Source organism: Rutidosis leptorrhynchoides, chromosome 6 (assembly GCF_046630445.1).
Source record: "Rutidosis leptorrhynchoides isolate AG116_Rl617_1_P2 chromosome 6, CSIRO_AGI_Rlap_v1, whole genome shotgun sequence".
Lineage (NCBI taxonomy): Eukaryota > Viridiplantae > Streptophyta > Magnoliopsida > Asterales > Asteraceae > Rutidosis > Rutidosis leptorrhynchoides.
The window spans coordinates 428518004-428590092 of NC_092338.1; the positions used below are offsets into that span (position 1 = coordinate 428518004).

The 72089-nt window shown below is 33.9% G+C and overlaps 2 protein-coding genes across 2 annotated transcripts; one reads left to right on the plus strand and one right to left on the minus strand.

Annotated features, from left to right (window-relative positions):
* The first annotated feature begins 29053 nt into the window (after positions 1 to 29053).
* Positions 29054 to 34230, plus strand: LOC139852591 (tryptophan--tRNA ligase, cytoplasmic-like). The gene is made up of 12 exons (XM_071841898.1): positions 29054 to 29436; positions 30224 to 30343; positions 30539 to 30724; positions 30910 to 30961; positions 31093 to 31158; positions 31286 to 31372; positions 32047 to 32139; positions 32541 to 32621; positions 32787 to 32858; positions 33093 to 33161; positions 33250 to 33360; positions 34074 to 34230. Exons 1-12 carry the CDS (start codon positions 29222 to 29224, stop codon positions 34122 to 34124), a joined length of 1203 nt encoding a protein of 400 aa, XP_071697999.1. The 5' UTR covers positions 29054 to 29221; the 3' UTR covers positions 34125 to 34230.
* A 34-nt stretch (positions 34231 to 34264) lies between these two features.
* LOC139852590 (uncharacterized) lies at positions 34265 to 39202 on the minus strand. The gene is made up of 5 exons (XM_071841897.1): positions 38651 to 39202; positions 37427 to 37701; positions 36804 to 36993; positions 36345 to 36730; positions 34265 to 36266 (listed from the first exon to the last, which is right to left on the minus strand). The coding sequence occupies exons 1-5, from the start codon at positions 38781 to 38783 to the stop codon at positions 34455 to 34457; spliced, it is 2796 nt and encodes a 931-aa protein (XP_071697998.1). The 5' UTR covers positions 38784 to 39202; the 3' UTR covers positions 34265 to 34454.
* Between the last annotated feature and the right edge of the window lie 32887 nt (positions 39203 to 72089).

Here is a 72089-nt window from a genome sequence, read left to right on the forward strand (position 1 = left end):
GAAGTATGTTTTCTAAAATGGTCATCTAGACGTCGTTCTTTCGACTGAAATGACTACCTTTACAAAAACGACTTGTAACTTATTTTTCCGACTATAAACCTATACTTTTCTGTTTAGATTCATAAAATAGAGTTCAATATGAAACCATAGCAATTTGATTCACTCAAAACGGATTTAAAATGAAGAAGTTATGGGTAAAACAAGATTGGATAATTTTTCTCATTTTAGCTACGTGAAAATTGGTAACAAATCTATTCCAACCATAACTTAATCAACTTGTATTGTATATTATGTAATCTTGAGATACCATAGACACGTATACAATGTTTCGACCTATCATGTCGACACATCTATATATATTTCGGAACAACCATAGACACTCTATATGTGAATGTTGGAGTTAGCTATACAGGGTTGAGGTTGATTCCAAAATATATATAGTTTGAGTTGTGATCAATACTGAGATACGTATACACTGGGTCGTGGATTGATTCAAGATAATATTTATCGATTTATTTCTGTACATCTAACTGTGGACAACTAGTTGTAGGTTACTAACGAGGACAGCTGACTTAATAAACTTAAAACATCAAAATATATTAAAAGTGTTGTAAATATATTTTGAACATACTTTGATATATATGTATATATTGTTATAGGTTCGTGAATCAACCAGTGGCCAAGTCTTACTTCCCGACGAAGTAAAAATCTGTGAAAGTGAGTTATAGTCCCACTTTTAAAATCTAATATTTTTGGGATGAGAATACATGCAGGTTTTATAAATGATTTGCAAAATAGACACAAGTACGTGAAACTACATTCTATGGTTGAATTATCGAAATCGAATATGCCCCTTTTTATTAAGTCTGGTAATCTAAGAATTAGGGAACAGACACCCTAATTGACGCGAATCCTAAAGATAGATCTATTGGGTCTAACAAACCCCATCCAAAGTACCGGATGCTTTAGTACTTCGAAATTTATATCATATCCGAAGGGTGTCCCGGAATGATGGGGATATTCTTATATATGCATCTTGTTAATGTCGGTTACCAGGTGTTCACCATATGAATGATTTTTATCTCTATGTATGGGATGTGTATTGAAATATGAAATCTTGTGGTCTATTATTATGATTTGATATATATAGGTTAAACCTATAACTCACCAACATTTTTGTTGACGTTTTAAGCATGTTTATTCTCAGGTGATTATTAAGAGCTTCCGCTGTCGCATACTTAAATAAGGACGAGATTTGGAGTCTATGCTTGTATGATATTGTGTAAAAACTGCATTCAAGAAACTTTTTGTTGTAACATATTTGTATTGTAAACCATTATGTAATGGTCGTGTGTAAACAGGATATTTTAGATTATCATTATTTGATAATCTACGTAAAGCTTTTTAAACCTTTATTGATGAAATAAAGGTTATGGTTTGTTTTAAAATGAATGCAGTCTTTGAAAAACGTCTCATATAGAGGTCAAAACCTCGCAACGAAATCAATTAATATGGAACGTTTTTAATCAATAAGAACGGGACATTTCAGTTGGTATCCGAGCGTTGGTCTTAGAGAACCAGAAAATTTGCATTAGTGTGTCTTATCGAGTTTGTTAGGATGCGTCTGGACTTCGACCGTGTTTTCTTTAAAAATGATTGCTTAACATTTTTGTTGGAAACTATATATTTTTAACATATGAATATTATGTGATATATTAATCTCTTAACGTGTTTGATATTATGTGATAGATGTCTACCTCTAGAACAAGTTCCATTGACTCACCTAATAATAATGAAGAGTCAAATGTAAATTGGAATGATTTGTGGACTGATTCACAAGTTCCCGAAGAAGAACCGGAAGAAGAGTCGGAACCGGAAGAAGAATCGGAACCGGAAGAAGAATCGGAACCGGATGAAGAAATAGAACCGGTGGGGGAAATAATAAAACGGTTAAGTAAAAGAAAATCCTCAACCAACGGACCAAAGTTAATTATGGTCAATGGTGTTTCCGCCAAGGAAGCAAAATATTGGGAGGATTACCAATTCTCCGATGAATCGGATTCCGACGAGAATTCCGATGATGTTATAGAAATTACCCCAACTGAATTTAAAAAGGCAAAAGAAAATAATAAGGGAAAGGGCATAAAAATAGAGAAATCTAATTCCAACCCCGATGAACTTTATATGTATCGTCAACCCCCGAAGTCCTTAAGTTGTAACAATGACCCGGGAACCTCTAAACCACCAGGTTTTTCTAAACCAATGTGGACAACGACGGCTCGTATTAGGGGAACATCATATATCCCTAGAAACTTGGCAAAACGAACCAAAACCGAAGAAGAAGAAACGAGCGAGTCGGAATAAGATAGTTGTATTCGTGTGGTGTAATATATGTAATATAGTGTTCTTATGCTTTATGACATATGTAAAAATTGCTTGTATTAATAAGTATTTTTTTTTATGAATCTAACTCTTGTCTATTTTACAGTTTAAAAACACAAAATGGATAGACAACCCAATATTTTAAGAGACCTACCCGGAGACATGATTGATGAAATCTTGTCTAGAGTCGGCCAGAATTCTTCGGCACAACTATTTAAGGCGAGATCAGTTTGTAAGACATTCGAAGAACGTTCCAAGAATGTCTTGGTTTATAAGAGACTTTCGTTTGAAAGATGGGGGATATCACATTGGGAAACCCATAAGTTACGATGTGTTTACTTTGACGCATATATTGCGGGGAACCCAAATGCTATTTTACGCAACGGGTTAAGAAATTATTTTGACTCAATATATCCGAATATTGGACTTCGTGATTTAGAAAAAGCGGCTAACATGCAACATAAAGAAGCATGTTATGCTTACGGATTAGTAATGTTCGCTTCTCACCAAAGTGAGAACAAGAACATCGGGCTACAACTATTAAACAAAACGTTTCCACAAGTGACGGAGTCGGTAATTGGGGTAAGAAATGAGGTTTTTAGATTATTACGGGACTGTTGGACATTACGTAACCCTCGTCCCTTTGATGATGTTACAACACGCTGTCTTATCAACGGCCATAACGGTTATGTTGCACAAGACCAAGGATGGGAAGTAGTCCTAGTAAAACCAGAATGCATGACTTGTTTCTGGACGTATGAATTACGTGTCTTTATTGCCTTTGCTGAACGACTTGTGTACTAGCTAGAATTGTCTTCACAACTATCTTGTATCAAAGTTATTGTGTGCAATATTTCATGCTTTATGTAAAATAAGCGGTATTGTAAGTTTGTAAAATATTGTATAAAAGTTTGAACGCGAAATATTATTATAATCAGTTTTTCATATAGAATTGTAGTAGTTGAATTGTATATTAGCTACTAAGTATGAACTTAACGGGTAGGTACTACCCGAATTTAAACTTATAAAACGCTAATATGAAGAAAAAGCTTTTATAAATGAGTTCATATTATGCTACGAAATACTATTAACTACTCTTAATATTCTGTATGATTAACTTGTTCCATTTAACTATTTTGAAGGAAATGGCACCGACTACTCGACACACCGTGAATATGAATGAAGAGGAATTCCGTACTTTTCTAGCTTCAAACATAGCTGCAGTACAGGCTGCGCTACATACCAACAATAACCTTAGATCTAGCAGTACAGGAAATCGTGTAGGATGCACCTACAAAGAATTCACTGCCTGCAAACCTTTGGAATTTGATGGAACCGAAGGACCGATCGGATTGAAACGGTGGACCGAGAAGGTTGAATCGGTGTTTGCCATAAGTAAGTGTACTGAAGGGGACAAAGTGAAGTACGCTACGCATACCTTCACAGGTTCTGCGTTAACATGGTGGAATACCTATCTAGAGCAAGTGGGACAAGATGATGCGTACGCACTACCGTGGTCAGCATTCAAGCACTTGATGAACGAGAAGTACCGTGCCAGAACCGAGGTCAATAAGCTCAAGACAGAACTTAGAGGGTTACGAACCCAAGGATTTGATATTACCACGTACGAAAGACGATTCACAGAATTGTGCCTATTGTGTCCGGGAGCATTCGAAGATGAGGAAGAGAAGATCGACGCGTTTGTGAAAGGATTACCGGAAAGAATCCAAGAAGATATAAGTTCACACGAGCCTGCCTCCATACAACAGGCATGTAGAATGGCTCACAAACTAGTGAACCAGATTGAAGAAAGAATTAAAGAACAGACTGCTGAAGAGGCCAATGTGAAGCAAGTCAAAAGAAAGTGGGAGGAAAACGGTGATAAGAATCACCAATACAACAACAACAGCAATTACAACAATAATCGCAACAATTATCCCAACAATCGCAACATCAATCGCAACTACAACAAATGGCCCAACAACAACAACAACAACAACAGCAACTACAACAATCATCCCAACAACAATAATAACCGCAACAACAACAACAATCAGAAGCAGCTATGCCAAAGGTGTGAAAAGAAACACTCGGGGTTCTGCACCAAATTTTGCAACAAGTGTAAAAGAAATGGTCATAGCACGGCGAAGTGTGAGGTCTACGGACCAGGGGTTAATAGAACGAAAGGAACAAATGGTGTCGGAATGAGTAATGGCGGAGCAAGTAGTGTCGGAGCAAGTTATGCCAATGTAGTTTGTTATAAATGTGGAAAACCAGGCCACATTATTAGAAATTGCCCGAACCAGGAGAACACGAATGGACAAGGCCGTGGAAGAGTTTTCAATATTAATGCGGCAGAGGCACAGGAAGACCCGGAGCTTGTTACGGGTACGTTTCTTATTGACAATAAATCTGCTTACGTTTTATTTGATTCGGGTGCAGGTAGAAGCTATATGAGTAGAGATTTTTGTGCTAAATTAAGTTGTCCATTGACGCCTTTGGATAGTAAATTTTTACTCGAATTAGCAAATGGTAAATTAATTTCAGCAGATAATATATGTCGGAATCGAGAAATTAAACTGGTTAGCGAAACATTTAAGATTGACTTGATACCAGTAGAGTTAGGGAGTTTTGATGTGATAATCGGTATGGACTGGTTGAAAGAAGTGAAAGCGGAGATTGTTTGTTACAAAAATGCAATTCGCATTATACGAGAAAAAGGAAAACCCTTAATGGTGTACGGAGAAAAGGGCAACACGAAGCTACATCTTATTAGTAATTTAAAGGCACAAAAACTAATAAGAAAAGGTTGCTATGCTGTTCTAGCACACGTCGAGAAAGTACAAACTGAAGAAAAGAGCATCAATGATGTTCCCATTGCAAAAGAATTTCCCGATGTATTTCCGAAAGAATTACCGGGATTACCCCCACATCGATCCGTTGAATTTCAAATAGATCTTGTACCAGGAGCTGCACCAATAGCTCGTGCTCCTTACAGACTCGCACCCAGCGAGATGAAAGAACTGCAAGGCCAATTACAAGAACTTTTAGAGCGTGGTTTCATTCGACCAAGCACATCACCGTGGGGAGCTCCTGTTTTGTTTGTCAAGAAGAAAGATGGTACATTCAGGTTGTGTATCGACTACCGAGAGTTGAACAAACTTACCATCAAGAACCGCTACCCACTACCGAGAATCGATGACTTATTTGATCAACTACAAGGCTCGTCTGTTTATTCAAAGATTGACTTACGTTCCGGGTATCATCAAATGCGGGTGAAAGAAGATGATATTCCAAAGACTGCTTTCAGAACACGTTACGGTCATTACGAGTTTATGGTCATGCCGTTTGGTTTAACTAATGCACCAGCTGTGTTCATGGACCTTATGAACCGAGTGTGTGGACCATACCTTGACAAGTTTGTCATTGTTTTCATTGATGACATACTTATTTACTCAAAGAATGACCAAGAACACGGTGAACATTTGAGAAAGGTGTTAGAAGTATTGAGGAAGGAAGAATTGTACGCTAAGTTTTCAAAGTGTGCATTTTGGTTGGAAGAAGTTCAATTCCTCGGTCACATAGTGAACAAAGAAGGTATTAAGGTGGATCCGGCAAAGATAGAAACTGTTGAAAAGTGGGAAACCCCGAAAACTCCGAAACACATACGCCAGTTTTTAGGACTAGCTGGTTACTACAGAAGGTTCATCCAAGACTTTTCCAGAATAGCAAAACCCTTGACTGCATTAACGCATAAAGGGAAGAAATTTGAATGGAATGATGAACAAGAGAAAGCGTTTCAGTTATTGAAGAAAAAGCTAACTACGGCACCTATATTGTCATTGCCTGAAGGGAATGATGATTTTGTGATTTATTGTGATGCATCAAAGCAAGGTCTCGGTTGTGTATTAATGCAACGAACGAAGGTGATTGCTTATGCGTCTAGACAATTGAAGATTCACGAACAAAATTATACGACGCATGATTTGGAATTAGGCGCGGTTGTTTTTGCATTAAAGACTTGGAGGCACTACTTATATGGGGTCAAAAGTATTATATATACCGACCACAAAAGTCTTCAACACATATTTAATCAGAAACAACTAAATATGAGGCAGCGTAGGTGGATTGAATTATTGAATGATTACGACTTTGAGATTCGTTACCACCCGGGGAAGGCAAATGTGGTAGCCGATGCCTTGAGCAGGAAGGACAGAGAACCATTCGAGTAAAATCTATGAATATAATGATTCATAATAACATTACTACTCAAATAAAGGAGGCGCAACAAGGAGTTTTAAAAGAGGGAAATTTAAAGGATGAAATACCCAAAGGATCGGAGAAGCATCTTAATATTCGGGAAGACGGAACCCGGTATAGGGCTGAAAGGATTTGGGTACCAAAATTTAGAGATATGAGAGAAATGGTACTTAGAGAAGCTCATAAAACCAGATACTCAATACATCCTGGAACGAGGAAGATGTACAAGGATCTCAAGAAACATTTTTGGTGGCCGGGTATGAAAGCCGATGTTGCTAAATACGTAGGAGAATGTTTGACGTGTTCTAAGGTCAAAGCTGAGCATCAGAAACCATCAGGTCTACTTCAACAACCCGAAATCCCGGAATGGAAATGGGAAAACATTACCATGGATTTCATCACTAAATTGCCAAGGACTGCAAGTGGTTTTGATACTATTTGGGTAATAGTTGATCGTCTCACCAAATCAGCACACTTCCTGCCAATAAGAGAAGATGACAAGATGGAGAAGTTAGCACGACTGTATTTGAAGGAAGTCGTCTCCAGACATGGAATACCAATCTCTATTATCTCTGATAGGGATGGCAGATTTATTTCAAGATTCTGGCAGACATTACAGCAAGCATTAGGAACTCGTCTAGACATGAGTACTGCCTATCATCCACAAACTGATGGGCAGAGCGAAAGGACGATACAAACGCTTGAAGACATGCTACGAGCATGTGTTATTGATTTCGGAAACAGTTGGGATCGACATCTACCGTTAGCAAAATTTTCCTACAACAACAGCTACCATTCAAGCATTGAGATGGCGCCGTTTGAAGCACTTTATGGTAGAAAGTGCAGGTCTCCGATTTGTTGGAGTGAAGTGGGGGATAGACAGATTACGGGTCCGGAGATTATACAAGAAACTACCGAGAAGATCATCCAAATTCAACAACGGTTGAAAACCGCCCAAAGTCGACAAAAGAGCTACGCTGACATTAAAAGAAAAGATATAGAATTTGAAATTGGAGAGATGGTCATGCTTAAAGTTGCACCTTGGAAAGGCGTTGTTCGATTTGGTAAACGAGGGAAATTAAATCCAAGGTATATTGGACCATTCAAGATTATTGATCGTGTCGGACCAGTAGCTTACCGACTAGAGTTACCTCAACAACTCACGACTGTACATAACACTTTTCACGTCTCGAATTTGAAGAAATGTTTTGCTAAAGAAGATCTCACTATTCCATTAGATGAAATCCAAATCAACGAAAAACTTCAATTCATCGAAGAACCCGTCGAAATAATGGATCGTGAGGTTAAAAGACTTAAGCAAAACAAGATACCAATTGTTAAGGTTCGATGGAATGCTCGTAGAGGACCCGAGTTCACCTGGGAGCGTGAAGATCAGATGAAGAAGAAATACCCGCATCTATTTCCAGAAGATTCGTCAACACCTTCAACAACTTAAAATTTCGGGACGAAATTTATTTAACGGGTAGGTACTGTAGTGACCCGAACTTTTCCATGGTTATATATATTAATTGAGATTGATATTTACATGATTAAATATTTCCAACATGTTAAGCAATCAAACTTGTTAAGACTTGATTAATTGAAATAGATTTCATATAGACAATTGACCACCCAAGTTGACCGGTGATTCACGAACGTTAAAACTTGTAAAAACTATATGATGACATATATATGGATATATATATAGTTAACATGATACTATGATAAGTAAACATATCATTAAGTATATTAACAATGAACTACATATGTAAAAACAAGACTACTAACTTAATGATTTTTAAACGAGACATATATGTAACGATTATCGTTGTAAAGACATTTAATGTATATATATCATATTAAGAGATATTCATACATGATAATATCATGATAATATAATAATTTAAAATCTCATTTGATATTATGAACATTGGGTTAACAACATTTAACAAGATCGTTAACCTAAAGGTTTCAAAACAACACTTACATGTAACGACTAACGATGACTTAACGACTCAGTTAAAATGTATATACATGTAGTGTTTTAATATGTATTTATACACTTTTGAAAGACTTCAATACACTTATCAAAATACTTCTACTTAACAAAAATGCTTACAATTACATCCTCGTCCAGTTTCATCAACAATTCTACTCGTATGCACCCGTATTCGTACTCGTACAATACACAGCTTTTAGATGTATGTACTATTGGTATATACACTCCAATGATCAGCTCTTAGCAGCCCATGTGAGTCACCTAACACATGTGGGAACCATCATTTGGCAACTAGCATGAAATATCTCATAAAATTACAAAAATATGAGTAATCATTCATGACTTATTTACATGAAAACAAAATTACATATCCTTTATATCTAATCCATACACCAACGACCAAAAACACCTACAAACACTTTCATTCTTCAATTTTCTTCATCTAATTGATCTCTCTCAAGTTCTATCTTCAAGTTCTAAGTGTTCTTCATAAATTCCAAAAGTTCTAGTTTCATAAAATCAAGAATACTTTCAAGTTTGCTAGCTCACTTCCAATCTTGTAAGGTGATCATCCAACCTCAAGAAATCTTTGTTTCTTACAGTAGGTTATCATTCTAATACAAGGTAATAATCATATTCAAACTTTGGTTCAATTTCTATAACTATAACAATCTTATTTCAAGTGATGATCTTACTTGAACTTGTTTTCGTGTCATGATGTTGCTTCAAGAACTTCGAGCCATCCAAGGATCCATTGAAGCTAGATCCATTTTTCTCTTTTCCAGTAGGTTTATCCAAGGAACTTAAGGTAGTAATGATGTTCATAACATCATTCGATTCATACATATAAAGCTATCTTATTCGAAGGTTTAAACTTGTAATCACTAGAACATAGTTTAGTTAATTCTAAACTTGTTCGCAAACAAAAGTTAATCCTTCTAACTTGACTTTTAAAATCAACTAAACACATGTTCTATATCTATATGATATGCTAACTTAATGATTTAAAACCTGGAAACACGAAAAACACCGTAAAACCGGATTTACGCCGTCGTAGTAACACCGCGGGCTGTTTTGGGTTAGTTAATTAAAAACTATGATAAACTTTGATTTAAAAGTTGTTATTCTGAGAAAATGATTTTTATTATGAACATGAAACTATATCCAAAAATTATGGTTAAACTCAAAGTGGAAGTATGTTTTCTAAAATGGTCATCTAGACGTCGTTCTTTCGACTGAAATGACTACCTTTACAAAAACGACTTGTAACTTATTTTTCCGACTATAAACCTATACTTTTCTGTTTAGATTCATAAAATAGAGTTCAATATGAAACCATAGCAATTTGATTCACTCAAAACGGATTTAAAATGAAGAAGTTATGGGTAAAACAAGATTGGATAATTTTTCTCATTTTAGCTACGTGAAAATTGGTAACAAATCTATTCCAACCATAACTTAATCAACTTGTATTGTATATTATGTAATCTTGAGATACCATAGACACGTATACAATGTTTCGACCTATCATGTCGACACATCTATATATATTTCGGAACAACCATAGACACTCTATATGTGAATGTTGGAGTTAGCTATACAGGGTTGAGGTTGATTCCAAAATATATATAGTTTGAGTTGTGATCAATACTGAGATACGTATACACTGGGTCGTGGATTGATTCAAGATAATATTTATCGATTTATTTCTGTACATCTAACTGTGGACAACTAGTTGTAGGTTACTAACGAGGACAGCTGACTTAATAAACTTAAAACATCAAAATATATTAAAAGTGTTGTAAATATATTTTGAACATACTTTGATATATATGTATATATTGTTATAGGTTCGTGAATCAACCAGTGGCCAAGTCTTACTTCCCGACGAAGTAAAAATCTGTGAAAGTGAGTTATAGTCCCACTTTTAAAATCTAATATTTTTGGGATGAGAATACATGCAGGTTTTATAAATGATTTACAAAATAGACACAAGTACGTGAAACTACATTCTATGGTTGAATTATCGAAATCGAATATGCCCCTTTTTATTAAGTCTGGTAATCTAAGAATTAGGGAACAGACACCCTAATTGACGCGAATCCTAAAGATAGATCTATTGGGTCTAACAAACCCCATCCAAAGTACTGGATGCTTTAGTACTTCGAAATTTATATCATATCCGAAGGGTGTCCCGGAATGATGGGGATATTCTTATATATGCATCTTGTTAATGTCGGTTACCAGGTGTTCACCATATGAATGATTTTTATCTCTATGTATGGGATGTGTATTGAAATATGAAATCTTGTGGTCTATTATTATGATTTGATATATATAGGTTAAACCTATAACTCACCAACATTTTTGTTGACGTTTTAAGCATGTTTATTCTCAGGTGATTATTAAGAGCTTCCGCTGTCGCATACTTAAATAAGGACGAGATTTGGAGTCTATGCTTGTATGATATTGTGTAAAAACTGCATTCAAGAAACTTTTTGTTGTAACATATTTGTATTGTAAACCATTATGTAATGGTCGTGTGTAAACAGGATATTTTAGATTATCATTATTTGATAATCTACGTAAAGCTTTTTAAACCTTTATTGATGAAATAAAGGTTATGGTTTGTTTTAAAACGAATGCAGTCTTTGAAAAACGTCTCATATAGAGGTCAAAACCTCGCAACGAAATCAATTAATATGGAACGTTTTTAATCAATAAGAACGGGACATTTCAACAGACACCCTAATTGACGCGAATCCTAAAGATAGATCTATTGGGCCTAACAAACCCCATCCAAAGTACCGAATGCTTTAGTACTTCGAAATTTATATCATATTCGAAGGGTGTCCCGGAATGATGGGGATATTCTTATATATGCATCTTGTTAATGTCGGTTACCAGGTGTTCACCATATGAATGATTTTTATCTCTATGTATGGGATGTGTATTGAAATATGAAATCTTGTGGTCTATTGTTACGATTTGATATATATAGGTTAAACCTATAACTCACCAACATTTTTGTTGACGTTTAAAGCATGTTTATTCTCAGGTGAATATTAAGAGCTTCCGCTGTCGCATACTTAAATAAGGACGAGATTTGGAGTCCATGCTTGTATGATATTGTGTAAAAACTGCATTCAAGAAACTTATTTTGTTGTAACATATTTGTATTGTAAACCATTATGTAATGGTCGTGTGTAAACAGGATATTTTAGATTATCATTATTTGATAATCTACGTAAAGCTTTTTAAACCTTTATTGATAAAATAAAGGTTATGGTTTGTTTTAAAATGAATGCAGTCTTTGAAAAATGTCTCATATAGAGGTCAAAACCTCGCAACGAAATCAATTAATATGGAACGTTTTTAATCAATAAGAACGGGACATTTCAAACACGATCACCTACCTCAAAGTTTACTGGACGTCTACGTGGATCAGCATACATCTTTTGTCTATCCCTGGCAGCTTTTAACTTTTCTCGCGCGATAGCAACTTTTTCGGCTGTCATTTGAACAATCTCGGGACCAGCAAACTGTTTCTCTCCAGCTTCTAACCAACAAGTCGGAGTTCTGCAACGACGGCCGTACAACATTTCGTAAGGTGGCATCCATATGCTCGAATGATAAGAATTATTATACGCGAATTCAACCAACGGCAAATGTGTATCCCACGAACCACCATATTCTAATACACATGCTCTCAACATATCCTCTAGCGTCTGTATCATTCGTTCACTCTGACCATCTGTCTGAGGATGATAAGCAGTACTTAGATTCACACGTGTACCAAGATTCTGTTGTAGACTACTCCAGAAGTTCGACATAAATCTAGAATCTCTGTCTGACACAATCGATAATGGCACACCATGCCGACTAATTATCTCTTTCACATATAAATCAGCAAGTTCGCTTAATGATGCTGTCTCACGAGTAGCAAGAAAATGAGCACTCTTGGTCAAACGATCAACTACTACCCAAATTATATCGTGTTTTCTCTGAGTTCTAGGTAATTTTGTCACAAAATCCATCGTGATATGCTCCCATTTCCACTCTGGAATATGTAACTGACGCAATGAACCATACGGTTTCTGGTGTTCTGCCTTCACTTACGCGCAAATATGACACTTTTCAACAAAACGAGCGATATCTGATTTCATGGTCGGCCACCAATACATAGATTTAAGGTCATGATACATCTTATTACTGCCTGGATGTACTGTCAATCTTGATTTATGAGCTTCAGTTATGATCAAATTCCTCAAGTCTCCAAGCATAGGCACCCAAATACGGTTATTTAAAGTCTTAAGTCCACGAGAATCATCAATTAGGTCAAATTTTTGTTTAGTCATAAGTTCAGATTTAATATGTTCATCCTCCAAAGCACAGGCTTGAACTGTTCGTAGTTGATCAATCAAATCTGAAGTTATACTCAAACGCAAAAATTTCACATTCTCATCAGACTTTTTACGACTTAACGCATCTGCTACGACATTTGCTTTACCCGGATGGTACTTTATTTCACAATCATAGTCTTTGAAAAGTTCTATCCATCGTCTCTGTCGCATATTCAGTTCTTTCTGCGTGAAAATATGCTGTAGGCTCTTATGATCTGTACATATTACACACTTTGTACCATATAAGTAATGTCTCCAAAGCTTCAACGCAAATACCACTGCAGCCATTTCTAAATCATGAACCGGATAGTTACATTCATGTGTCTTTAACTGACGAGAAGCGTACGCGATAACTTTATCTCTCTGCATCAGTACACATCCCAACCCGGCAAATGACGCATCACAATAAACCACAAAGTCATCTGAACCCTCTGGCAATGCTAACACTGGAGCCTGACACAACAACTGTTTCAGAGTCTGAAAAGCCTGTTCCTGTTGATATCCCCATCGGAAACGTACATCCTTTCTAGTCAATTTGGTCATCGGACCCGCTATTTTAGAAAAATCTTTTATAAATCGGCGATAATAACCCGCAAGACCCAAGAAACTCTTAACTTCTGTCAGCGTCTTCGGCGAATTCCAACCCATTACCGCTTCTATTTTTGACGGATCCACTTTAATACCTGCCTCACAGATAACATGACCCAGAAATTGCACCTCTCGAAGCCAAAACTCACACTTCGAGAACTTAGCGTATAACTGCTCTTTCTTTAACAACTCTAACACTAATCGAAGATGTGTCGCATGATCAGCTTCTGTCTTTGAATATACCAATATATCGTCGATAAACACAATAACAAACTGATCTAAATATGGTTTACAAACCCTGTTCATCAGATCCATGAAGACTGCTGGAGCATTCGTCAACCCGAATGGCATAACCAAGAACTCGTAATGCCCATATCTAGTTCTGAACGCTGTCTTCGGTATATCTGATTCTGCAACCCGAACCTGATGATAACCGGATCTAAGATCTATTTTCGAGAAATACGATGCACCCTGCAGCTGCTCGAACAGATCATCGATTCTAGGTAGAGGATACTTGTTCTTAACTGTTCTCTTGTTCAATTCTCGATAATCTATACACATTCTCAGCTAACCATCTTTCTTCTTTACAAACAACACTGGTGCACCCCACGTCGAAGAACTTGGTCTTATAAACCCTATGTCTAACAGTTCTTGTATCTGAGACATCATCTCTCTGATTTCAGAAGGTGCTAACCTATAAGGAGCCTTAGCTACTGGAGTTGTTCCCGGAACTAACTCAATCTTATATTCTACTTCTCTTACCGGCGGCAACCCCGGTAATTCGTCAGGAAACACCTCAAGAAATTCCGAAACCACAGGAATATCAATAACAGATTTCTTCTCTATCTTAGCATCAATAACATAAGCCATAAAAGACTCACATCCCTTAGAAAGTGACTTCCTCACCTTCATCATAGAAATCAATGGAAAACTAAACCCACTTCGTTCCCCTCGGGCCACAATACGGGTTCCATCTGTCAAACGGAAAGTCACAATCTTCTTATCACACTTAATGTGGGCCTTATGTAGGCTCATCCAGTTCATCCCCAATACTACATCAAAACTAGGGATAGGCAACACTAAACAGGACATAGCAAGCGGTCTACCATCAATTTCTATACTAGCTCCAGACACATACGTTGTGACTCGAACCGTCTTACCATCAGCTACCTCTACTCTAACAGGCTCAGGCAGCACAGTAGCAGGTAACCCTAATTTAGTACAGAAATCTATAGACATAAATGTCCTATTTGCACCTGAATCAAACAATATTCTAGCAGGTATTGAGTTGATCAAGAACATACCGGTTATGATGTCATCATTATTAGTAGCAGCCTCAACTGTCATCTGAAAGGCCCTGGCTTCTGCAGTCAGTAGGTTCTTTCTCTTATGTCCACTTGAGGCTGTGGAACCCCCGACAGATGCCGAACGCGCCCCTGACCCTGCCCTGGAACTTGCGCCCTTTGACGCCTGACAACTTGCTGAACGATGACCCGGCTGATGACAACTCCAACAAACATTTTCTCTGAAGGAACACCCCTGAGATTCATGACCTACCATACCACATCTTAAACATCTTCTCGTTGCCTTAGAACACTGACCACTATGTGAAGACTTACAACCTTTACACTAATCTTTCTTTCCAGAACCTGAACCTGATCCACCTTGGTTACCCTTACCCTTTTGTCTAAACCCAAACGATTTCTTAGACTTCGAACCTGATTGACTGGTAGCCTGACTACCCTGTGGTACCACATTTCCCCAATTCATACCCCTAGCTGCTCTTACATTACTTTCCACCATCTTTGCCATCACAAAAGCTTGAGACAATGTCGGTGCTGACCTCACAAAGGTCCTATACTCTGGCAAGATCATGTTTACAAAGTGCTGAATTCGGGATTGTTCATCCGGCACCCATTGTTGCACAAATCTTAGCTTGTCCATGTACTTCTCAATCACCTCATCAATTGACATCTGCGGTGTCATCCGCATTTCTAGGAACTCCATCTTAATTCTATTCATGTCAAACACATTACAATACTGTTCACATACCTTCGCATAAAACTGTTCCCAAGTAATCATCTTAACTTGCTCTGGAGGGACACCAGCTATCACAGAATCCCACCACACCATTGCTCTATCTTTCAACAACCTGCTTGCATAAATCACCTTTAACTCAGGCTCACACTGACATGCATCAAACGCCTTTTCAACCTCTCGTAACCAATTGAGAGTCACGGCTGGGTCATTACTTCCTGAGAAAGGAGATGGTCCACAATCCCTGAACTGTTTAAAGGTACATCTTTTTGGTGGCTGATAATGTTGTTGGAATTGCTGATGTGGGAATGGTTGTTGGTATGTAGGTGGCTGAACTTGGTTCATCATCATGGGATGTTGGTATTGGTAATAGTTCTGTGGTGGCATGATATGCTGAGGGAATTGGTTCTGTAACGGGTATTGGTATTGGTTCTGGTTTATCTGTGGTACGGCATGCGACTGTGCAGTGGCAAAACCTGGCGGTGTATCCTCATTACCCGACTGTCTAGCTAACTCAAGCTCAGCAATCTTTTCCTGAGCTTCCTTAAACTTACTTTCAAGCTCATGTACATAATCAGCATCATATACTTCTACCTCATCCTCCACATCAGGAGCACTAAAGGTTCCGGGGTGGATCGGGTTTGTAGCGTTCGCATCCCTGTTGTCTGCCATATGTGCTATAAAACACTCACACAAAAGCTTAGTGGATAACTGTTAGCTTACTAAACACTAACATGCACAACATCCTATATTCACTTAGCCCCACCCCACGGACATGTTTGACTTAATTCAAGGATTGGGAACAAATACGCGCACGTACTTGCTGCTAAACCACGCTCTGATACCAACTTGTAACACCCTGATTTTTTTTATATATATCACAGCGGAAGACTGAATTACATAAATACCCTTAGATAACATTTACAAACCATAGTTATCAGTTTAGCTTAGTTAACATTATTACAATATTCCAAAACGTTGGTGTTACGTGAAAATATTATAAAACCAGAAAACATCAGAGTTAAGCACGTAGTCAAACATGTCTTCAACCCAACAGCAACACCCTTACTAACCAGCAGTACCTAAACCTGCAAGGGGTGGAAATGTGGGAGGAATTAGCACATAGCTAAGTGAATAGATACTATCTAACAGACCAAGCATAAGCAACTGAACATGCAAGGGATCACAGATATGCTAACGTCCTGAACTAGCATATAATAACTGACAATATGAGGATCGGCAGCTTGTACGAGCACACGACGTAGTTGATCAAGCTACAGTCTACCGATAGTCTGCTTTACTGATTTCACTGCATAACCGTCCAGACGCAACACATGCATCCATCTATGCTATACTGAACAATCAGTAACTCATGACCCGACCAGGCTACCACAGTCGACCTCACATCAACCCTACCTTGCCGCCTCGGTGGGTTCCCAACCTTGCTGCCTCGATTGGTGTCCAACTAATAGTGTGCACATAAGATCACAGATAAAAAGTCATGCAATCGTCCTAACTAGCATGGCAATATCTAACTACGCATGGTAATCGTAATGAACATAATCATAGTAATAAAGAGTCTGAACAAGTAGCGTGTCAGCTACTTAATACTCTATCCGGAGATAGACCCACTCACCGATTACCCGCAACTGAAGGTTCTCAGAGGTCTAATCTTTCTGAGCCTTCACCTTTTTGTTTATCACCTGTGAATCATCACATAATATCTCAAGTTAGTATTATATGACGATCGCTCCAAATCCATATGGACGAACACGTCATTCATCAATTTCATTGCGAGGTATTTGACCTCTATATGATATGTTTTGTAAACATTGCATTCTTTTGAAAAGGCACACCATAAATGAATATTTAAATCAAAGGTTTTCGACATTTGATGAATTCTACATATAGACAATCATCGTAAATAATAGTTTACAATAGTACTTCCATTGACAATGCAGTCAAAATAAGATACACGGTGATGATTTGGTGAATGCAACGTTTCCTTGATAAACATGTCATGTAAGACTCCATGCACATAGCTTGTCTAACATATAAGCAAACAGCGGAAGACTTCTAGGGAACCTGAGAATAAACATGCTAACAAGTGTCAACACAAAGGTTGGTGAGTTCATAGTTTTAATGTTTTGCATAATCTGTACATAAAAGTGGATCACAAGATTTCAGTTGTTCCATCCAGAAACGTTTATCAAAATATTCTACGAAATTGAGCACCCTGATAACTAAACTTAACGTATATATAATTTGTACCCTTTGTTAATCATCTTAATAATACACGCAAACCAACGTGTACGCTTCTCAAATAGCATACGTCCGTTAAAAGGCTAGTGCTCTAGCTCGGACGGGGATATCAAGCCCTATAGATCCATATATAACTACTCGCGCCCACCCGTTCTTATAACCGGCAGTTACTAGTTACCAAAGCTAAGGGATTTTTGGTTCAAACTCGGTGTAGAATTTAATATGTACTTGTATCCATTGTTTTTAAAATAAAGTGCATGTATTCTCAGCCCAAAAATATAGATTGCAAAAGCAATTAAAAAGGGAGCAAATGAAACTCACGCATATAAATATTGTAAATCAGTTAATAAAGCATTTGCATGTATTCTCAGCCCAAAAATGTAAAGGGTAAAAGGGATCATATGAAACTCACACTTTATAATTATTGTAAAACGGTTATTAAAGCATTTGCATGTATTCTCAGCCTAAAAATGTAAAGGGTAAAAGGGATCATATGAAACTCACGCATATAAATATTGTAAATCAGTTAATAAAGCATTTGCATGTATTCTCAGCCCAAAAATGTAAAGGGTAAAAGGGATCATATGAAACTCACAGTTTAATATTGATATACAATATTGCAGGAAAGCACGTAGACGCATCGGAGATGATAAACACGAGGTTTGATTCACAAAAATACCCCCGAACATTACCCATAATTTCCTTGGCAATAACCCATATTTTCCTTAGCTCTAGCTCGCTCGGAAACTCGTTTTGAAAATTACTTGGACAGCACTCCGTCGTAATATTTTATGTACATTATTATTTTTGTATCGCAAAAATAATAACACTAATAATAAAAAAATAATAAGATTAATAATAATCTTATTAATAATAATAATAATAATAATAATAATAATAATAAATAATAAATAATATTACGGAGTATATATATATTTGTGTATGTGTGTGATTTAAATCGAGCGAAAACACTGGAATTTATAGATGTGGCCTGACAAACACTGCCATGCGATCGCATGGGTTTGAAGGCTTGTGGCCATGCGATCGCATGGCCTCCTCTTCCAGCTCACATATTGTTTGTCATCAAGCTTGTCGACATATTTTAAAAATAATATATATTATATATAATTTAAATTAAGTAATTATATATTATATTTTATTCCCGTGTTTAGTGGACTTGTAACTTTTGCTCCGATAAGTCGTACGTCATCACTCGACTTATGTCTCGGTTCAGGTTTTTCGAATGTCCTATCGTATACTGAGAAAACTTGTACTTTACGTTTCGTGAATCGTACCTTTGTCAAAATATAGTCTTAAATCATCCATAAACTATACCACTGTAGCAAAGTTACTGTAGCAAAGTCATTTTTTACTGTAGCAATTCACTGTAGCAAATAGTGATTTTCAAAAACACTGTAGCATTTTGGGTACTGTAGCAATTTGAAAATGTTACTATCGTTTACTAAATAACTTGAAATTATATATATGTATATATATTTTTTTAATATACATAAATCAGTTTTTAAATACACATTGGAAGTTATTTATAAATAAATTTTAATAATAAATATTTCAACTTATCATATATATTCAAATAGATATTTAAACCAATAAGTTTAATGTACGGTATCAAATAATTAATACATTGTTACCTTTTCAAGTTATAGTATATATGTATCTATTTACATATAATTGTTCGCGAATCGTCGAAAATAACCGAAGGGTATTTAAATATATAAAAGTAGTTCAAAAATTTTGAGATTCAGTTTTACAGACTTTGCTTATCGTGTCGAAAATGTTAATCATACAAAGATTAAGTTTAAATTTGGTCAGAAATTTCCGGGTCATCACATATTATATCCAAGTATTAATACACAACTTTACATTCAATTGAAAATATTCACATAACAGGCAAGGTTTTCAAGCAACATGGGGTTCTCGAACAAATTCGAGTTTTTCGAGCGAATTCGAGTTTTTGAACATATTCGAGTTTTTCGAGCAGAAGGTTCTCGAGCAACTTGAGTTTTTCGAGCAATCGAGTTTTTTGAGCAGAAGGTTCTCGAGCAACTCGAGTTTTTCGAGCAATAATATGTTTTCGAGCAAAAGGTTCTCGAGCACTGTTTTCGAGCGAGTCTCGAGCACTGTTTTCGAGTGAGTTTTTCGAGCAGCTTCATCTTCACCATCAGCTTCGCTGATCTGGTGATTTTAAGCTAAAAAAACTCGATTTCAAGGTTTATAGGTCAAATTCAAGCATAAAGAAACATACCAATCATACATAAACACTTTTCCCAACTCTAAACATCAAAATCTAGCATTTACAATCAAGATTTGGGATTAATTCATCCCAAAATACTCACTTTATCATAAACTCAAGTTCTAACACACAATTCATCATTTTTAACAAGTTCTTGCTCAATTCACAGCATAATTAGATCATATAAACTATATAGCAACTATTTCTAACATCAATTAAACATAACAAACACAAATCATGAAGATTCAAGCTTAATTTCATCAAAAACCCATTTTACACCCAAAACTCAATTTCTATAAATTAAAGCACGAATTCAAGCAAGCTAACCTGGATAAATGCTTATAAGAATGATAAGATTCAGATCCTAAAGCTTCTTAATTCAATTTGTGACTTGGATTCAATTAGGGTTTTGAGATGATGAAAGTTAGGTACGGGTCTTGTTCTTGCACAAATTGGGAAATAAATGGAAGTATCCAGATATTAGTTACTTAAGTGGGTTATAAACCCACACCCCATAACACACGGGTATTTATCAGTTATCTGATATCTTTCGTACTTAATTTGGCAATCCTAACGGAGTCCAAATTCAACAAACGAACCATTTCTGTGACCCTTGTCACAAACTGGTCTTAACCAACTAATCAATTAATAATAAACATATTATTAAAATAAAAGCATATTTTAACCACAAATATAAACCTAAGGGCAATTAAGTAATCTTACTTCTAACCCCGGTTTCAGTCTGTTACACCTAAGAATTAGTAAACCGATCTACTAATTGACGCGAATCCTAAAGATAGATCTATTGGGCCCAACAAGCCCCATCCAAAGTACCGGATGCTTTAGTACTTCGAAATTTATATCATGTCCGAAGGAGGATCCCAAAATGATGGGGATATTCTTATATACATATTGTGAATGTCGGTTACCAGGTGTTCAATCCATATGAATGATATTTTTGTCTCTATGCATGGGACGTATATTTATGAGAAATGAAAATCTTGTGGTCTATTAAAATGATGAAAATGATTATTTATGTTAAACTAATGAACTCACCAACCTTTTGGTTGACACTTTAAAGCATATTTATTCTCAGGTATGAAAGAAATCTTCCGCTGTGCATTTGCTCATTTTAGAGATATTACTTGGAGTCATTCATGACATATTTCAAAAAACGTTGCATTCGAGTCGTTGCGTTCATCAAGATTATTATTAAGTCAATTATAGTTAGATATATTATGAAATGGTATGCCTGCCATCAACTTTCGATGTAATGAAAGATTGTCTTTTTAAAAATGAATGCAATGTTTGTAAAATGTATCATATAGAGGTCAAGTACCTCGCGATGTAATTAACTGTTGTGAATCGTTTATAATCGATATGGACTTCGTCCAGATGGATTAGGACGGGTCCCTTCAGCTAACATGGCCAAAGCTAAACCCGCAACTGCCGTCCTAGCCATTCGTGAAGGTGGGATCAAGAAGAAGAAAAACAAAACAAAGGGCAAGAACAAGGGCAAGGGTAAGTTTGGCACATCCAACTTCAAACCTAAACCTAAGGGCATTGCTAACTCTTCTACTTCAAAGATCCCGCAAACCAAGTCTCCTGAAGAAGCAATATGCTTCCATTGTAGGGAGAAAGGACATTGAAGGCGCAATTGTACCAAGTACTTGAAGGAACTTAATGAACTATGGGCTAAGGGAGTCGCCGTACCTTCAGGTTTTTTCATGATTGAACTAAACAATACTACTATTTCTAATTCCTGGGTATTGGACACAGGATGTGGTACTCACATTTGTACAAATGTGCAGGGACTCACAAGAAGTAGGAAGCTGAAGACCGGAGAGCTCAATCTAATCATGGGGAATAAGAACGTTGCCTCTGTTGATATGATTGGAGAATATAAGCTCACTTTTGATTCTGGTATATGTATTATTTTGTCTAATGTTTGTTATAGTGCCGAAATGGCAGGAAACATTATATCATTTGATGCTTTATTTAATGATGGTTTTGATTTTAGTTTTGATAATGGATCAATACTTGTTTACAATAATGGAATATTTTATTTCAAAGCTAGTCCTTGTAGAGGTATCTTGGAAACAAAAATAAAGCTAAATAATAGTTCAATCTATAATGTTGATTCATCCAAAGATGGTTTGGATAAAATGTATCTATGGCATTGTCGTTTAGGCCATATAAACAAGAAACGCATAACAAAACTCTAAACAGATGGAATTTTAGAATCATTTGATGTTACATCATATGACGAATGTGAATCTTGCTTGTTAGAAAAAATGACAAAAGCACCTTTCACAGGAAACTGTGAAAGGGGTAAGGATCTGTTGGAGTTGGTACACACTGATGTGTGCGGTCCATTCAGATCGCCTACTAGACACCAGAAACGATACTTCGTTACATTTACTGATGACTTCAGTAGATATGGTTATATTTATATAATTAAACAAAAGTCTGAAACTTTGGGAGTGTTCAAGGCATACCAAAATGAAGTAGAAAATCAACTGAACAAAAGAATTAAGATTCTCCGATCTGATAGAGGTGGTGAATATCTTAATGATGAATTTCGTGATCATCTACGGGATTGTGGGATAATCTCACAATTAGCTCCTCCTAGAACACCACAACATAATGGTGTGGCTGAAAGGAGGAATCGAACATTACTTGATATGGTTCGATCCATGATGAGCCGCACAAAGCTTCCAATCAGTTTTTGGGGTTATGCCCTACAAACTGCCGCAAGGATCCTTAACCTCATCCCAACCAAGAAAGTTTCTAAAACACCTTATGAGATATGGCATGGTAAAACTGTGTCTCTCTCATATCTAAGAATATGGGGTTGTGAGGCTTACGTTCATCGTGAAGCTCAAGATAAACTTGAACCCAGATCTGAAAAGTGTTTATTTATTGGTTACCCGACTGATTCTTTTGGATATTTGTCTTACAACCCTACTGAGAACAAAGTCTTTGTGTCTCGAAGGGGAGTCTTCCTTGAAAAGGATCTCATATCAAAAGGAACCAGTGGGAGCAAAATTGACCTTGAAGAAATTCAAGAATCAACCAACATGGAAACCGATATTGGAACCGATTCTCCTCAAGAGGTCGACGAGCCTGCAGTTGAAAGAGAAACTGACCTACAGCCACCACCCATACGTAGATCTGATAGAGTGCGTCGAACACCAAAGAAATATATTTTACACATATTTGAGGGTGATGACAAAAATATAGATTCTGATGAACCTATTACCTATCAGGAAGCGATGACAGGCCCCGAGTCTGCCAAGTGGAAGGAGGCTATGGACAAAGAGATCCAATCCATGCATGATAATCAAGTCTGGACCTTGATTAATCATATACCAGGTACTAAAACCATTGGGTGTAAGTGGGCCTTCAAGAAGAAGACCGATATGGATGGAAATGTACACACATTCAAAGCCAGACTGGTGGCTAAGGGTTACACGCAACAATATGGTGTAGACTATGATGAAACTTTTTCACCAGTAGCTATGTTGAAATCCATTAGAATACTTCTTGCCATAGCTGCATTTTATGACTATGAGATATGGCAAATGGATGTAAAAACAGCTTTCCTTAATGGTAAGCTAACAGAGGATGTGTTTATGACACAACCTGAGGGTTATGTATATCCTAAGTATCCTAATAGTGTGTGCAAACTTCAAAAGTCCATTTATGGACTTAAACAAGCTTCTCGTAGCTGGAATCTTTGCTTTAATGAGAAAATCAAAGAATTTGGGTTTATTAGAGGCGAAGATGAGCCATGTGTCTATGTTAGGTCTAGTGGGAGTGTTGTAGTCTTCCTTGTACTATATGTCGATGACATATTACTTATGGGAAACGATATCCCGACATTGAAAAATGTCAAAGCTTGGCTAGGGAAATGTTTCTCCATGAAAGACATAGGAGATGCATCATATATTTTGGGAATAAAGATCTATCGAGATAGGTCAAGGAGATTAATTGGGCTAAACCAAAGTGCATATATAGATAAGATACTGAAGAAATTCAGTATGCATAACTCCAAGAAAGGGTGCGTTCCTATGAACCCTGGAATGATATTGAGCAAGTCTCAATGTCCTAATTCTGACTTGGAGTCAGCTATCATGAGTCGGACTCCATATGCTTCAGCTATAGGATCGATCATGTATGTGATGATATGCACTAGGCCTGACGTGTCGTATGCACTAAGCATGACTAGTCGTTATCAGGCTAATCCTGGTGAAGCTCATTGGATAGCAGTCAAGAACATTCTAAAGTATCTTAGGAGGACTAAAGAGATGTTCTTGGTCTATGGTGGGAATGACGAGTTGAGCGTCAAAGGATACTCTGACGTTAGTCTCCAATCAGATAGAGATGATTGCTCTTCACAATCAGGATTTGTATTTATGTTGAACGGTGGAGCCGTCACGTGGAGAAGTGGCAAACAAAGTACTATTGCTGATTCTACGACAGAAGCCGAGTATATAGCGGTAAATGAAGCTACTAAAGAGGCCATGTGGATAAAGAAATTCATCGGGGATCTGGGTGTGGTTCCTACAATCCATAATCCCATTGAGATTTTCTGAGACAATGTGAGTGCAGTTGTCTTGGCTCAAGAACCGAGGTCACAAAAGCGCACATGACACATACTCAGAAAGTACCATTACATCCGCCAACTTGTAGCAGAAAATGACATATTATTAAGTAGAGTAGACACGACTAAGAACTTGGCTGATCCTTTCACCAAGCCTTTGCCACAGACTAAGCATGATGCTCATAGTTTGATTGTATTTTTATGTTAAGTTTGAAACTTTAAACATTGGGTAATAATATATGTTGCAATTGAACTGATGATTAATATATTGAGATTATATTATACGCACGATGCTGTCATTTCATTGTATATTGCCATGTTTCATTTTGCATGTTTTAACTTTCAATGAATATTATTTCATAAACTTCCACAGTCGGTCATTCTCTAAGGAAGAGAGAATTGAATTAAGGCTGCTATGAAGTGTAGTAATATAGGCTTATATGAAACTACATTCATGAGGAACTTGATAGTTGATTCAAGGTTCTGGAATGACCACACTTAGACATTACTTCATGGTTTTAAGTCAAAAGTAAGCTCTAAGATGGCAACATCATTTATCCTAGAGCGGATATGTATGAGAAATCCTGACACAAACTATGTTATACTTTGACCTGTTTCTAACGCTGTGCGTAAATGCCGGTCATAAGGGAGCAGATTGGGTATATCATGGAATGTGGTGGATGTCTATACAGTTGAAGCAATTTGTTCCTTCTTCTTTAAGCGAGTTTAAGCGATATCTCTGAGCCCCTCGTTGATTTGTGCTGAATTAAATGCATGGCCATGCTACGACTGAATTAAAGCAATTGCAGTCTATTTGATCACCACAAATCTCCATCGGGAAACATAATCTTGAACGATGATGATTGACACTTAACCATGTCACACGTTCATATAGATATCTTGAACAAAAGGATGATTGATATAAATCAAAATATAGGAGTGTAACGTAGCAGACTAGTTGTTACACATGGTGTGTCTTTTAAGACAGACCAATATTATTAATGTCAGTGCAAGTGGGAGTCTATTGGAAATATGTTCTCGGGTTAGCTACGGTTCGACCGTGGTACATATATTCCGAAGATATGCCCATGACATTAAATAATAAAAGTCCATTTATCCTATTCGGTCACACACAAAGGCCAATCGTAAATTGTTTGATATACCTTCTAATCGAAAATTAATTTATTAATCATTAGTTAATGGTTTAATAAATTAAGTAAGTTTTTTTATGTGTATACATATACTTACAAATCTAAATATGTAGAGATTTGATTAGATTTTGCAAATCATATTTTATATAAGATATAAGATTTGATTTAATTTATAAAATATGATTTGATTTTGTAAATCTTATTTTATATAAAGATTTGATTTTGCAAATCTTTCTAAATCTTCATTTATTATATTTGTACAATATGTATTATTGTATCAATTATGTAATATATAATACCAAGTCTTGGTATTGGAAACACATACAAAAGATACAAAACACACATACAAAAATGCTATTTTCTTTCTCATTTTCAAGTAACCAAAATACTTGAAATCTATAATTGAGTTCGGTTTTTGGTGGAAATAAGGAAGAAGAAAAGATCCTTTAAGTAGAAGGTATAGATCGAAGCAAGGTTGGAACTTTGGGTGTCTACCATTTAGAGGAACTCTTCTTTGAGTTTTCAAATTCGATCTTCAAAAGGCTACAAAGGTTGTATTCTAATCTTCTCTTGTTCGGTTTCGTTAATTTATTTTGTTTGCTAAAATTTTGTACAATGATCCGTGGAAGAGTATGATTTTGTAAAGTTCTAAAAATGCTTCCGCTCGCTTTGAATTTGTATCATACTCCAACAGTATAATCATCTAATAGAGATGAAATATCATATTAGTTTGAAGTTTGCTTAACACAAATGCTGTTTTCAAAGTTTCACACGATATCATGTCATAATAATACTAATATACTAGTGAAATGACCCGTGGAATCACGTGTTTGTTTAAACGAAACAGTTTAATGATATGCTTTAAGTATTAAGTGACGTAATTGTTAAAGTTATTTAGTTTAATGACCCGTTGAACCACATAGTCCGACTAAGAAACTCGCCAGTTGAACATTTCATCAAAAACCTAAAGTGCATATTAAACAATCCACATCCAATCATAAGAGATAATATTGATTGTCATTTTATTTTAAAAGTGTAAATTAAAATATAAACTTAGAATTGATTTCATTCTGCTTAGCTTTTATACTTTTTCGTACTCAATTAAAAATAATCTATAGTTAATATTATTAAATAATTCAAAATTATTTAATTTTAATAATTATAATAACTATTAATAAGATTTAATAATAGTAATTAATTAGTAAGATTTAATTTTAATTTAAAATTATTTAGATTAATGACATCACTCACCATGCTTATATTTTTTTCTTTTTCTTTTTGATTTTTTCTTAACAAAGAAATTAGTCTAATAATGACATCATCATTATAGTATTTTAATATTAACTATAGATTAATTAATATTAATTAAGGTATTAATTAATATAGTATAATATCTCTTCTATCTACACATACTACATCTTCTATCAATCTATATATTTCTATTTTCTATTCTATTATTCTATCTATCTATCTATCTATCTATCTATCTATCTACATATTAAAAGAAAAACATAATTGAATCATCTTTTCAAAATTAAGCTAACCCTAGTAATTCATTTGTAAAAATAAATTAAATTTAAACCCTTAAAATTTTCAACTAAGCATTATGACTCGATAGCTATTATTTGATGCCCCATAATTACCTTAATACCGTGTGATCAGATCAAATGAATTTCACAATTGAATTGGAGAAGATCACAAGAGTTTTGATTCGGAGAAGTTTTAATACATAAATTACTTTCAACTTCTAGCAACTAAATGCCTTAATACGGTCAATCAAATTGCAAATAAATCACATTCTGTTTCTTGCAGCCCTATATGTATAAAAACATTATGTTTATGATCAAAAAGTGTTCATCAAAATACAATTAGATCAAATATACCATGTTTATGCTTAGTTTTCAACTAAGCATTATGACTCGATAGCTATTATTTGATGCCCCATAATTACCTTAATACCGTGTGATCAGATCAAATGAATTTCACAATTGAATTGGAGAAGATCACAAGAGTTTTGATTCGGAGAAGTTTTAATACATAAATTACTTTCAACTTCTAGCAACTAAATGCCTTAATACGGTCAATCAAATTGCAAATAAATCACATTCTGTTTCTTGCAGCCCTATATGTATAAAAACATTATGTTTATGATCAAAAAGTGTTCATCAAAATACAATTAGATCAAATATACCATGTTTATGCTTAGTTTTCAACTAAGCATTATGACTCGATAGCTATTATTTGATGCCCCATAATTACCTTAATACCGTGTGATCAGATCAAATGAATTTCACAATTGAATTGGAGAAGATCACAAGAGTTTTGATTCGGAGAAGTTTTAATACATAAATTACTTTCAACTTCTAGCAACTAAATGCCTTAATACGGTCAATCAAATTGCAAATAAATCACATTCTGTTTCTTGCAGCCCTATATGTATAAAAACATTATGTTTATGATCAAAAAGTGTTCATCAAAATACAATTAGATCAAATATACCATGTTGTCAACAACATCCAATCAGTTATATGAATTTCGATCAACCATATGTTTGATTAAAGGGGAAATTATGATGCGTATGCTATTACAGTCATTTGATTTTCACGAAAAATGGTTTATGTGAGTTAGTAATTTCATTTTAAATGTGTTGCATTTTTTATAAAACTTAAGCCATGGTATGAATGAGTGAGGGATATTCGCGATTTACTGCCGGAAATGATTTTGTTTCATATTTTTATAAGTACATTCCGCACATTGACGACTGATACAAAGAAATTATTAAATGAAATGTAAAAAATACATATATATTTTGCTAAAGTTTTAAGAAAAAGTTGAAACAAATCGCACATAAAAAAAAGATTTTTTTAAAGAGTTAAAAAACGGGAAAATATTTTTAAGAGGATACAGTAAATGGTTTTGCTCTGTCACATCGACGATTCGTACAGATAAAAGAAAATAATATAATAATAACAATAACAAAAACAACAACAATAATAATAATAATAATAATATAATAATAATAATAATAATAATAATTTAATAATTCAATATTTATACATTACTAAGATAAATTCTTCGGTTCTTCCCCGGTTTGATCCGGTTAGATTTCAAACCGGCCAGTCCGGTTTAAAATTATGAAACCACAGAGGAAGGGTTTTTGCTTTCCGCATTGTGAACCAATCTTCCTCATCGGACGCGTAATTCCAGATAGAAAAAAATAAAGCATCCCTGATTACATTACATACACATAAAACCGAAACATAAACCTATACATTATCGATGGATACAGAAAATGAAACAAAAACAGAGCAAAATGAAGAAGAACAAGTTGTGAATCCATGGGAAGTATCAGCGAAAGGAAAGATCGACTATGATAAATTAATTGATCAATTTGGTTGTCAAAGACTTGACCAATCTTTCGTTGACCGTGTTTTTAAACTCACAAATCGCACCCCTCATATCTTTCTTCGCCGTAATGTTTTCTTTGCTCACAGGTACTGTACTAAACAACCCATTACTTAAATTTTGTCGCTTTTAAGTTTTTATTGATACCCATCTCAATTTTTTTTTATAAATTATTAACATGGTCGTGTTTCTAGATTGATTAATTAAGTTTGTATACAGTATAATTCAATAGTTCAACTAGATTACTTCAATGTATTTACTTTTTAGTTATACCCTTTTCAAATGTTGGTTGTATATGAATATATATGAATATAAATGAAGGGAATTTGTATTTTGGCATTTCACTGAAGGTGTTTATGTGTATGTGTGTGTTTGAGGTTTACATTTTCAAGATTGACTTATTAAGTTAATGTAGGGTTTGTTGGAGATAATCGATTAAAAAGATGCAAATCATAGTCCCACATCGAAGTAGAAGAAACAAATATATGCTTATAAGTTTATAGGAACCTCCCTCTATCACCAATTGGTTTTAGAGTACTAAGATACTCATGAGCTTATTTGTATGGCATGTTGTTGGGCCTAAACGATGTTACAGGGTTTGTATGAAGTATATTTTAATTCAGTTTTACTTCAACTTGGTTACTAAAAGTCACATCTTTAGTGGATGAGGTTTCAGTTTACTTAAGTACTTTCAGCTTTCTTGTTGGTACAATTGATGGTTGATGATTGAAGCGGCGTCAATTTTTATGCTACCAACTCCTAGTATATGCTTTTGCAAATTTACTAACAACGGTATAGCCTATAGGTGAACTGTATGCAAAAAATACATGCATTTATAACTTTGTTATTTTATTTTATTTTTGCATTACACAACAGGGATTTTAATGAGATATTGGATGGTTTTGAACGTGGTGAAAAGTTCTATCTGTACACGGGTAGAGGTCCCTCTTCTGAAGCATTGCATTTGGGGCATCTTGTGCCTTTCATGTTTACAAAGTAAGCTCTTTGACTTGTTCTTTATCCAAATATAGTTCAAAGATAGTAAACACTTTTTGTGTAATTAGCATTTAATGCTTTTTCTGTAAAAACATAATAATGTACTATGTACGGCCTATAAACTTTTAACTTTTTAATTTAAATATTACTCCCATTTTGGAAAATGAAAGTAGTGACCTTAAGACATGGTTACAGATATTTGCAAGAAGCTTTTAAGGTTCCTCTAGTCATACAACTAACAGATGACGAAAAATGCATGTGGAAGAACCTTACTGTAGAGGAGAGCAAGAGGCTTGCTCGTGAGAATGCAAAAGATATAATTGCTTGTGGATTCGACATCTCTAGAACCTTCATCTTCTCAGATTTTGATTATGTCGGTGGGTAAGTAATGTCTGCATCATGCTATTTTTATAATAATCATGCATATATGATAATAATTTGGGATTCAGAGTTTGTGCTAACAGGGTGTGTATATTTCAGCTGTTTAAAAACTTGACAATAAAGGAATAAAATGAAATTTTTGTTAAATGCTTTTGCATCTTCTGATGGAAAAATGTTTTGTGCAGTGCGTTCTATGAGAACATGGTGAAGGTTGCAAAATGTGTTACATACAACAAGGTGATTATTCTTATTAGTGTGATAAGTTGCTACAATGATTGACCGTTCATTCACATTATTGGTCTTAAAAAAGACTTTTTGTTCAATCCGGATTTTTTTTTCTACTAAGGAACGTGGTTGAATTTATGCAGGTTGTTGGAATATTTGGCTTCACAGGTGAAGATCATATTGGAAAGATCAGTTTTCCTCCTGTCCAGGTTAAGACTTAAGATGATGTCTGAACTTATAAAATGCAATGTTGATTAGTTTTTTAGTTTTAGGAAAAAATTATAAGTAATTTTACCACATTTATGTCTTTCTAAGTTTAACGTTCTTATTCTGCAGGCTGTTCCATCGTTTCCTAGTTCGTTTCCACATTTGTTTGCTGGCAAGGATAAACTCCGGTGTTTGATTCCTTGTGCGATTGACCAGGTTGTATTTACGGCTTAATCTCTACATTAATTTTCTGTTTAATCTTCACTATGTTTTCAAGTTCAAGACCTTCAATAGTTTTTTAAAGTTTTTAGACTCTAATCTCAGATGCCATTGTCACTATATATGAACAGTAATTGGAATTGCCCGAAAAATATGCTTATGTAACTGTAATATGTTATAAGAAACAATTTTTTTTTTTTTTTTTAATTTTATTATTATTTTTTTTAATGTAACCGTAATGGTTGACTGTGAAGAAAATTATGGTAAAGAATGTCCAAAACTTAGTGGTAGTCAATCTTAGTATAAAGACTGAAATGAATACAAAATGATTATAAAGGTGGAAAAGTCTAATGTTTAAGCCTCAAACTTTATAGTTATGGGATGGGTTTTTTGGGCCTTATGTGCTGGTTGTATAATGATTTGAACGGGTCGTCTATAGTTGGGTTAAACTGTAACTCCCTTTTTCCAAATCTTTTTAACATGTGTGAACAGTTGTGAGCTAAGTATGATTAGTAAATATATAATAAATTTTGAATAATATCTGCTTGGGCTTTTATGCATCAAAATGCACGTTGAATGATTTTTACCCATTTGTCGTGTTATAGATAAAAGATAACCCAGATTGACCCATGTATAAGTAACCTCTAATCTCAGTTTTGTGATTGATTCAGGATCCTTATTTCAGGATGACAAGGGATGTTGCTCCTCGATTAGGTTATAACAAGCCTGCATTAATTGAATCATTATTCTTTCCAGCCCTTCAGGTACATTTTTTTCTTAATTTTTGATTTGGAACCGGGCTGAGTCAATTTGGTTTTGGGCCTAAGATGAAAGAAATCTGCTGGCCCGTCTCCTTAGTTTTTATCTAATTATTATTTTAGTTACTTGTTTACTTGGTCCTTAAGTTATATTGAGTTATTTTAGGAATAAGAATCCTAGTCTATTTAGGGTTATCTCTTTATATATCTTTAATTGGATTTTATACCGTGTTAAATTTTTTTACGAATCTAGCTTTTGTCGTTCACAACCTGGTCTGCATTATTTTTGCTGATATTTTTTTTGCAATTTGTAAGCATTTATAGTTGTTTCAAAATTGTTTGGTGTTAGCCATTTTTCCAGCTTCTAATGTATATGATATTCTTATTCTGTTGGCTAACCTTTTCAGGGTGAGACTGGAAAGATGTCTGCAAGTGATGCTAATTCGGCAATATATGTCACCGACTCTCAAAAAGATATTAAGAACAAGGTTTTTAAGTTTCTATGTTCTTTAATTTTCTTTTGTAAAGGTTTTGCATAAAGTATAATACGGATTAGTCAATATTGTGCAGATAGGCTCTAAACTTTCATCTAATTGTAATAAAGTTATTATATAATATATAATATAATATAATATAATGGTTTTTTATTATAGGTGAACAGATATGCTTTTTCAGGAGGGCAAGATTCTGTTGAGAATCATAGGAAGTATGGAGCGAATCTTGAGGTAACTAAATTAAATGATATGTAACAGAAACATACATGCCGAATGTATAAAAAACATAGATTCACTTCTATTTTTTTCTTCCTGAAATTAAGCTTTTATTTTTGTTTTTTTAGAGAGTTATTTTCGTAATAACTACAAATTACAAAATCTCGTTGATATAATATTTCCGAACTCATTGTCAATAGCATATGTGTTAATCTATTCCATGTATCTAATTTTGTGAATATTGTGTAGGTGGATATACCTTTCAAATACCTAAGTTTTTTCTTGGAGGATGATGAGGAACTTGAACATATTAGGAAGGTAATTTAACTATTTATTGATGCCTTTAGTTTGGTTTAAATTTGTCGAATCCCACTGAAATATGATGTTCTTATATTTATTTTTATAGGAGTATGGTTCCGGACGCATGCTTACGGGTGAAGTGAAAAAGAGATTAGTTGAAGTTTTAACTGAATTAGTGGGAAGACACCGTGCAGCTAGGGCAGCCGTTACTGACGAGGTATTATAACATTAACTTGTTTTACTTTCTAATTTAATCTTGCAGCTGATGATGTCATTAATATAAGCAAGGTTGCAAAATTCGCTATTCGGGGATAAATCGGTTGGGATTTTGGAAGGATTAATCGGCAATTCGGGGATTAATCGAAAATTAATCGGATTGTACTGTATACATTTAAATATTAAATTTTAAAAATTGTATACGTAAATATAGAAAAAAACCATAAATATAAAGATAATTTTTAACATAATAGTCTAAAATTGTTCATTTTGCTTCAAAACTATAAGATTTTAGTTTAAATTTATGTTAAAATGTTTACTTTGACGGACTTTGATTACCAAATTCGAGTTTGATTCATCAATTGACGTTGACCTTTTAATTAAACGGATTTTTGAAAATCGGAACGGATAGCTCCTAAAAATGATTAATCGAGGATTAATCGGCGAGTAATCGGGTTTTTTACAACACTGAATATAAGTGAGTGTCTAATCGTGTTATTCAAGAAAGAATTTAACTTTAACTGTCTGATGAGAAATTTTAAGTGCCAAGTCAACGAGGGTTATATGGGTTTTTTCGTATCCGTTTTCTGAAAGTGATTTTATGATATTGAATTATCAGTTGTAACAAAAAAAAGTTGTTTAGGAGATAGTATTTTGCCAAATTTGATGATTATAAAGAATAATTGATTAGTAATTCTATACTTTGTGATGCAGATGGTCGATGCATTCATGGCAGTAAGACCACTTCCAAATATGTTCAATTGAAGGTGCTGGTAGCTTACTAAAGGAGTTGGTTCATTACATGTTTTTTTTTCCCCAAAAGATTATGAAAGAATCGGTTTTTTATTTAATACAGCTTAAGCTTATTTCTTGTAGTGTGTTTCAAAATACCGCAGATCAGATAGTTCGAAAAACGCCAAATTTTTATGCAAGAAAATGGGAAAATGGTTCTACTATTTACTGTTTATACTACAAACTTGAGCAAACAATGTATGAGTGAAAGATTGTCTAATATGAATATGCTACACAAAATTCTAATGTTTCCATTTGTTAGATCAAAACCAAGAATCGGATTTGGGGTTAAACCTTACTCCTCTATACTTCCTCCTCTGAACTCGAAGAACCATGGACGCTGTCATCTTCGTATGCCCTATACATTCTTGAATCTGCACTCATGAACCTCGATATCGTACTCTTAAATCTTTGAGTTTCAAGTTCATCTTCACTTCCATCTGTTGATTCTACATCGCTGTTATCACCTCCCCTCAAATCAGATTTACGCATACTTTTTATTTTGCTTTTTCTTTGATCGTTATCACTAGATTCTTTAAAGCTTTTCTTACTGTAACTTGATTTTACTCTATTCATACTTGGCTTAACTGAGTCACTCCCTTCTATTTTGAACATGACTTTCTTTTTGGTTGATTCCGCTTTCGTTCTTGCTTTTGATTTCGAGTTTATGAGAATTGATGACATGCTTGGTTTTTCATCATCTGTAAAATCTTCATCACTGTAATTATCTTCGTCATATATACTTCCTGATGTACTGTTGGAATCATGGTCTGAATCAGGTTGATCTTTAGGACAACGTGATGCTTCTGGATTGACCACTGGTTCAGGCTTGGACACTGGTGTGGTGACTAAAGCTGAGTTTGAATCAGACTCCGAGTCTGAAAAATCAGGCTCTGCTACCAGTTCTGGTTCTAACTCTGCCACCGGTTCCGGTTCTGGCTTTGGCTCTGCTACCGGTTCCGGTTCTAACTCTGCCACCGGTTCCTGTTCTGGCTCTGCCTTCGGTTCCGGCTCTGCCTCTGAAAAATCAGGTTCTAGCTCATCTACCGGTTGGGGTTCTGGCTCTGCCACCGGTTCCGGTTCTGGCTCTGCCACCGGTTCCGGTTCTGGCTCTGCCTTAGGTTCCGGCTCTGGATCTGAAAAATCGGGTTCTGGCTTTGCTACCGATTCTGGATCTAACTCTGCCACCGGTTTCGGTTCCGGCTCTGCTACTAGTTCCGATTCTAACTCTGTCGCCGGTTCCGTTTCTGGCTCTGCCTTCGATTCTGGCTCTGGATCTGGCTTTGGCTCGGGCTTGGGTTCGGGCTCTTGCTCTGATTCCGAGTCAGGCTCAGGCTTTAGCTTGGGTTCGGCCTCTTGCTTTGATTTCCATTCAGGCTCAGGCGTTGGCTCATGCTTGGGTTTGGCCTTCTGCTCTGATTCCCATTCAGGCTCAGGCTTTGGCTCGGGCTCGGGTTCAGTCTCTTGCTCTGATTTCAATTCAGGCTCAGACTTTGGCTCGGGTGCGGCCTCAGCCTCTTGCTCAGGTGCGGCCTCAGCCTTGGGCTCGGTCTCTTGCTCTGATTCCCATTCAGACTCTGGCTTGGGCTTGATCTCTTGCTCCGATTCCCATTCAGGCTCATGCTTGGGCTCGGGCTCGATCTCTTGCTCCGATTCCCATTCAGGCTCATGCTCCCAGTCATACTCCGGTTCTGGTTCGGGCTCAGACTCACTCTCATGCTCAGGCTCAGGCTCGGGCTTAGGCTCGAACACGGGCCTATTAAAGGGCTCTATCTTTATATGAAACTCTCGATCGGAGTCATACTCCGACGATGATGATGATGACGACGATGATGTATATTTTTTTGGTTGGGAGCCACTAGGAAGTTCGTTGGGTGGTGGCGGCGACGGTTCTGTAAACTCTTCTGGTGGTGTAAACTCTTGAGGTGGATCTACAGTGAGAAAGCTAAAAGCTCCTACAATGTCGGATATGAGTGGACGAACACTCGACTCTTGTTGAAGACACATTGCAGCTACCCCGACCGCTTGGTTTAAAATCTTTTCTGGAATTACTCCTTTAAATATTGGGTCAGCCAATTCTTGAAATCTCTTTGGATCTTTAAAATATGGTTGTGCCTATCCAAATCAAAGTAAAATGAGAAAAAATTCATGCTTTTCGCCATTAAAAACCCGAAAGGTGAAAAATAACATTACCCAAGTCACAAGATTTTGCTCGTTTGTAGGGCGAGATGTGTCCATTGCCTTTCGCCCACTAATAATCTCCAACAAAACTACTCCAAAGCAATAGACATCGGATTTGAGGGTTAGTTCACCGGTAGATTCATATTCTGGAGCACAACAAACGGTTCCTACAACTCTTTGCTGCACACTGCTACCCGAAGAACTTTCTAGATTTACAAGCCCGTAGTCTGCAACCTTCGGCTCAAAGTTTTCGTCTAGCAAAACATTGGTAGACTTAACGTTTCGACATAGAACCGCAGGATTAACCTTTTCATGTAAATACGCCATAGCTTGTGCAGCTCCTGCTGCAGCTTTCATCCTTGTGATCCAGTCTAACGGTTTTTTGCCCGATGGAAGATCTGTCATTCAAATTTAACATTAAACATTACAAAAACCTTTCACTTGGATTATAATAACATGAGAGAAAAGTACCATGCAGATGATCTTTAATCGAACCCATTGGCATGTACTCGTAAACCAAAAGTCTTTGATCACCATCAGCACAATATCCGATAAGTTCCACAAGATTTGGGTGTTGAAGATTAGTCAATTTGATCACTTCTTCTACGAACTCCTTGTTTACTTTTGCACCATGTTTGTCTAGTCGTTTCACAGCCACCACCTACATTCATTCAAGTACATAAAATCATTGATCATATACACATCTTTACTTTAAGTAAATACTATGACTTTCCATTAGTAACAAGGAGTTTGTGTAGTGATAGTGACTTGTCTTCCCATATGGGAGGTCAGGGGTTCGACTCTCACTCGCTGCAAAATTTTCCTTGGTATTCGCCCATTTTCATGGGCCTCGGAGGTTGCGGGCGTCTTGCGTCCGGGCCTCACACGAGGGGGTTTTACCACACGCGATGCCCGTATGGATTCGTCGTGTGGGTTTCCTCAGTGGCGATATGATTGTAATGATTCGTACCAAGGAAATGCTCAGGTGGGTGGGTGTTGACATCGCGTTCGACCCCCTGCCAGTGACTCTAACCGCCATTAAAAAAAATGACTTTCCATTACTATTAATTAACTTATTAAAAAAGTTTTTTAACCTTGCCATCAGCCAGAGTTCCTTTATAAACTTTTCCAAATCCACTTTCACCTAATAGACATTCTCGCTTGAAATTGTTGGTGGCCAACGCCAAATCTCTGAATTTGAATGTACGAGCTGAACCCGCGGGCGGTTCATCCGTAGTAGCAGTGGCAGGAGCAGCAGTATTATTATTAGTTGTGGTTTCGGGAACTGTAACTGCAGGAGGAGGTGGATCAGCAGCAGCAGCGGTAGCACCACTACCACTACGACGACTGCTTAAAATAGCGTTCTTTACTGCATCAAATAAAGGCTTGCTTATTTGTCTGTAAATGTGCCAACATGGGTGGGTCAGGAAGATTGGGTAATTGGTTGTCAAAATGAATTCAGGTCAAAACAGATAACTTTTAGCTTATGGTAACTACATATATAAAATTTAATTAAATATATAAACCTTTCGTAACCACCACTGGTGGAACCAGAATTTTTTTTTACTGGAGGCGATTTTTTAAAAAGCGTTCACATTTCATTGTAAACTTTTTTCTTCCATTCTTCCATGAAAATACAACCGAGTCATGGGCTTTTGGGTTGGGGCCAAAATTTGTAGGCTTTTGGGCAAAATATGGAGGCTTTTGGGGGTAAAATAAAAACATCCAAAATTTAAACACTGAAAATTTCAAATTCACTAGGGGCAGGTGCCCCTGCACCTATGTAGTTTCGCCCTTGGTAACCACCATCAAAATATACTCTGTAATTCAGTAGCTCCAACCTGGTTTCAAATTTGATACTCTACCTTTTAGTTGCATTTGTCAAAATTGTGCACAGAATAAAAAATGGATCATAGAATCCAAAGTTCCTCATCGTATAAACAAATCGAATGTAAAAAATTAGCATAAATTAAAATATAGCTCAAAATAAAAAATATAGCATAGAATCAAAATTGAACATAGAATCGAATAAATCACGTAGAATCAACTAATAAAGTTCAAAAATATAGCTCGCAATCAAAATTTCAGCACAAAATATAATATCTCCATAGCATCAACGAAATTCAGATTCAGATAATCACTAATATGAGCATATAGATCACAGGTTGTGATCCAATAATATAGCATAAATTCCAAATTCTGGCACAAAATCGAGAAATCTGAGCACCACAAAATTTCGCGCAAAATGGAAAAATATTGCATAGAAACGAAAAGTTTCAAAATTTAGCGTATAATATACGCCTTGCATATAAACATACCAGAAGATAGTTTGGAAACAGGATTTTGTTTTGGTTGTGCCACAGGCAAATCCTCATTTTTAGTCTCATCTTTTTTTTCATCTGAATTTTTTCCTTTTGATTTTTTTCCTCTAAGGCAGGGCAAACAATTCATACTCCACGCAATGATATAAACAGGAAACGGATATTAGTATATTTTCAACGTTCTATCAAAGGACGAACAATGTGATCCTTTGATCTGCTGCATAAATACTCCCTCGATACATGATTTAGCGAAAAGTTATACAGGACGCAAAAACAACAAATGATTGTGAAGGAAAATGTAGAAGAACTAGACGCAAATCTTGAAAACTGAATGGGAGAAACTAAGAAATGAGGATGAAGAGGGTCCTCCAGGCTCCGAACATGGCGACTTGAAGGACCTGAACTGCACCCAACCGAACCGTTAAGAGTCTCGGAAAAATAACAGATTAGGAAAAAAGATCAAAGTGGCATGGCCAGAAGAAATTTAGCTTTTTGGATGGAGAAAATTGTGGAAATTGTGCGGACATAGTATTAATTTTAGATAATAATATTGTGTACATAAATTAATGTAAGGATCGATGGCTGTAATTACACTATATAACTCAAGTGCACAAAACAAAAAGAAAAAAAAAAAAAACCCTTCTCGGTTTATTTATTAATCAAGATTTTCTCAAAACAAAGCTAAGCTAGAAGTCCGCATAATTGTGGCCGAACTGGGAAGGCCCCTTATGTAGTGGTTGAAGTGTAACCGCACTACTTGAAGACGCCTAACGGAATACTTGTGCCGCGAGCTTGGCGCACAACCAACCTGAAGAAGTAATTCAATTGATGAACTGTTAAGTACTCATTTTGGAGTATTGGCTGATCACCAAGTTTTGTAAGCGTGTTGTGCGCTGCACTTCTCTTCTTGGTTTCTTATTAATTTAAACGCATTTCGTTCCCAATTATAACGAATGAACGTGCTATGTAACTGTCTATGGCAACACATCGATGTTTTGAAAAAATGTAATAAATGTAAGTCCATGTCTACGTTACACCGGCCCTGGACGAAGTCTGAAGTGTATTCTAGCCTTCAGACGGCAGTAGCTGGCGCCTCGCGTATTGGAGGTGCGCATGTGAGCCCTGGAACGGAATCGCCTCCGGATTTCGTATCCGTCGTAATGATTCCAGCGTAGTCTAGAATCTACGCATGTCATGACAACTTTTGTTTAATTGGTTACTTGATAATGCCACACAACCATGACGACGGGTAGCGTCCTTACAATGCAAATGTGTGCTGATGCAATTATTAATAACAAGGCCCCTAGAGAAGATGACCGAGATAGTGGCACTTAGACGATTGAACTCGTCATCGGCCTTTTGAGAAACTTCAAGCTCTTAATTCTTAACTTCTAGTTTCGTTTGTTGTGATAGAGGTTTCAAACTCTATTCGTCGTCTTTTTGTTATTTGGAATCATTACAAGTTCATCATCAATTGAGATGACATCTTTGGAAGATATTTAGAACGATATGTGGAGAAGTTCAACATGCCGTGTATTAGTCCTTCAAATTGAACTTGGGGACTTGACGACGTCTATTTCACAAGACATTGGTTGTAATAAAGGTTTCAAACTCTATTCGTTATTTTGCATCATTGCATGCCCATCATCAGTGATGACATCTTTTGGAGGTACTTAGCCCATTAGTTCTTTGTGGTTGTGCGTATAGATGACACGATTGAAGAAGTTTGACATGACATGTATGAGCTTGTCATATCGAACTTGGGAGACTTAATGACGTGCGTATTATTAATACTCACTGGCCATTCTTAATGGGCAATGTTTATGGACTACCCTTGATGGGTTTCCATATTATTTAGTTTGTGGACTACTATTGGTGAGTTATTTATTATTGAGCTACTCTTAGTGGGATCCCTCTAGTGGACTATCTCTAATGGGTTTGATCCACTCCTTCCTATCTAAAGAAGACTAGAAGTAGGGGCAGATCTATAGTATCTTCAGTGATAGCACAAGACACCAGTGAACTACGTGATCTGGTGGGGAAAAATGGGTTTTAACTAGTTACATGAGTCGATAGTGTATTTTTCTTGAGTGACACTACTGAGATCATGGGCGAACCTAGCTTGAAGCAACCATGGTTAGGTGTACCGTGTGGCCAAAATTTTATTTTTTTGGAATTTTAAGTATTTCTATGGAAAAAATGGTGGAATATGAGTAGTTTGAAGCTTTGGAGAAGATGGTAGAAAGTAAGAAAGAAAAAGAGAGTTGATGAAAGAGAAATGAATAAATGAGTGGTTCACAAATGTTGTAAAATTATTTTTATAGTCTTTATTTATTTATGTAAAATGTACAATTACAATAGTGTCTATTCACATAGTCACATGACCCATATGACCAATTGTCGAATACCTATCATCATTTAATTAAAATAATTAGTATTTCAGTTCATTTAAATTTAATAGAAAATTTAATAGAGAATAACAATAACAATGATGATTTCAAGTGTATAATGTTCATATATTTATAATATAAATTACAAAGATGTAGTCTCAAGTCTATAAAATTAAGTTTTTAGATTTTTATAGGAGATAATTTAGTAAAATTTGTCTTATTTAGCTATTATGTTTCTTATGAATTATGAATGCATATTGAGAGTTTTAGTAATCTGTTGGCATTATGTAATTTATCAAATCTTAATTTTTATTAAATTTTTTCGCCCCTCTAACAAAAATATTTTTGGATACGCCACTGATTGAAATAGTCATCTAGTAAAAAAAGTTTAGGTTTTTAACCAGTAACACCAGTGATTTTTATTCCTAGATCCACCACTAACTAGGAGGATTCCAGTGATCATATGCTACACGCACATACAAGAGTGTGGGATGGAGAAACTCCTTCTCCTCTCATCAATATTCATGGAGGCTCGGCAAAAGTCAACCGCCAACACCACCTCTATCTCCAATAAAACGTCTCTTTACCACCCTCGATGAGAACTATCTCGACGGGTTAACACGGGCACCCGGAGTGTAAATAGGCGGTTCCCCCATAAGTTGCACTCATGTCAAAATTTTTGGTGATTTTCGTGTCATCTGTCATTTTGTGTAATAAGGTGATTTATTTGAGACAAATAGATATCGAGTTAAGCTTTATTGCAAGTTAGGATAGTGTTGAGTGCACGCTTGTTTAAGCTAACTTAGAGTCAATAAATAAATAAAAGGTCATGTTTATTAGTTTGTGTCTTTTTTGTGACGACCCGGAAATTTCTGACCAAATTTAAACTTAATCTTTGTATGATTTCGACACGATAAGCAAAGTCTGTAAAGTTAAGTCTCAAAAAGTTTGAAATATTTTCATATATTCATGTGACCTTCGACTGTCCCCGATGATTCACGAACCATTGCTTGTAAATATGTAGATATATATAAATATGTGTATATATAAATATATGTATAATATATATAATAACATGAACATTAATAAACTATTATATACATTTATTGTTATAAATAAATATGTACAATAAAATACATTGTAATAAAAACTATTATTTTATATGTATATTTCTTATATATATATATATATATATATATATATATATATATATATATATATATATATATATATATATATATATAATTTAATTATTTAATATATATTTATTTGCGTAGTAAATTTTGTTATTTACGACTGTTTATATATATACATAGTATATATTAAATATAATTAATTTTGAGCTTAAATGGTAAATGTCTGTAACTTTCGGTTAACGTTTAATTATTTTTAAAATAGGTCTAATATATATATATATATATATATATATATATATATATATATATATATATATATATATATATATATATATATATATATATATATGAAGTTTTAAAATAAAAGTTGTTCCAAAATTTGATTAAAAAAATAATAGTTTTGATAAATATTTTTTTACCTTTTCAATCTAAGTTTTTGTACTCCGTACATATTGATGATGTAGCGTGAGGGTACGAAATAGTATTATTTTTAATACAAAATACTACAAAATATGACACAAGTTTTATTAATTTACGGATGGGATATACCTAAACCTTGCTACAACACTATAGGCAGTGTACCTAATCGTAGAGTAGTGTAGTTTTTAGTAAGTCCGGTTCATTCCACAGGGAGCTGGTGATACTTACTATATTTTTAACTATATTTATACAAAATATATATAATTATATAAGTAGTAATATTATTATAAAAGGGGGGTTTTACCGTTTAATGACCGGTTTGTCGATTCTATATTTTAAGCGTAAAGATAAATGATGATAATTAAAGTGCGTAAAATAATGACAATAAATAAAATGACAGTAAATAAAATTGCGAGTAATAAAATGACAGTAAATAAAGATACGATGAGAAATATAATAAAAGAATTATGCTTATTTAAACTTCCGTAATCATGATGTTTGACGTGTTGATTTTAATTTATTACCATGGGTTAATTGTCCTTTGTCCTGGTTTATTTGATACGTCTATCTGGTTTTTGTCCATAATAGTCCATCGGTCATAAATATAAAGTGCGAGTATCCTTGTCAAATTACCCTTATACCCGAAGTCAAATATTCCAACTGATTAAGGATTTAAACTGTGACGCAGTTATCACTTCTGTCAACAATTACACCAGTTATCACTGTATGTAATCCACCCCTGTTTTAATTAGTTTATGAATATTAATTCATCCACTTGATCAGAATGAATAATCAATTACCCAACCCAATTGATTAATTAAATGATTATAACAGATTCCATATGAACATCACTAAATAGGACAACCATAATCATTATTAATTATTAGGTTAATTAATTTGAAGATAGGTTCAACAGACTCCAATGAGTTGTCACTCAATTAGACAATACCCTCCATCTATTAATAGTCAATAGTTCAATTTCCACAAGTGTCGGTCTTTTGCCCAAACCTTAATTATGGTCCAAAGTTCAATAACCCCTTCTTAATATTTTAGCCCAACATCACGATTACTTCGGCTCAAATAAGCATAATAATAACTTAGTTACGATACATTAATTTAAAAAGGAAGAACATAGCTTACAGTGGTGATTAATCGCGTAGCGTTACACGGGCAGAGTTTCGACTTTAAAACCCGTAAAACATTTCTTACAATAACCCAACTAAACCATAACTTTATTATTAAAATTAACTTATATTAAAATTATAATATAAATATATATTACATATTACAGAAGAGAGAAAGAAATATGAAGAAAGGTGTTCTTTTTCATTACTACGTGAATTCCATTTTATAGGCAAATGTTGATTTGAAATTTTCACTTATGACCCCTTAACTATGCTCAATTAACAACTTTTTATTATTTATTATTATTCTTATTATGAATTATTTAAACATTATATTATATTCTTGTGCATAGTTGACTTGTACTTTCAGCTCCGTTGCGTCGAGCGTTGATAGTTGGCTCGGGTACCGGTTCCGGATTTTCGAACGTCCTTTCGTATAATTTAATATCTTGTACTTTGCGTTTTGTAACTTGTACTCTTGTCATTTTTAGACGTTTCTCATCAATAAATTGAACCTTTTGAATTGTATCTTGTACATTTGAGCTTTTTGGACGTTTTAGTCTTTCAAATCTTCGTTTTTGTCTTTAAATCTTCATTTTCGAGCGATTTGCGTCTTTCGTCTTCGCACTTATTTATTTAACTATTACAACTAATAATAAGGAAATTACATTTAAAAACTTTACATATTGGAACGATATTGCTACTAAATATATGTTCATTTGGAGCACTATCAAATATCCCCACACTTGAGCGTTGCTTGTCCTCAAGCAATACAGAACTTGAAATAAAAACATACATGAATCACTTTTTTATTCATCACATTTTGTACATCAGTGATTTTGATATAGCGGTATAAACAATGACAGTAATGATGGTTAAAGGTGGGTGTGTCATCCACAGTTGCCTTGGGTTTAGGTCAACGACACTTGCAATCAAATAGCCGATTTACTTTCGGTTTCCAAAGCAAAGTGCACATTTGAAAGGCGGTTTACAGTCCCACATGACTATAAAAATTTAGATCCTTTAGGAAATTGGATCTTTATGAAAACAATTGATCTTTTGAAAATTCAAGCTAGATTTTACCCTAGACAAGTTTTCTGATTTGATCCATCATCGGTGTTGCAAAATATATTTGTGGATCATTATTTTGGCTAAAACTTTTAGGCTCGTGTAATCCACTGCTATCCCGGTATCGGAAAGCACACATCCAGTTTACTTGTTCCGTATATTACCTTTCGGTAAACTACCGTCCGGTTGTAAAGGAAAGCGATGAACAAGAAACTGTTAAGGCAATGTCTAATGACATGCATTTGTTCATGGTCTAATTACGTGTCGGATGCTAGTACTATCCTTGGTAGGAGCAATAGTAAAGATCATCCTATGATTTTTTGGTCTGGCACAAGGTCCTGTCTCCGACCATGCTATGCAACCACCGTTCTTACGGTTGACACCCGATTTGGTTCAGGTGACCTAATGAATTCCAGGTGAATTCCTAGGATTTTACGTTCAATGGTAATGAACGCATTGAAAATGGATTTTCAGAAAACAAATCGGTTTGTATTTTTGATCAAAATATTTTCTCGTTCAAGCTCGAGTTTAGATATCATTGAATTCCATGAGTTTGAATTCTCAATCTTTAAGGTCAATCTCAAGGATTGAGTAATATCAGTCTTAAAAGCTGATTTTTAATCTTTAAGGAGATTATCCTTTCTGGGGATCTGATTCATTAGTCTTATCAAGCTAATTTGCACGGTGCCCCCCATTGTACGAGATAAATCCTTCTCATGGTTAGGATAAATCTGACCACCTGGCGACCCTGTTTGATGCTGAGGTCCGTGGATTTCCAGCCGATTTTAGTGATGACTTTTCTAGATTTTTCGTCAACCTACAGCTGGTCTGGACGACAACTTCTTGACCTAAATCAAGAAGCGCGTGTCTTTTTCGGAAGACTTTACTTCCTTTTAATGATGGAATTGATTCATCGTGTAGATCCATCTTTCTTTAATAAATCGGGTAAAACAGTTAATTTAGTCCAAAACAAAAACACCTGCAATAACTTTACAGAAACATGTGATAGATAGTTTTTAATTGAATAACTTGGTACATTCTCCCCACACTTAGTTTCTTTCTTTGCCTTTTTATTCTCCTTTATTCCATTTTAAATGAATTCAAGCATTTTAGGTTGTTTCTCAATTTATGCCCTTTCCGAGGTAACGATAATTTCGGTATTAACACCTAGTTTTCACCGTTCATAAATATGTATAAACATAATTTTGACTTCATTTAATTTAAAATTTTTCAAATTTTCACAAAATTTGGCAAATAAACCAAGTGCAAACCCGAAAGAATTTATAACCCTTCCCTACACTTAAGATCATGCAATGCCCTCATTTGCATGAAATCAGACTATAATTATAAATTCATGAGGGTGATTAACGTAGAAAAGTGATTAAAAATACCGAGTTTGCAAACATATTGTTATTTCACATTTGATTTTTTGCGTCTTGTCAAAATCAGTAGCTTTTGCTGAACTTCATGACAGTCTTTGAAAGTGCGCTGTTTTACCCTGTTGTGTACATAACATAAAATACAAACATATATATACATATTTTTGAAGTTTGGTACATAACCCCACGTTCAAAAATTTATAATATATAATATTTTTGGCATCCTTTAGATCAATAAAATTAAAAATAATGATAACAAAATTTGTCGCCCCGCCCTCGGGTAAAGCAATTTCGGTTCAATGACCTAGTGTTCAACTTACGACGAATTTTAAAAATCATATTTTTAACTTAAAGAAATAAAGTAAATTTTGTTTTTTAAAATCACAATAAAACATAAATTAAAATGCATATTAATTTCAAATAAAACCTAAAAAAAAATAAAAATTCAGAATGGAGGGAGAAAACTAGTTCTTTAGTGTCTGCTAAAGACCAATCGGATTCCATTCTCGGAACTACACGAGAACAGAACAAATAACTTTAGACAGCATTATCTTTTTAGAACATTCGAATCTCCCCACACTTAGGTAGCTGTGGTGTTGAAATTGTGATTAACTTCATTGTCAATTTCTCTTGGTCCATAATCAACTTGCCTCTCTGTGACTTTTTCTTTAAGCCAGTGCCCGGCTTCTTCCGTAATATCCCATAATTCAACTAGCTTCGCCCTTTCTTTAGGCGACAGATTGGATACTAACCGGTTACATAACTTAAAGTTCCCCTTACTTCTAGCATCAATAGCCCGTTTAAAAAGTTTCTTCATTGAACTGTTAATAACGGGGTCATTTAATTTCGTATCAATAACGGGGTTCTTTGTTATCATGTCATCATTAGGTGTTACTTCATTTTCCCCACACTTAGGCATTTTATTATTATTAAGCACTACCGTTGGAGTTGGTAAAACAACATGGTTCTTACCAATCGTTTTTTCTGGTTCAACGGTCTTGGTTGGTGGAGATTTAGACTTTCGAATCATAAAGGTGATAGATTTGTCACCACTTTTAAGTGTCATTCTTCCATTTCCTACATCAAATAACGCCCCGGTGGACGCAAAGAATGGTCGACCTAAAATTAGAGGAATGTTTGGGTCCTCTTCTATGTCAATGACAATGAATTTGACTAGAAAGGTTAAATTACCTACTTGAATGGGTAGGTTGTCAGCAATTCCAACTGGGTGCTTAATGGTTTGATCAAAGAGTCGAACACTCATATCCGTTGGACTTAACTCACCTACTCCTAATCTCTTATATAATGAAAGAGACATAACACTCACACTTGCACCTAAATCTGCTAGTGCATCATACATGACACAATCACTAAGTAGACAAGGAACAATAAATTCACCCGGATCACCTACCCTAGGTGGAGGTTTTGGTGGAACTGTATTCACCGGGTTTAATTCTACGGCTTTTGTTTCTTGTACTTTCTTATTCTTTTTCTTCTTCTTCTTTCCAGAAGTATCACAATCTTTATTACTTATTACTTGCTCATACTCAACTCCTTTTCTTGGAAACGGGATGGGTGGTTTGTATGGTGTCACCACTGGATTTACATACTCGGGTGGTGGTGGTGATGTAACTTCTTCATTGTTACTCACATCTAAAACCTTCCCATCTTCTGGAGCTGGTTTTTCAGAATTTGTTGACACCATATTAACATTCTCTTTCCGAGGATTTACTTCAGTATTACTCGGTAGCTTTCCTTGTTCCCTCTCACTCATCATGCTAGCAAGAGTACCTACGTGTTTTTCTAGATTCAAAATGGAAGCTTGTTGAGTTCTAAATGACTGATCAAACCTCTCATTCATTTGAGTTTGAGTTTCAATAAATTGTGTTTGAGATTCAACTAGCTTAAATACCACTTCTTCCAGATTTGACTTTTTCTCTTCGGTTTGTTGTGGTGGTTTATACAAGCCAGGTCTTTGTTGATTGAAAGTGTTGTTTTGAGTTGGTTGGTTATTCAGACCTTGTTGGTTATACGAGTTATTGTCGGGTCCTTTTGGATTGTAAAGAATGTTTTGATTTCGATTGAAGTTTGGCCTTGGCGGTTGATAATTATTCTGATAACTATTTTCCAGCCTTTGGTTCATGTAGACAACATTCTCACGTTGTTCCATCGTTTGTTCAATGTGACAGTCTTTCATTAAGTGTGGTCCACCGCATTGCTCACAACTGATTCGTATTGCGTGAATATCTTTATTCATCTTTTCCATTCGTCTCTCGAAAGCATCTATTTTTGCGAAAACAGAATCAAAGTTATGGCTAGAATCGGCTCTAGCTGCTTTAGATGATCTAACGATATCTTTTTCTTGGTGCCACTCATGTGAGTGGGAAGCAGTGTTATCAATAATTTTGTAAGCATCAGTTTCGGTTTTCTTCATAATAGAACCACCAGCTGCTGTGTCGATATCTTTTCGTGTAGCGATGTTTACGCCTTTATAGAAGATTTGCACTATTTGAAAAGTATCTAATCCGTGTTGAGGACATCCTCTCAACAACTTTCCAAATCTTGTCCACACCTCATATAGAGTTTCATTTGACTTTTGTGTGAACGTAACAATTTCTCCTTGAAGTCTCACGGCTTTAGATGCCGGAAAGAATCTTTTAAGAAATTTCTCAACTAAAACATCCCATGTGTCAATCGTTCCTTCATGTAATGATTCTAACCAATCTTTGGCTTCTCCCTTTAAAGTCCATGGGAACAACATAAGATAAATAGTTTCATCCTCAACTTCTCGGATTTTAAAGAGATTACAAATCCGATTAAAAGTTCGAAGATGTTCGTTTGGATCTTCTTTTGTTGTACCACCAAATTGGCACTGATTAGTTACCATGTGTAGGATTTGTCCTTTGATTTCATAATCTGGCGCATTAATGTCTGGCTTAATAATGGCGTGACCTTGGCCCGTGCGTGTGGCTCTCATTCGGTCTTCCATACTTAGAGGTTCCAGATTTTCCATAATTGAAGTTGTTGAATACGAATCACTAGAAGATTTTGATTTAATGGTTTGTGGTTTAGGAGGAATGTTTAGTGGTTCTGGATCTTGGAATTGTCCCTGAATATTCTCCGGATTCTCAATTGTGAGGTCGGGTTCAAAAAATGGATTATCGGAAATTTGAATTGGAGTTCTTGGTCGACTAGATGATGATTCTAAAGAAAAATCAACGGCGACAATATTGGCTAGATGTCTTGATCGAGTTATAGGTGGTGAACGTATGAAAGGTGGTGAACGTTTTACTCGGTGCATTCACTGAATATCCTATTAGTTTTTAAAAGGAAAGAAAAATTATATAAGTTATCCAATTAATAGACTTTTCTGATTTTGCCCACGTTTCGAATAGCCAAAAGATGCAGCAGAGGGGCAGAATTCGTTTGGTCTCAATATAATTGAGGACTGTTTGGCTCCAATAACCCGGTCCGCGTATAAATCCAACTATTACTACGAACCAGAAAATTTTGATGTCTATCAATTTAACCACTTAAAATAAATTTTCGTAATTTTAAGAAATTTAGATAAGAAGTAGAATAAAAATCTTATCCTAAAACTAGAATAGCGAGAAATAAGAAAGAAAAAAAAACGCGTCGAAAAAGGTCGAAAAATAAAAGGTCGAAAAATAGGCGTCGAAAAATAAAAATAAGAAAGTAGCGCGAAAAACGGCGTCGCAAAATTCTAAAGCACATAAATCTTAGTATAAGGAATAAGCACTTAAGGGATTTTACGGCAAACCTAAAAATTCTAGAAATAAAAATAACTATGGCAAAACTAAACTTAATACTAAAAATTGTAACTAGAGTCTAAAAATCTAAAGGTAATAAAAAAAAAAACTTTTTTTTTAGCTTTTTTTTTTATTTCGTTTTTTAAGGAATTTAAATTTTTTTTTTAAAAAAATTTTTTTTTGTATATAAATTTTTTTTTAAAACTTTTTTTTTTTTAAAAAAAAAATTTTTTAAAAAAAAAATGATTTTTTTTTACAATTTTTTTTTAAAACGAATTTTTTTTTTCTTTAAAAAAACAATTTTTTTTTTACACAATTTTTTTTTTTTAAAAAAACGAAATTTTTTTTTCTTAAAAAAAATGATTTTTTTAAAAAAAAAAACGATTTTTTTTTACAAATTAATAATTTTTTTATAATTATAATTTTTTTTTCAAAACTTTTTTTTAATTCATTTACTATTCATGAATAGTAAATGAAAATAAATTAATTAATTTACTATTCACATGAAAGCGACATGATAGAAATTATTAATATAAGTTACATAATATACCCCTGAAGTATTTAATAAATACGACTTTTTAAAACTTTACGTATCTTGATTCTAAAATATTATTATATTATTATATTCTATTTCAATATTATTATATTATTATATTCTATTTCAATATTATTATATTATTATATTTTATTTTAATATTATTATAATTAAAAATATAGCGTTTTAGCGCTCCCCGGCAGCGGCGCCAAAAACTTGGCGATGTAGCGTGAGGGTACGAAATAGTATTATTTTTAATACAAAATACTACAAAATATGACACAAGTTTTATTAATTTACGGATGGGATATACCTAAACCTTGCTACAACACTATAGGCAGTGTACCTAATCGTAGAGTAGTGTAGTTTTTAGTAAGTCCGGTTCGTTCCACAGGGAGCTGGTGATACTTACTATATTTTTAACTATATTTATACAAAATATATATAATTATATAAGTAGTAATATTATTATAAAAGGGGGGTTTTACCGTTTAATGACCGGTTTGTCGATTCTATATTTTAAGCGTAAAGATAAATGACGATAATTAAAGTGCGTAAAATAATGACAATAAATAAAATGACAGTAAATAAAATTGCGAGTAATAAAATGACAGTAAATAAAGATACGATGAGAAATATAATAAAAGAATTATGCTTATTTAAACTTCCGTAATCATGATGTTTGACGTGTTGATTTTAATTTATTACCATGGGTTAATTGTCCTTTGTCCTGGTTTATTTGATACGTCTATCTGGTTTTTGTCCATAATAGTCCATCGGTCATAAATATAAAGTGCGAGTATCCTCGTCAAATTACCCTTATACCCGAAGTCAAATATTCCAACTGATTAAGGATTTAAAATGTGACGCAGTTATCACTTCTGTCAACAATTACACCAGTTATCACTGTATGTAATCCACCCCTGTTTTAATTAGTTTATGAATATTAATTCATCCACTTGATCAGAATGAATAATCAATTACCCAACCCAATTGATTAATTAAATGATTATAACAGATTCCATATGAACATCACTAAATAGGACAACCATAATCATTATTAATTATTAGGTTAATTAATTTGAAGATAGGTTCGACAGACTCCAATGAGTTGTCACTCAATTAGACAATACCCCCCATCTATTAATAGTTAATAGTTCAATTTCCACAAGTGTCGGTCTTTTGCCCAAACCTTAATTATGGTCCAAAGTTCAATAACCCCTTCTTAATATTTTAGCCCAACATCACGATTACTTCGGCTCAAATAAGCATAATAATAACTTAGTTACGATACATTAATTTAAAAAGGAAGAACATAGCTTACAGTGGTGATTAATCGCGTAGCGTTACACGGGCAGAGTTTCGACTTTAAAACCCGTAAAACATTTCTTACAATAACCCAACTAAACCATAACTTTATTATTAAAATTAACTTATATTAAAATTATAATATAAATATATATTACATATTACAGAAGAGAGAAAGAAATATGAAGAAAGGTGTTCTTTTTCATTACTACGTGAATTCCATTTTATAGGCAAATGTTGATTTGAAATTTTCACTTATGACCCCTTAACTATGCTCAATTAACAACTTTTTATTATTTATTATTATTCTTATTATGAATTATTTAAATATTATATTATATTCTTGTGCATAGTTGACTTGTACTTTCAGCTCCGTTGCGTCGAGCGTTGATAGTTGGCTCGGGTACCGGTTCCGGATTTTCGAACGTCCTTTCGTATAATTTAATATCTTGTACTTTGCGTTTTGTAACTTGTACTCTTGTCATTTTTAGACGTTTCTCATCAATAAATTGAACCTTTTGAATTGTATCTTGTACATTTGAGCTTTTTGGACGTTTTGGTCTTTCAAATCTTCGTTTTTGTCTTTAAATCTTCATTTTCGAGCGATTTGCGTCTTTCGTCTTCGCACTTATTTATTTAACTATTACAACTAAAAATAAGGAAATTACATTTAAAAACTTTACATATTGGAACGATATTGCTACTAAATATATGTTCATTTGGAGCACTATCACATATAAATTGGAACAGAAAATAAATAATTTTCGAATCTTTTTGATCAGGTTTCAAACAGGTAATGATGGAAATAATTAAATATATTTAATCTAAAAATTTGGGATTTTTTAAAAAGACTTTTATGTATTAAATGTTTAGCAATGGACACGATATGACCATCCGTGATAAAGCGTCGGTAGAATCAAACAAAGACTCTGGCTGCTATACTGTTAGACACTATTGAGTACTGTTTGATTATTGGATTCTTTTTCAATTCATGAACCACAGATTATATATTTATATATAAACATACATGTACATATAATTACACACTCACACCATCTCTCTTGTTTCCTTTTCTGTTATCCGGGAACCACCAACCAAGCCACCACCACCACCACCACCACCACCACCACCACCTTACCACCGGGAACCACCATCACGGCTACCATCACAACCGTTAACCATCACCACCCATCGATCACCTTCTTTCTCTTCCTCGTGCAACCATCACCCACACTATCGCCACCTGACACCGACTATCACCATCATGAACCACCAATCATCACCAATAAACACCATCTATCCTCCACCATCTATGACCTCTAACACCACTACAAGATCACCACCATTATCAACTAGTTATATATTTTTTTTTTACGTTTTCTGTTTTTATTTGGATCACAAGAACCGCCACCTCCAAACCACCATCTCCACCTCTCTCCTTAAACCGTGACACTCCACCACCTTGGCTCATAATTTTTTTTTCTTCCTTCCTGTTACGAAACCCTATGAAAACCCCATGTTGCTATTTGATCGAAGCACTAGTGTGCAGTTATATTTTTTTTTCCTTCTACTCAAGACCCACCTTTAGAGCATTTAAATAATGACCAAATTAATAAGTGGGTGTACACTTTTCACTAACCTATTTATTCTTTTTTTTTTCACGACCATTATTGCTGTACACAATCATCACCCTTGATCAAATATTATAAAATGCATGCTTCAACATTTTCTACTAATGATACGATGAGTTGGAGTTACAGCAAGTTATCGATGATGATGTGTCACGTTGATGGCAACGAATGAGGATAATGAATGTTAATAGTGAAGGATCGTGATATTACGGGTTAACGATGATGATGATATAGAAACAATGTGATGATGATAACAATGGTGGAGATGGAGAACATAAGTGATAAGGATATCGTATTATAGAATAACGATGATGATAGATATCGATGGTATGATGATGAAGATAGAATACAATCCTAATATGTTAGATGACTACCGGAGTATTTTTGTTGTTTCTACTTCTAACTGCCGTCGAATGATTTCCAAAACTAAAACCCATTTGATAAATTAATTGACAATGATTTGGGCTGCTTTTGATTTATATTTTTGGGCTTCCTTAAATGATTAATGGATCATTTATTCGGTTGGGCCGAATTAATTGAAGAAGAAAAGAAAACATTTAAGACGGGTTATATATATTTCGGGGTCAGATTTAATAAGAAAAGCGAAATTGGCAGAATGGTTTAGGAGGTTAGTGGGTGAACAAGAAGTCTTGGGTTCGAGTCCCGTTCATGGCAGATTTTTCTTTTTTTGAAAAAGCTTTAAAGGTAGTCCATTTCATTTATTATCATATTAATTATTATGATTATGATTATGATTATGTTTATGAGATGATTAGTATTATTATTATTATTATTATTATTATTATTATTATTATTATTATTATTATTATTATTATCATTAATATGAGCATTAGAATTATTATTACTATTATTATTATTATTAATATTGTTATTAGTATTATCTCTAAAATTATCATTGTTGAAATTATTATTATTAACAAATGTATTTTTAGTAAAATTTCTATTTTCATTATCACTATAAGTATTATTATTTTTATTATCATTACTAACATTATTATTATTCTAACTATTATTTTTATCACTTTTATTATTATTATTATTATTATTATTATTATTATTATTATTATTATTATTATTATTATTATTATTATTATTATTATTATTATTATTATTATTATTATTATTATTATTATTATTATTATTATTATTATTATCATTATTATCATTATTAACATATAACACTTTTATCCTTTAATTATTAGTATTATCATTATTATTAAAAGTATTATCATTTTTATTATTATCATTACTATTATTATTTTTAGTATTATTATAATTATTATTTTTAACAAACAAATGTTATCTATATAAAAATATATTACAAGACAACTAATGTTACATACTAATATGTTTTTAACTAATATATCACCATTTTATATTGATAAAACTTTAATTAAATTATATAACATATATTTATTATAAGTATAATTATATTTAAATATACTAATTTTAATAAATTATAAAATATAAGTAAACTTAGTTGATTAAATGGGATATGTATTAATATATATGCAACTGGTATAGGTTCGTGAATCCGAGACCAACCCTGCATTGTGCAGTTCTGTCGTATGAATATTTTTACTACAAAATATTGTAGAGTGAGTTTCATTTGGCTTTTTACCCTTTATATTTTTGGGCTGAGAATACATGCGCAATTTTTATAACTGTTTTACGAAATAGACATAAGTACTTAAAACTACATTCTATGGCTGGATTATTAAACCGAATATGCCCCTTTTTAGTCTGGTAATCTAAGAATTAGGGAACAGACACCCTAATTGACGCGAATCCTAAAGATAGATCTATTGGGCCCAACAAGCCCCATCCAAAGTACCGGATGCTTTAGTACTTCGAATTTATCATGTCCGAAGGGAGTCCCGGAATGATAGGGGATATTCTATATGCATCTTGTTAAGGTCGGTTACCAGGTGTTCACCATATGAATGATTATTTTTTTCTCTATGCATGAGACGTATATTTATGAGAAATGAAAATCTTGTGGTCTATTAAAATGATGGAATATGAATGTTTATGATAAACTAATGAACTCACCAACCTTTTGGTTGACACTTTAAAGCATGTTTATTCTCATGTATGAAAGAAATCTTCCGCTGTGCATTTGCTCATTTTAGAGATATTACTTGGAGTCGTTCATGACATATTTCAAAAGACGTTTCATTCGAGTCATTGAGTACATCAAGATTATTATTAAGTCAATTATAGTTGGATATATTATGAAATGATATGCATGCCGTCAACTTTCGATGTAATGAAAGTTTGTCTTTTAAAAACGAATGCAATGTTTGTAAAATTGTATCATATAGAGGTCAAGTACCTCGCGATGTAACCAAATATAATGTATTCAACCCGATAGATTAGGACGTGTCGTTAGAGTTGGTATCAGAGCGGTGGTCTTAGCGAACCAGGTCTTGCATTAGTGTGTCTAACTGATAGTTGTTTAGATGCATTAGTGAGTCTGGACTTCGACCGTGTCTGCATGTCAAAAGTTTTGCTTATCATTTCTAGTCGGAAATCATCTGCTTATCATCCTTAGGAAATTACCTGCTTATCATTCTTAGTCTAGACATGCCTTACTGCCTCTATTGCATAGACAGTGTATAGATAAATTCATATCTTAGCGTATCTGTTATTGTTACCTTTGCCTGACAGCTTCCGTAGATTCCTCTGTAACTTATGGGATTTTAGTATTATATATGCATATGTAAATTATGTATTGCAGGGTACTAATCTACATCCTATAATCTATTTCTTATCGAAAATCCTTCATCTGATCGTACGAGATGAATCCCTCCACCAGTTCGAGTCCCTCAGATTTCGATAGCTATTCCGATAGTTATTCCGACAGCTATTCCTACATGGATATTCACCTAAGCTCTGAAAGCGGTGTCACCAGAATAAATCAATCAATCAGCCATCCCCAATTCATCTGATGGGTTCGTAGTCGATTTAATCAATGGAGACGCGAAGAAGGCGATCCTTTTCACCAACCGAATTTACCTCTTGGCGATGAACCTGAAGCACTTACCGACGAACCAGTCCGAAACACCATTTTCACCCTCATTTCCCGAATATCTCAACACGATTATATTCTATCTAAAATTCTAAACCTTATTCATCCGCTCGTTCCGACCGACAATCATCCCGGAATAATAGAAGAAGTCAACGAACTTCGCGCTCGAGTAATCAATTTGGAGAATATGGTGCAAAATTTACCAGCTTCAGCAACACCACCGGCACCAACAGTACCATCAGTAACAGCACCAGTACCATCAACAATCCATGTCTCAACATCTCATTCTGTACCTCGAGCATAATCATTGTTCTATATGACGTTCTACAACATTTATCTTCGTATGACATGATGAATATGTAATCTCTAAATGTTTTAGAGATTATGTACTCTAGTTCTAGCTGTAAATCAGATGAGTTTAATATCATATTAACTCATTAAATCCATGATTACATCTGAAGAAAATATATATGTACATATATTTTCATAAAGATTGTAATTAAAAATTCTTTCGTACAAACTGTTAATGGTGAAAATATTTTAACGGGTAGGTAATACCCGAGGAATATTTAGATTTCACATTAATAAGTTACACTGTACATTCTTTGAATCTGATTCAACAACTATTTACTATCCTACTTACATCTACAGAGATACGAATCCGTTCATCGCAGAATAACCATTTTCATTCAATTTCATATTTGGATTTTGACCTATCAGAATCCAAAAAGTGGCATAATGAAGAAAACATTGGACAAAAATAAAGTTTGTTAGAAACAAACAAATTAACTATGAGAAATTTTGTTAAGAATCCACGCTAACTGTTCCTAGCTAACTGATTACATTTTATTTATCGCAATTTAATTATCGCAATTTTATTTATCATCCTTTAATTTCTGTTATTTACTTTACGCACTTTATTTATCGTCATTTAATTTTTGTTATTTATTTTACGCACTTTAAATATCGGGACACGTATACAAGGTTTTGACATATCATATCGACGCATCTATATATATTATTTGAAATAACCATAGACACTCTATATGCAGTAATGCTGGAGTTAGCTATACAGAATTGAGGTTGATTCTACAATAATATATATACTTTGAGTTTTGATTGAGTCTGAGACATGTACACGGGTCACGACACGTATTAATTAATTCGAATATTATGTATTCAACTATATATGAATTATTGAATTGCTAACTGTGGACTATCAGCTGAGGACTGCCAACATTGGACAATTAAAATGAATTAAAATATTGATTATAATATATGAAACTAAACAATTCTTCAAGTTTGCCACTTAATTTCATCTTAAACCTCGTTTGTATCTTGAAAATTACAATCTGCGTTCAAACCTTTCATGATTCTTGAAAACACCTCAATCGAGAGGATGAACCAATCGCACTTCATCTACGGAAGAAAAATTTTTATGCATATAGTTATGCACCTGAAAACACTCGGAACTTGAGTAAACGTTTAACACGTATCTGTGCTAGCTCCTTTGACATTGTTATTACAGAAAATAACATTGCATTTTTTTTAAATTTAGCCAATTTTGTCACAGATCCAGCAGATCAACTTCGACTTTCATTCGGATTAGTCTTATTATAACCTTAATATATAAGTTTGTCTTTCATCATCGTTACCGGAGAACCGTTAATATCCCACCACATTAACAGTAAAATTATCAACAACTTCATTGATCTTTGACTTTCCGAAGAATCAGTACATTGATCATTAAAACCCTATCATGTATTCATCTACATCTGGTAATGATAGTTGCCACACCAAATACCGAGATGCATAAATCATTAAATCTCGAATTTCGCAGCGTTCCTACGTCAACAGTTATATATCTATATATAACGTATATATTCTAGACTGATGAATTTCAATTCGAAATCTCTGAATTCCTGAAAAGCACTCTAGCTTACGAACCAGGTCTCCGAGTTTTGAAAAAGTTGATGAAGCAGTGAAAACTGAAGACTGCCTTAACAGTCAAAAGTTTGATGATAAAGAATGGAGTGTTGGAAAAGCTCAAAGATTTTGATACTGAAAAATGAATTGAGCAAATCATGAAAGAGACTCTGAACAAGGACTAAACTTGTACATAAAAGAATCCTGATGATTCTGATTCTGATAAAATCTTTAGCGAATACCTTGCTCCTTAATCTCTCTAAATCATAGTGAATGAATTTCTTCATCACAATTTGATTCTAAAATTCTAAGATATTATCGTATCTTTCATTATGAATAGCCTCAATATTTCTGAAGATATCTTCATAAATATTCTCTTCCGATATTAATTATCTCTCCGCGCTATCTGTGAAATATCATAAAAGGAAACTATTTTAGTTTCTAAATTTCGAAAAATTCAAACTTAAATTATGAATGTTTTTGAAGTAGTGTTGGGAACTGATGCATGAGTTAGTATAATATAATAACACTTGATCAACGTGATTATATTACAGTAAGTTATGATGAGTTTCTAATAAAACATGATGATTCACAGACTATAACGTCATCATGTACCATGTTGCACGACTCTTACATTCTATCTAATATATAAACATATCAAGAACATAATTTCTTGATAGTTCTATCTTTTCTCTTGAATTCTGGTAATTTAACCAATCAAGATCGTAATATTACAATTTATCTCTTAGAACATTAACCATGTACATTCGAAGCTCCATGCTTATGAATTCTGAACCATTACTTGCAGAAAGAAAACAAAAGTATGGAACTTCAAAATCTAAATGAAACGGAAGAAGTTAATTTATAGTAAAATTATCCGACAGAGCAATCAGGACTGATAACCGCATTTAATTATAGAGATTCTAATTACCCTAATTATCGAAGAATCAAATCTTATTACGAAGATTTTCTTTAAATTCATTGAATTTCGGAAATCAATCATATCTACGTCAAAAGATATGACAAGACTTTATTTTTCTCATTTCGTTCTTTTGTGATAGCTTCACCTATACTCATCGCGTAATCGAATTGTTTTATCCATATTCCTCAACGGTGATAAAACTCTATTTATCAACTCGTATTCGTCATGAAAACATTTTATTTGTTAGCCATGACGACCTCGATCAAATTTCGGGACAAAATTTCTTTAACGGGTAGGTACTGTGACGACCCGGAAATTTCTGACCAAATTTAAACTTAATCTTTGTATGATTTCGACACGATAAGCAAAGTCTGTAAAGTTGAGTCTCAAAAAGTTTGAACTATTTTCATATATTCATGTGACCTTCGACTGTCCCCGATGATTCACGAACCATTGCTTGTAAATATGTAGATATATATAAATATGTGTATATATAAATATATGTATAATATATATAATAACATGAACATTAATAAACTATTATATACATTTATTGTTATAAATAAATATGTACAATAAAATACATTCTAATAGAAACTATTATTTTATATGTATATTTCTTGTATATATATATATATATATTGTTATATTTAATTTAATTATTTAATATATATTTATTTTCGTAGTAAATTTTGTTATTTACGACTTTTTATATATATACATAGTGTATATTAAATATAATTTAATTTTGAGCTTAAATGGTAAATGTCTGTAACTTTTGGTTAACGTTTAATTATTTTTAAAATAGGTCTAATATATATATATATATATATATATATATATATATATATATATATATATATATATATATATATATATATATATATATATATATATATGAAGTTTTAAAATAAAAGTTGTTCCAAAATTTGATTAAAAAAATAATAGTTTTGATAAATATTTTTTTACCTTTTCAATCTAAGTTTTTGTACTCCGTACATATAAATTGGAACAGAAAATAAATAATTTTCGAATCTTTTTTATCAGGTTTCAAACAGGTAATGATGGAAATAATTAAATATATTTAATCTAAAAATTTGGGATTTTTTAGAAAGACTTTTATGTATTAACTGTTTAGCAATGGACACGATATGACCATCCGTGATAAAGCGTCGGTAGAATCAAACAAAGACTCTGGCTGCTATACTGTTGGACACTATTGAGTACTGTTTGATTATTGGATTCTTTTTCAATTCATGAACCACAGATTATATATTTATATATAAACATACATGTACATATAATTACACACTCACACCATCTCTCTTGTTTCCTTTTCTGTTATCCGGGAACCACCAACCAAGCCGCCGCCACCACCTTACCATCGGGAACCACCATCACGGCTACCATCACAACCGTTAACCATCACCACCCATCGATCACCTTCTTTCTCTTCCTCGTGCAACCATCACCCACACTATCGCCACCTGACACCGATTATCACCATCATGAACCACCAATCATCACCAATAAACACCATCTATCCTCCACCATCTATGACCTCTAACACCACTACAAGATCACCACCATTATCAACTAGTTATATATATATATTTTTTACGTTTTCTGTTTCTATTTGGATCACAAGAACCGCCACCTCCAAACCACCATCTCCACCTCTCTCCTTAAACCGTGACACTCCACCACCTTGGCTCATAATTTTTTTTCTTCCTTCCTGTTACGAAACCCTATGAAAACCCCATGTTGCTATTTAATCGAAGCACTAGTGTGCAGTTATATTTTTTTTCCTTCTACTCAAGACCCACCTTTAGAGCATTTAAATAATGACCAAATTAATAAGTGGGTGTACACTTTTCACTAGCCTATTTATTCTTTTTTTTTCACGACCATTATTGCTGTACGCAACCATCACCCTTGATCAAATATTATAAAACGCATGCTTCAACATTTTCTACTAATGATACGATGAGTTAGAGTTACAGCAAGTTATCGATGATGATGTGTCACGTTGCTGGCAACGAATGATGATAATGAATGTTAATAGTGAAGGATTGTGATATTACGGGTTAACGATGATGATGATATAGAAACAAGGTGATGATGATAACGATGGTGGAGATGGAGGACATAAGTGATAAGGATATCGTATTATAGAATAACGATGATGATGGATATCGATAGTATGATGATGAAGATAGAATACAATCCTAATATGTTTGATGACTACCGGCGTATTTTTGTTGTTTCTACTTCTAACTGCCGTCGAATGATTTCCAAAATTAAAACCCATTTGATAAATTAATTGACAATGATTTGGGCTGCTTTTGATTTATATTTTTGGGCTTCCTTAAATGATTAATGGATCATTTATTCGGTTGGGCCGAATTAATTGAAGAAGAAAAGAAAACATTTAAGACGGGTTATATATATTTCGGGGTCAGATTTAATAAGAAAAGCGAAATTGGCAGAATGGTTTAGGAGGTTAGTGGGGGAACAAGAAGTCTTGGGTTCGAGTCCCGTTCATGGCAGATTTTTCTTTTTTTGAAAAAGCTTTAAAGGTAGTCCATTTCATTTATTATCATATTAATTATTATGATTATGATTATGATTATGTTTATGAGATGAATAGTAGTATTATTATTATTATTATCATTAATATGAGCATTAGGATTATTATTACTATTATTATTATTAATAATATTGTTATTATTATTATCTCTAAAATTATCATTGTTGAAATTATTATTATTAACAATTGTATTTTTAGTAAAATTTCTATTTTCATATGTCATACCCCGTCCAAATCCTTCTGAACGAATACAATAACATCTGGTACCATCACAATGAACTGACGTCTAAATGCCATGAACGACTCTATGTAATGTCTTTAATATGAGCAAATGCACAACGGAAGATTTCTTTCATACATGAGAATAAACATGCTTTCAAGTGTCAACCAAAAGGTTGGTGAGTTCATAGGTTTATCATAAAATAAAAAAATTCATTATTTTGATAGACTACAAGATTTAAATGCTGCATGGTACAGATGGGACCGAATCCTATACCCACATGTAATATACATGCTATATCTTTTAAATACAGTACACCTTTCTCGTGTACGAAATCATCTTTCATAAATCTTAGTAACCGTACACATATCTTGTGCACAAAAATAACATACACATAACCTGTGTATAAAATCATTCTCTCAATACATAACATTCACTTTTCATTGCTTTCATAACTTGGCTTGGTAACCGAACTTAACATATAATGCGCATAATAATATCCCCAAAACAGAACATCTCGTCTGTATAATAATCATATAAACTTCGAAGTACTAAACACCACGCCCACTAGCCCTTCCGTCTAGTGAACATTCTGGGTGAGGGTGTTAAACCCGGTAGCTTCCTTTAGGATTCGCGTCAATTAGGCGTGCACTAATTCTCAAAATTAGTGATGTTCTCTAATTCTTAGGTTACCAAGCAATAATAATCAGGGGAAAAATATTCATATCAATTGTGGCAATTATCACGTCCAGATAATTCAATGGTGGCAATTATCACATCCACATAATTTATTCGAGGAATGTTTTGCTTGTGTCTATCTCGTCAAACATTTATAAAAGCATTTCATGTATTCGCAGTTCAAAAATGTATTTCAAAAGTATTTAATAAAGCAGTTGTAAAAGTAGCGCATGTATTCTCAGTCCCAAAAATGTAAAGAGTAAAAGGGAATTAAATGAACTCACCATACTGTATTTTGTAGTAAAAATACATATGACGTCATTTAACAAGTGTAGGGTTGATCTCGGATTCACGAACCTATATCATTTATATATATTAACACATATAATGAACATGTAATAATAATCAAACCAGTTTATTTAATTTAGTAATATATTTTTTATTTTAAAATTATATATTTTTACTTTGTATATTAATATTTGTACATATAGTTATATTAATACGTATATATATAGATAGCATTATTTTGTAAATCAATAATTTGTTATATAAAAATAATAATAATAATAATAATAATAATAATAATAATAATAATAATAATAATAATAATAATAATGTTAATAGTGATAATAAGAATGAGAATACTTAAAATGATAAATTTATTAAAAATACTTTTGTTAATAATAATAATTTGAAAAATGATAATTTTTATGATAATACTAATAATAATATTAATAATAATAATAATACTTACTAATGCTTATGATATTAATAATAATAATAATAATAATAATAATAATAATAATAATAATAATAATAATAATAATAATAATAATAATAATAAAAATAACTACCTCAAAGAATAAGTTCCAAAATAAGTGCCCTTGCCCGGGCTCGAAACCAAGACCTCTCGTCCCACGCAAACACAACACTTCCTTAACCATTTATCTGCCTCTTTAATTTCTGCTTTACTTCTTATCTTAAATCTATTTAAACCTTACTTGTCCGTTTTCATTATCATCATAATCATCATAATCATCATCATAACATAATCATATATCATAATCATATGTCATATATCATACGTATCATTGCTAGTATTCATCCTATTGGAACATCATAATCAATATCGATTATTGTCATCACTCTTTTCCTTTCATCCTCAATACTCGTTACCCTCGTCTATTAATCGTTATTACTTGTGGATGTCTATAATTTGTCACTAGTATTATTATCTGGCCCAAGCTATATCGGCCCAAGATGTAACTCTTACTAGTCCTTTAGTGTTTATAGAAGTCCAAATAAGCAGCCGTATGGTAACCCCATAATTGGCAGCCCAAATAGCAAAGGGAAACATGGCCCAATGGTAAACAAAAATCTGTTCTCGGCCCAATAGAATCTGAACGAGTTTTAGCTTGTGCATAAAACAGAAGAAAAATTCTTGCAAGTGGGATTATGAGGTGGATGTTTGGTATTGTCGACTAGCAGTCCCACAACAGTAGAAAAAAATATCCAAGTGGATTAAATATCAGTATCTTATATCGTGGATTAGGTAGGAAACAAGGTAGGGTTTCTTGTTCCACTAGCGTGACCTGTCCCCATGATTGATCATCCCATATATTCGTTTAATATGTATATACGCTGTATGTTCTATCTATCGATTTGCAAGGTGTAAAAAAATAATCCTACGTCTATAAACCACTAAAGTCTTCCACTAATTTGCAACTAATCCCACATGCATCAATTTGTCTAGGAGGTTGATAAAGTAATGCATTTTAATATTACATACCTCTCAATTGATAAAGTTTTTAAACCTATCTATCTATCATTATAGGAACCGCCATTATCATCACATCATCATCTTGCAACATCATTAATCGCCTTAATTTGTTGTAGCAATAAGGGAAAACAGAAGACGAAGGAAACATCGGTGTATGCTGCTGTTTTGATAGTTGTAAACTCAAAACATAAACAACCTTGCAGCAGGTCTTTAAAGGTGATTAAAACAGAAAAGTATTAAGCATTAGTGTGGTGTTTTCGAACCAATTCAGAAGCATAAGGAAACATGAATAGCAGCCAGTTTAATAGCGGTAATAACAGTGATTAAAAGGTAGTTGTTTATGACGTAACCAGACAAAGAAACATAATTTGTGTGATATTGAGATGATGAGAGAGAGAGAGAGAGGTGAGATGGTGGTGGTGAGAGTTGTGATCTGCTACGGTGAACAGTAAAAATAGGAGTAACTGTTAATGGTTAATGGTAGTGAATAGATGGTGGCTGCTCAGGTTGATCGAATTAAGGTGGTGATAGCTCACAGGTGATATTTTGGTTGAAGAGGGTGGCGGTTGTAGGTGATATTGTTGGTGGGTTTTCAATAGTTAGTTGTATGTGCGAATGAAAACAGACAGACTGAAGCATTGCAGGTGGTTCTCTGTGGTGGTGAAGAGTGTTTTGTTTATTTCAATAAAGGTGCCGGGTGGTAGTTCATGGTGATAATAAGTGGTGGTTTAGTGGTGACCTTTGATGGTTTCACTTGATGATAGTGGTGAGGGTGATTGTTAAACCTAAGCACAACCATAAGGTGTTTGTTCTCTTGGTTCAATAGAATTTGAAACGGTTAACAGCAATAGAGATGATCGTTAGTGAGCCAAGTGATGGTTATCATGGTGGAGGATGATATTTAAGTCTTGGGTTCAAATGTTTATGTTTTGTGAATATCACAAGTTATAGTACGTGCATATATAATGTGTGTATATTATAAGGGATCAAGGATAGTGTAAAGTAAAATATGCAAAAGTCCATATTCATGTGATTTAACAGTATTAATCCAGCTGCCATTTTTCTTATGATACATTGCATTGTATGTACATATAATGGATTGATGATAATTATTCAATCAATAACAGTAATCGCATATAATAATATTTATAATATAATTAAAATAAAAACGTGTAGTTAAGTTATCCATCGACTTTCTCGGACTGAATCTCGTACTTCGTTGTTAATCAGTGGCGGATAGAAGTATTTAGAAAAATCTCAAATTTTTACAGTAAATATATTTATTTATTTTGGTCATTATGGTATAAAATTTGGTCATTAATTATTAAGTAAAAATTAAGTTATTATTCACTCCCAACCCCAAGTAAAATATAAAAAAAATTAAAATTTAACAAATAGCTCATAAATACATTTTTAATAAGCCTATAATTTATATAACTCATTTTCGGATAACCGCTTATTTTAAAATCACCTAAGTTCCTTTTGAATAATTATTATTATATATTATTTTATTTTACAATATTAATTATAATACTTACATCATATTATATTTCAAGTTGTATTTCATATATATATGTGTGTATATATATATATATATATATATATATATATATATATATATATATATATATATATATATATATATATATATATATATATATATATATATATATATATTTAAATTATATACATATCTATTTACAAGTAATTGTTCGTGAATCGTCAGAAATAGTCAAAGGTCAAATAAATCCATCTAAACAGTTCAAAAATTTTAAGACTCAACATTACAGACTTTGCTTATCGTGTCGAGATCGTATGAAATTAAGTTTAAATTTGGTCAGAAATTTATGGGTCGTCACATCATTATCACTATAAGTATTATTATTTTTATTATCATTACTAACATTATTATTATTCTTACTATTATTTTTATCACTTTTATTATTATTATTATTATTATTATTATTATTATTATTATTATTATTATTATTATTATTATTATTATTATTATTATTATTATTATTATTATTATTATTATTATTATTACTATTATTATTATTATTATTATTATTATTATTATTATTATTATTATTATCATTATTAACATATAACACTTTTATCCTTTAATTATTAGTATTATCATTATTATTAAAAGTATTATCATTTTTATTATTATCATTACTAATATTATTTTTAGTATTATTACAATTATTATTTTTAACAAACAAATGTTATCTATATAAAAATATATTACAAGACAACTAATGTTACATACTAATATGTTTTTAACTAATATATCATCATTTTATATTGATAAAACTTTAATTAAATTATATAACATATATTTATTATAAGTATAATTATATTTAAATATACTAATTTTAATAAATTATAAAATATAAGTAAACTTAGTTGATTAAATGGGATATGTATTAATATATATGCAACTGGTATAGGTTCGTGAATCCGAGGCCAACCCTGCATTGTGTAGTTCTGTCGTATGAATATTTTTACTACAAAATATTGTAGAGTGAGTTTCATTTGCCTTTTTACCCTTTATATTTTTGGGCTGAGAATACATGCGCAATTTTTATAACTGTTTTACGAAATTGACACAATGTAACAACCCTGATTTTTCCGTTACTTTCGTTAACCTTCCGTTAGTTTATTTAACGGCGATTATTTAACTTTTATGTGTTTACGTGTATTAAATGCGTACTTGACCTTTGGAGGGTTTCAATAATTGATACGGGTTGATATTAATTTAAATAAATATTTCGGATAATGAAATACGATAAAAACGATACGATTTTGATAATAGCTTTTTGAGCAGCGAAACGCTCGGGTTTATTTTAATAATTAATTTAATTAATGGTTGCGTTTAACGATCGGATTAACGTTCCGGGCCTTCGGTACGACAAAACGACCCTTAAAACGGACCACGAATACACGGGATTACAAAACGAGAACCCGGGAACCCATGGTGGGCCCCATTCGGCCGACCCCTCCCCCTCACCCCCTTATGTTTCAATTTTTGTAAGTTTAGGGGCTTATGTGCTAATTTGTGAAACTAGGGTTAGTATAAATAGAAGTATTAACCTAAAATTAGTAAACCCTTACACAAAAACTGCAGTCGATCTCTCCCTAGCTCCCTCCCATCGTTGACATCATCACCACCACCATACCATCAATTTTCAATTTTTAGATAAAACTTTGAACACGAAAGTTGCAATTCTAGATCTCCTCTACGCGTTGGTGTATTTAATTTAGCGATCAAAGGTATAATTTCATGAATCCTAAATCTTAAAAATCTAATTTTTATAAAGTTTCATAGTTATGTTGTCAATTACTCAGGTCCATACGCGTGCGTGTTGATTGTAATCGTTATTTTGATTGTTTGATGCGCTAGAGTTTAAAAACGAATTTGTATTTGTTTGATCAGAAAAATTAAATTTTTCAAATGTTAATTATTATCTTATAATCAGATTCCTTGCGAAAAACTATTGAGTTTAGGCTTTGGATTCGCTTGATTTCGTTTCCGTATGATTAAGTTATGTCGATTTGAATTATCGTTGTGTTATTGTTGCTTGATCAGAAATCTGGTATTGATAGAAAATGATTTGGAATGTGAGACTTATACCACTGGAAATATAATTTAAAAACACTCAAGTTAGACTAGGATATCATGTCGTTTGCTTATGTATAGCCTGAGATATGCTAGAATTAGTGTAAATGAAGTTTTATACAGCACTTGCATGAAAATAACCTTGTATGATAAAATGTGTTAACTTCTGTGATTGAAGATTTACATATTTGAAAATTAGACAAAAATTAATTCATCTTTCATGTAGATATCATAGGCTAATTGTATCTAGATCTTCGGATAATCGTATGCGAATGTGACTAACAAAATGGGAATCGAATCTGTAAATTGAACACGGTTTTGTACTTTGTGAATTTTATATATTGATTGAGAATGTATGCTTCTGGAAAATGAAACTTAACATGATATGTGACTTATTTTTAGTTTATGTCAATCTCTGAAACCTTATGCATTGGGCACAATAGAGCCATACTTTATGTGAATTCTGATTTGAACTGAAAACTGAATGATCAACTTGCACGAATAAACTCTACAAATTGGGTAAAAAAAAAGTGGCTAGATTTTTGATATGTGTTACTTTGATTTGTCCTTGAACTATGGCCACTGGTCTTGTATCAATTTAATGTTTCTAACTCCGGTTATAGACGAAATGAAATCAGTGCGCGGTCAGAAACTGACTGGGCAAACCCCAAATGTATTCCTTCTGATTCCTGACTTTTAATTGTCGTATGAGTCTCTGGATGGAGTTTTTGGAATCAATTTTGAGTCTAATTATGGTCTGGAGTTTTTAATATTTACTTGAATTTTGTACTATGAGATATTGTGCTAAGTGTGCTACGTGTTCGTAAATTTGGTGCATAACGATAAACTGAAATTGTGAAAATGATTATTCATGACCTAAAACGTATTGTATGACTTAGGTTTGACATGTTGACCAATATTTGACATGAACCCACTGATGTTGACTTTAGTTGACCACATTGACCAAGTTTGACTTTCAGTTTGACTTCGGTTGACTTTGTTTGACTTGCATGATATAGTTGACTTTTACTTTAAATCGCGTCGAGTTGAGCAATAAGACAACGTACACTATGAAACCACATTTATATAAGATACATATATTGACCAACCTACATACGTATACTTAGGTTACATTACTCGGGTCTAAACCGTACAAGTCATTTGTCTTTCATTCCGAGCTTATTCAAAGGTGAGTCTACAGTCCCGCTTTTTACATGTTTTCAGGGATGAGAATACACGCTGTTATATTTACATTTTCAAATGCTTTATATTGACATGAGTACTACACATATGCATATTGAGTTTGTTCAAAAAGCCTCTAGCTTGAATACTTTTAATACCATTTGGTAGGCACAATTTAGATGGACGGATCCGTTAGGTTGACAACCTCACCCACTATAAAAGCAGTGGTGCATTTACTTTGAACATTTAATACATCTGAACAATGTATAACATTTTACGAGGTAAGGTCGGGTGTAGTGGTTTATATACTCGGGTTAATGCTAGTATTCAGGTGCTCGGTTTATGCTTGCGATAGAATCTTGTGGTCAATGAAATTAAACTATTTTTCTGATAACTGTTTTTCAGACATTGTTACGTTACTTTAAACCTGTAGATTCACCAACATTATTTGTTGACCTGTTTTTGCGTGTTGTTATTCTCATGTCCTTAAGAGGTATGCTTCCGCTGTGTTTGCTGCATGTCTGGCCGCGGAGTCAGCATTTGATTTTAAAGAACATTATTTACTTTTGTATTTAAAACTTTTATACTGTTTAAATACTGTTGGCTTGTGGTTACAATCACAACAGTGTTTCTATTTTGGGATTTCTGACTTTTGTTTTTGAAAGTTATTATTTTAAATAAAATTAAACGCGATTGCTTTAAACGTCTCATATAGAGGGCGTAACTGTTAACTGTGGGACCGGAATTAACACGTCGTCAGATGGTATTTTGGCGGGGTGTTATAGTTGGTATCAGAGCTAATGGTTCGTAGGAAAACTAGGACTTGCATTAGTGAGTCTGATTTGGTCATTAGGATGCCTTGATGAGTCTAGACTACGACCGGGACTTAGTCAATTACATGAGTACTTTGTGACTAACGTTATTTACTTGACTAATCTATTTTGTTTGTGTTCTTGTACTATGAGTTAGATGTCACAGGATTCAGGAAGCAGTGACAGTGACTCCAGTGTGGCTGAGGTGAATGCTCCAGCCCCAGCACCAGCACCTGCTCCGCATCGGATACCTAACCATCCCGTGGACCTTTATGCGTTGGATTTGGTTCATACTAACTGTAACAGGGACATTGTTGATCGTGTTAACGCCTTGAGCGATATTTCTAGGATATATCCGCACCCCGATGCTCTAGAGAGAATAGAGGAAAGAGTCACAGGTATAAATACTTATACGTACGAGGCTGAAGCAAAGTTCGTTGAGATGGCGAGATTGATAGCAGCCTTAACTGCCAGGGTTGCTGCATTAGAGGCAGAACGTAATAGGCTGAGGAATGATGGACCTGCCTTCCGTACCCAACAGAAGAGGAAGTGAAGGGTCGTTGACCATGAGCTTCTTTTCTTTTTTTCATCCGCCATACCTTCTTTAATTGATTATATAAGACTTACCGGGTGTTATAAACCGGGCTATTAGCACATTATGTTTATTGTTTGGTTTACTACTTTGGAATTTGGTTATCACTCTTGGATTATACTTATATTAATGGTGGATTATGCTATTGGTAACTATTATCTTTTATTGCATGCAGTAATATTCTGTATTTAGTAACTTGTATGATCATAATACTTGTGTTATGTTATACTACTACTATTGCCATTAATGTTACTACTTAGTGTTACTATCACCACTATCACTACATAACACTAGTACCACTACTACTACCACTAGTGTTACTACTAACACTACTAACACTACTATCACTACATACACTACTTCTCACTACTAGCGAATCTTTTCGTACTATTATTTACTAGTCTTCAACACTCGTTGCTAGTATATTTTCATATATAGCGTTGTTTTGACACTGACCTGGTGTGTTTTTCTGTGTTGAAGATGCCTCCGAAGGAATCAACCGCCGCCCAAATCAGGAGAACGGTCGCCGAAGGAATCGCGGCTGAAAGAGCTGAACTACTGAGAGAATTCAACAACACTCGAAACAGTAATGATAGTGGTGGCTCGAGCAACACTAATGGAAATGGCACACAAGGCCGTAATGGATGTTCTTACAAAACGTTCACTAGTTGCAACCCGCATTCTTTCAACGGAACCGAGGGACCAGTTGGTCTCACTAGGTGGTTTGAGAAGCTCGAATCGGTTTTCCGCATTAGTGGTTGTAATGATAACGACAGGGTAGGTTTTGCAACGGGCACACTGGCAGACAGTGCGCTCACCTGGTGGAATAACTATGCTCAATCCCTGGGTCATGATCAGGCTTATGCCCTACCTTGGGACACTCTAAAGCAAAGAATGATCGAGGAGTATTGTTCGAGGAACGAGGTTAAGAAAATGGAATGCGAGTACCGAGAGCTGAAGTTAGTAGGCAACGATCTCACCGCCTATAACAAGAGGTTCTTTGAGTTGGCGATAATGTGTCCTGAAATGGTTACTCCGGAAAGGCGTAAGGTAGAATTGTACATTGAAGGTCTGAGTGAGAACATTCAAGACGGGGTCACTACTTCAAAACCCGCAAATGTGCAGGAAGCTATTGACATGGCTAGTTTGCTGTTGGATTAGATTGCCCAGAGAGGGAAGGGCACTACAGTGAATGAGAATAAGTCAAACGATGGTAAAAGGAAGTGGAACGGTGGTCAGGACAGGAATTTCAATCAACAGCCGTTCAAAAAGCAAGATTCTTACCGTAACAACACT

Excerpts from the sequence above, each read along its gene's own strand:
- LOC139852591 (XM_071841898.1), top strand. The coding sequence starts at position 29,222 with ATGGATACAGAAAATGAAACAAAAACAGAGCAAAATGAAGAAGAACAA. Across the intron at positions 30,344-30,538 it reads GTGCCTTTCATGTTTACAAA|ATATTTGCAAGAAGCTTTTA; the intron begins GTAAGCTCTTTG and ends ACATGGTTACAG. Across the intron at positions 30,725-30,909 it reads GATTTTGATTATGTCGGTGG|TGCGTTCTATGAGAACATGG; the intron begins GTAAGTAATGTC and ends TGTTTTGTGCAG.
- LOC139852590 (XM_071841897.1), bottom strand. The coding sequence starts at position 38,783 with ATGAATTGTTTGCCCTGCCTTAGAGGAAAAAAATCAAAAGGAAAAAAT. Across the intron at positions 36,994-37,426 it reads GAACTCTGGCTGATGGCAAG|GTGGTGGCTGTGAAACGACT; the intron begins GTTAAAAAACTT and ends GAATGAATGTAG. Across the intron at positions 36,267-36,344 it reads AGCAAAATCTTGTGACTTGG|GCACAACCATATTTTAAAGA; the intron begins GTAATGTTATTT and ends TGATTTGGATAG.